The 54,228-nt window shown below is 51.5% G+C and overlaps 11 protein-coding genes across 11 annotated transcripts; 5 read left to right on the forward strand and 6 right to left on the reverse strand.

The window, feature by feature from the left end:
- Positions 1-1,403: 1,403 nt before the first annotated feature.
- Positions 1,404-2,342, reverse strand: T069G_09500 (uncharacterized protein; the record flags this gene model as incomplete). Its single annotated transcript, XM_056176710.1, has 1 exon — positions 1,404-2,342. One exon carries the CDS (start codon positions 2,340-2,342, stop codon positions 1,404-1,406), a length of 939 nt encoding a protein of 312 aa, XP_056025188.1.
- A 5,998-nt stretch (positions 2,343-8,340) lies between these two features.
- On the reverse strand, positions 8,341-10,317 carry T069G_09501 (f-box-like domain-containing protein; the record flags this gene model as incomplete). Its single annotated transcript, XM_056176711.1, has 2 exons — positions 8,341-9,934; positions 9,998-10,317. 2 exons carry the CDS (start codon positions 10,315-10,317, stop codon positions 8,341-8,343), a joined length of 1,914 nt encoding a protein of 637 aa, XP_056025189.1.
- A 2,004-nt stretch (positions 10,318-12,321) lies between these two features.
- T069G_09502 (GNS1/SUR4 family domain-containing protein) lies at positions 12,322-13,485 on the reverse strand (the record flags this gene model as incomplete). Its single annotated transcript, XM_056176712.1, has 3 exons — positions 12,322-12,647; positions 12,718-13,000; positions 13,066-13,485. 3 exons carry the CDS (start codon positions 13,483-13,485, stop codon positions 12,322-12,324), a joined length of 1,029 nt encoding a protein of 342 aa, XP_056025190.1.
- Positions 13,486-15,085: 1,600 nt separating this feature from the next.
- On the forward strand, positions 15,086-16,051 carry T069G_09503 (cytochrome c oxidase subunit va domain-containing protein; the record flags this gene model as incomplete). Its single annotated transcript, XM_056176713.1, has 4 exons — positions 15,086-15,261; positions 15,508-15,553; positions 15,608-15,725; positions 15,933-16,051. The coding sequence occupies 4 exons, from the start codon at positions 15,086-15,088 to the stop codon at positions 16,049-16,051; spliced, it is 459 nt and encodes a 152-aa protein (XP_056025191.1).
- A 706-nt stretch (positions 16,052-16,757) lies between these two features.
- T069G_09504 (uncharacterized protein) lies at positions 16,758-21,316 on the reverse strand (the record flags this gene model as incomplete). The annotated part of the gene is made up of 4 exons (XM_056176714.1): positions 16,758-17,594; positions 17,649-17,852; positions 17,934-21,053; positions 21,131-21,316. 4 exons carry the CDS (start codon positions 21,314-21,316, stop codon positions 16,758-16,760), a joined length of 4,347 nt encoding a protein of 1,448 aa, XP_056025192.1.
- A 1,878-nt stretch (positions 21,317-23,194) lies between these two features.
- On the forward strand, positions 23,195-24,815 carry T069G_09505 (RAI1 like PD-(D/E)XK nuclease domain-containing protein; the record flags this gene model as incomplete). The annotated part of the gene is made up of 8 exons (XM_056176715.1): positions 23,195-23,266; positions 23,361-23,603; positions 23,683-23,714; positions 23,768-23,795; positions 23,962-24,019; positions 24,069-24,239; positions 24,300-24,599; positions 24,649-24,815. The coding sequence occupies 8 exons, from the start codon at positions 23,195-23,197 to the stop codon at positions 24,813-24,815; spliced, it is 1,071 nt and encodes a 356-aa protein (XP_056025193.1).
- Positions 24,816-25,431: 616 nt separating this feature from the next.
- On the reverse strand, positions 25,432-27,546 carry T069G_09506 (protein kinase domain-containing protein; the record flags this gene model as incomplete). The annotated part of the gene is made up of 5 exons (XM_056176716.1): positions 25,432-25,704; positions 25,753-27,048; positions 27,113-27,280; positions 27,367-27,434; positions 27,492-27,546. The coding sequence occupies 5 exons, from the start codon at positions 27,544-27,546 to the stop codon at positions 25,432-25,434; spliced, it is 1,860 nt and encodes a 619-aa protein (XP_056025194.1).
- Positions 27,547-29,742: 2,196 nt separating this feature from the next.
- On the forward strand, positions 29,743-33,778 carry T069G_09507 (transglutaminase-like superfamily domain-containing protein; the record flags this gene model as incomplete). Its single annotated transcript, XM_056176717.1, has 3 exons — positions 29,743-29,817; positions 29,873-32,331; positions 32,395-33,778. The coding sequence occupies 3 exons, from the start codon at positions 29,743-29,745 to the stop codon at positions 33,776-33,778; spliced, it is 3,918 nt and encodes a 1,305-aa protein (XP_056025195.1).
- Positions 33,779-35,011: 1,233 nt separating this feature from the next.
- T069G_09508 (cohesin loading factor domain-containing protein) lies at positions 35,012-38,600 on the forward strand (the record flags this gene model as incomplete). Its single annotated transcript, XM_056176718.1, has 6 exons — positions 35,012-35,542; positions 35,627-36,730; positions 36,795-36,910; positions 36,965-37,522; positions 37,608-37,705; positions 37,762-38,600. 6 exons carry the CDS (start codon positions 35,012-35,014, stop codon positions 38,598-38,600), a joined length of 3,246 nt encoding a protein of 1,081 aa, XP_056025196.1.
- Positions 38,601-39,108: 508 nt separating this feature from the next.
- T069G_09509 (RNA recognition motif domain-containing protein) lies at positions 39,109-40,357 on the reverse strand (the record flags this gene model as incomplete). The annotated part of the gene is made up of 3 exons (XM_056176719.1): positions 39,109-39,203; positions 39,255-40,243; positions 40,338-40,357. 3 exons carry the CDS (start codon positions 40,355-40,357, stop codon positions 39,109-39,111), a joined length of 1,104 nt encoding a protein of 367 aa, XP_056025197.1.
- Positions 40,358-42,266: 1,909 nt separating this feature from the next.
- T069G_09510 (mitochondrial carrier protein domain-containing protein) lies at positions 42,267-43,493 on the forward strand (the record flags this gene model as incomplete). The annotated part of the gene is made up of 2 exons (XM_056176720.1): positions 42,267-42,468; positions 42,697-43,493. The coding sequence occupies 2 exons, from the start codon at positions 42,267-42,269 to the stop codon at positions 43,491-43,493; spliced, it is 999 nt and encodes a 332-aa protein (XP_056025198.1).
- Between the last annotated feature and the right edge of the window lie 10,735 nt (positions 43,494-54,228).

Consider the following 54,228-nt stretch of genomic DNA (forward strand, 5'->3'; position numbering starts at 1 on the left):
CACAAAGTAATCCAACATACAGCAAAAAAAAAAGAGAAAACAAAAAAGGTACTAATCCAAGTCCAGCACAACAAGCATCTCATTCCATGCCCAAAAAACGCAGTAATGGCACATTAGCCCCAAAGCAGGACAGGACTAAAACATGTCGGCAGTACTCCATACATCTGCATGTACAACACATCTCTTCAAACTCCACTGCGGGAAGGGGAGAAAAAAAGAGGGCAAAGAAAACTTACACCAACCAAAATTCAACAACATCCCATCCCGCCTTTTGCCTTGGTTCTGTTCCTTGCGGTGAAAGTCTGTACTGTACTGTAATTCTCATAAGCTATAACTATAACTTTGAAGCAAAACCATTAAAACTATTACATCTACCACTCAGTCCAAAGCAAGATCTTTCCATCTGATCTTACCTTACTTTATAGTAAAACTGTTAGTAGTAATATCTCGACTCCCATCAACCGGACTCCTCCGCTCCATCAGGTCCAAATCCCCACTCTGGGCATCCACGTACCCGTACTGCATAGTCATCAACGTCAAATGTATGTTCGGGGCATTCCATTCCACGACAAGTAGGTACTCGTGCACTCATGCACGCATTCACCCATCTTGTTCACTCTGGGTTAAACAATCTTCAACGGGAATAAAGAAAAAGCGGCTCTTGTACACCGTGTTCATGGCAGACCGCCTCGGCTGCCAGGGATGCTCGATGCAGGAGTTTTTGCCTATCAGGTCATGGACCCTTGCAACTACAACGTCGGTGTAGGTGCATGGAGAGCCCCAGTTCACCGCGGCAACCATGAGTAAAGGCAACAAAGGCATACTGGACTGTACTGTGCATTGATGAGTAGTCAGCACACGGAAATGCATCACACAAATTGTCACTTGTTGGCAAAATAGGCAAAATTTGGATTCAAATCGAGGTCCGAGGACTCTCTTCATTGGTAGCATCATGACTACTTGCGTAGCTAAAGCGAAAAGCAAAAAAACAGTGTTTGCCAGCTGATGTCATCGCGGCTGTATTGTCCCAAAGAAACTGATAGAAAAGAAAAAACGCCACGAGGCAATGCAAAGCCTCCCCAAGAGTGTCATGTTCGCATGACGAACTCTTCTCATGTATGCCCACGTGAAAACGCCGCTCCGTGCAATATATGCCCCCATTTTTTGTTATGCCATATAAAAATGCGCCGCCTATAAAAAAAACCCCCAAGTTGAAAAAAAGCAGGAAAAGGAGAAGATTCCAGCACCGTCGTCACGAAATTCGCAAGAGTGAAGAAAGTAGAGGCCAGCTGTTGTTGATCGGAGCATTCATAAAAAAAAATGTTGAATGTGGATCCAGTGTCGCAAAAGGTAAAATCGAGGTGAAGAGAGTGTATGAATGGAATGGTAGCGGTGTATGGGGCTCATACTCGGATGCTTCGTCGCCGAGTCAAGAAGCCCTGGCGAATTCGTTTTGTCGGTGACAGGGGGGATGCCACATCGCTAACCGGCGATAGCGTTGTGGCTGAGTAGCTGCTGGCCCTCCTGGAGGCCATCACGTCCTGGTAAATCGAGGGCGGTATTGATGTCGCGTTCCGGGGAGTGCTGTGGTTCTCCTCCTTGTCCTCACCGACCTGCTCCATGGGCAGCGTCTGTATTGACAGAGCCTCTCGAGACAGGGACGCCGACTGGTTCAGGTTAGGCCTGCTACGCTTCCTGACCAGGCTAAGCGTCCTCTTGAACATTTGCGCCGTCTTGCGGAGCTGGGGTTCAGGCTCTTCGGGCTCCGACTTTGTCGCGAATGGATCAATGTTGAGGAACGAGGGCGAGCCCCCCTCGAAGCTGATGGGAGACATGATGCTGCTTGACCGGGGAGGGTGCTGTGAAACCCCCTTGGCCGACGACGTGGAGCTAGTAGATGCCTTTCGGTGCTTCAGGATGGGCTCGGTTGACGTCCTTGTAAGCTCGTTCGCGGCGCAGCTTGTTGATGAGCTTGGCGATATTGATCTTCGGGAAAGCTGAACGATGCAGGCCTTTCCAGAGAAGACCACTGAAACCTTGCGAGCAATGTCCTGGCATGTTGATGTCTGCTCGGGTGTCTCTTGCGCCTGCTCGCTGTCGGAGCTGTAGTCGCAGTCGGAGAAGTCGTCGGCTGAAGAAGAAACATCCTCTTCGGATGAAAGGTAGAGAAGATGAGGAGCGGCGGGAGTGAGGACGGGTCGGTGTCCTGAAAGCTTCTGAGGCATGGTGGCCAGCAGCCTTGAGGCCCTCAGGGCGCTTCTGGGAGGTAGAGCGGGTGCCTTGGGCAGCACGGCCTCTGTCTTTGTGATTGTTGATGACATGTTGGTGTCGAACTGGGTCATGTCGAGATTGATGTCGATGTCGGTTGGTTGTGGTGCAAGCAAGCCCTCGCGGAGCTTGGGAGCTTGGGGGGAAGCTTGATTGTATATGCGAATCTCTTTGTGTGGTCCTGCCCCTCTAGAGTATGGATGCCTGGGACGAATTCGACTGCCTATTCAATGGCTCCTTGCAAAGCTCCACCAACTTGGGCAATAGTCGTACGTGTGACGGCAATATATATCGAATAGGGCGGATCCAAGACCAATAAGGCGGGCGAAGTCGAGAAGGAGGAAGAAGAAGATTGACAAAGGGAGAGACTCTGGTTGGATTCTTGTAAGGCGTCAAACGAGCCAAGATATGGAAGTGGAAGAGCAAGGTATGGAAGATATGAAGATATGGAACAAGGGAAAGGGCGGTGGAGGGAGGAATGTAGCTGAAGCTGTTCCCGTCTCGTTCACGCGCAGAGAAGGGAAAAAAGAAAAGAAACTTGACTTGAATGGTCTTGGAAGAGAATCTTGACTCTCTCTCCACGCGCCGGGAAGGGGGCACACACAGATACAAGTATGTGAGGCAGGCATGGGCATGTTCCACCGTCTGGCATGCTGCTGCCCGCGCACTGTGTACTTGCCACGAACGGCGAGCCCACTTCCCACCTTGGAGGCCCACTTGGCACCCTCCAGGGGTCGAGTGGTGCTCCACAAGACATTGCCAGAAAGGGGTTAGCCCACGTTATGACGGCACAGGCATTTGAGTGTCTGGTGCTGTGCAGAATTATTACCTGTCGTAGTGCTGAACCTGAACCTGTACAGAACTGAACAGGACCTGGCACAATTAACCAAAACATGTCACTGGCCCTGCAAGCAAGTCGTTTCACAGGCCTGCCACTGGCCGGCCGGTTGACGGAGCGAGCAGCTCTTTCTGTCCACCCCATTTCGCTATCCCAACTCGTCATATTTTCCAAGAATGTGACTGCTGCAGATAGATTGAAGTTTTGTACGGAGGGCAGTCTTGTACCTCTGGGCACTCCGTAAAAGTGTCGGGTTCTACGAAGCAATGCCACCTCCAGCTCCAGCCATGTGGCTTGACTTTGGAGATGGATGATTGATATTGAACTCATTGCAGCCACGGCGTCGACGTCCTCCTCGCTAATGGAGAAACCAGCATTTGTATTTCTCCTCGTACCTTCATGCGCCACTGTCCATCGCTTTGTCTGACGCCTCTCTTGCTTCCCCAGCCACCGCCTGCAGAATGCCATCATTCCAGTGCTTTCGTACGATTTACTGCATCCATCACATTCGACTAGATGACTTGGTGCAGTAGGTACTGTAAGAATCAGGACATGTGTGAGTGCGAGTGCCGCTTTAGCTCGAGATGGCGAGTGTGACGTCCCACCAGCTCTCCGCACGCAACACGTATCACCACTCGACTTCAAGTGCCGAGTGCTACCCTTTGCTCCCATTGGCATTCAGGCACAGAGTATTAGCCAGTGGTGCCAAGTCAAGTAGAGTAAGCAGCGTAATCTAGAATCACCCGACGAGATACTCGATAAAAACTGCCAATTATCAAAGTCAAAAAGGATCACCACGAAACAATCCTTTAATTGCTACGGCACTTGAGGAGATCCCCTTGACGCCATTATAGCAGCCCCATTGATGGATGACATGACACCCGATGACTCGTCGCAGCCTCGCCGATCTCTCCTCTTGTTGCAGCAGCCCGCCCTTGATATCGAATCCCCCTCCAAACTCCATCCTTACAGCACGGACACGTTCCACGTCCCAACTGTCATTCATTCAAACCCTCTCCATTCTCCACCATCCGGATCATTCCAGGGGTCATGACGCCAACCGCACCAAGCGTCGACGTGGAGGCCAGAGCCCGTCTTGATTGGGTGAACTGCCATTTACCATTGGGAGCAAACAAACCGCTGTCTTCCAACGCCATTACTCGTGGCTACTAACTGGCAAACCTAGCCTGAACGAACATCCCGGGCGGATCGTCGTCTCGTCACGCGGGCGCTGCTAGTCTAGTAAACGGCTGAGCACGCAGCTCCCTGTAGCTCGTCATTTTAACTGTTTCTACTAGCAGTGCAGTGAAGTGACTAACAGCATGAAGATGTCGGTACAGGCTCAGGGAGGATACAGCGCTGTGCCGTACCGTAGCATCGAGACCGCAGATCGGTTTGAGCACTTTCTTGAATGAGATTTGATTACATCCAATCTACAAGGCCATTGATGAAAGTGCCGGCCGACGAAAGAAAAAAAAGCTCCATGCAGCTAATAAGCGACCTACAGCTGGTCTCGGCAGCGCGTGAATCACCAGAACTGTATCTAGCATCTTAGCCTGGCTGCACCATGACGCCCGGCAAGAACCAATCACATGGTCAACACGGCCCTTTTCTTCCTCTCCTCATGATGCCCTCTCGAAAGCCCTTTTTTCTCTCCTTTCGCCTTGTGCCATCCGAAATGCTTCAGCCGCACGCACAAGAAACGCTTGCCGCCACGTCAAGTTAAATTACTTGTTCCCATGATGCGCCGTGTGGCACGGATTAAAAACGCTGCACAGACTGCAACACCTGACGCAGGGCGAAAAGGGACTGGATGCACGATGGTCAAGGCTTTCGGGACGTTTTTAATTGTTTCCAATATTTTTTAGAGGTGGGCTTCGCACGGAGTTGGCCGTGTGAGAATGTAGATAGGATAATACCCCTTTGGTCGTAGGTTAGATAGGGTGGTATTTATTGCCTTGAGAGAGGGTTGATGCAAGACATTACGCCAACATCCTGCGAAACCACCCGCATAGAATCAATTCTTCCACCCTTTCCAAGGAACAACAGCCCTTAAGTCTACGCGTAATAAGTATCTAATTCCATCTCCAATGCCTACATACTATGCCCTCATCCATTCATTCATCCGCATTCAACTCACGCCATGCATCGCGCCATTGATTCTCATCCCAGCCTCTCCCTCCTCTCGCCATCCAGTCAAAACCGGCAGACGCAGTCCATTGAATCTGATCTAGAGTGGTTTTGGTGCCTCTGGTAGCGCCGACGTTCACACCCACTCGTCTGTCGACTTGCATCGTTACCGCCCAATCATCTGCGAATCACCGCACCGTGACGATACAGATGCCGATGGAGGCCTTTTCCCTGTTTCCTTTTGCCTCTTCTTCTTCATCTGTGGTTCCCTGCTCTAGGCCGACTTTTAGGCCTCTGCAGATAAGATGACGAACTAGCACGTTTAAGTGAACCTCTGGTGGCATCATTTCTCTTGAATGTACTCCGTATATAGCGGCACCGTTCAATGTCTCGCATAGGAAATAGAAGAAGGAAAGGAAGAAAAAACGTATAACGGCGTCACTCCTCCCGCTTGTACGAACCGAGATCGCCTCTACCGAGCCCCTGATTTGCAGCATCAGAGTCACACCAGATTCTACAGCAACTTGGGCCGACCATCCCAAACTCCAAGATACCGCCCAAGAATTCCCTTGTGTTACCAATGTAAATGCAACACATGGGAGGGACACAGACAAGAACTCGGCTCTTTTGATTGGAAACCCGCCACAAGACACAGCGATACTTGTCCATTCTCGATTCCCCCTCTTCCCACCCAAACATCATTCATCCTCCCATCCATCTACCTGATACCCTCTTCTTGGGTAGGATGGATGGGCAGCCTTGGGCCTCGTATCTGCTTCACTGCATGTCTCAACCAGAACGCCACCAAAACCACTAATCCAGCAGCAACTCTTCGCGGTGACTGGCTCAAGCCGATAAGGCTGGAACACTGACTGGACTAGTGCCGCGAAACTTGGGCATCTGACAGAACACACCAAAACCTTCGCGACGCACAGCGCTTCACATTTGAGATCCGTCCGCTCGAGATCCGGTCCCCATTCGTTGGCGATAACCTAGAATTCGGAGGTCTGGGCTTCCGTCAATCTGGTTCATGTACCTTTGGACAGTGAAGCCGTACTGTATCCCAGCCCTCTGGTAAGAAAAGAAAAAGCACCCGCCACCGGCTGTGCTTAGCCCATCCCACAGCTGGAAGCTCGCGTGAGTGACCTGCGTAAGGCTTGACGGAATGCTGACTCCGTATCGATCCCGATGCTGCACACAACTCAAAGTTCTGTCATAGGTACGGAGTAGTGGCCCTCGAAATAGCAACTTTGCTTATAGGGTAGATACAAGTGACCCCAGCCATGGCGTCATAGGCTCCCGCCGGCTGACAACTTAAACTGCCATGCGCCACACCTGGTCCCCAAAACCCTTCTCCGCGGGCCCTCTTTAGTGGCTTGAGCTTCGTTTTGCGGAGGATCCGTGCAAGCCACAGACCACCAGCCACAGCCAGATCCATACCAAAAGCGGACTAACTCCATCTTTTTCTCTTTTAAACAATAAGAATGAAGCCAGAAATAGAAGCCTGAACCCTTATTCCGGTACCCTTCTTTTGCGCGTGGCGTGAAGCTCAGCGGGCTGTGCAAGCTCCTAATATTCCGAAAAGTGTCCTCCGTACCTTTTCTCATAGAATCATTCTCGCAATATACCAAGCTCGTAGATGAGGGCAGGCTGGCTCCTTCGGAAACAGCACCACCCGTTCGCCCTTATCTTTGAGTTTCTGAAACACAAGACAGAGAAATTGCCCAACGCAAGTCACGTTGACTCAACCCGGGGGGCCGTTTCAACACCGGGCCACGAGCGTTTCAATCCGTGCGGCGGGCCCCCTCCCCCGTCTAACAACCCCCGACAGCACGTTTTTGTTTGACGATTGTTTCTTAATTGGTGACGGACAGCTAAACGCCAAGACGAAACATGGCCTGATACACGGGCGTGGTCACAAAAAATGGATACTAACATGATAAGAGAAAAAAAAAAAAAAAAAAAAAAACCAAAGAGTTCATCACCAACGTGTTGATTTTGCTTTTGCTCTGTTGGGGTTGTCTTGGCGGGATTTGGGACGTAAACTGTGTACATACATGCGTACCTAGTGTCAAATTCAGGATATTTTGATACACGAGCTTACACTTGTTAGTTTCGCGCATCTTCGACTAAGCGGCCGTGCATTTTTGCCACTGGTTGTTGATCGTAATCGTTGATCCATCTAAGATGGCTTGTATCTATGTACAGTACAGTATTGGGTTATCGTCAAGCATAGCGGCCGTCTTAATCATTCTCTCCCAGCAACCGTGCTCTATTAAGCAGTCCCACCTCAGAAACAGCTCGTTTCGTCCCAAAAGCCAATGAAGCTAAATAATAAATCCACCGTATCTCGTTTCCATACAGTATCGCAGCCCAGTCACCCCAAAAGTGACTTGACGAAAAAAGGCCCATGTCAAAGCTGTGTCTAGAACGCTCCTAATCCCCAGAAGCCAATCCCCTTAGCTTCTGACGTCTTTATCGGGGAGAAGAAGGCAATAAATCAACAATGATGTATTTTTGCTACATCTCTCCACTTCGTCTCCTTGCAGAATGTCATTCTGGCTCCGTCCAGTTGGTCCAAGCCGGGTTGATTGCCACATGGCGGTGCAGTAAGCTTATAATACAGTACTATGTAATCATATGAACTGCTGTGAGTCAGCCGTATTTATTTTCCCACCCACGAGGCATCTAATCCAGAGCCGTAAAGGGAGCCGCATCATCTGATCACGACAAGAGCTTGTGCTAATAGAAATACACAAGGCTATAAAAAAGCGCGGATGACGCCTCTCCCGCGAGGCCGGACAGCTGGAACTGACACGAGAGCAGGTCAAAGAGGTCAATTTGTATAGAACTATCGTCGAAGATGACGGAAATTATGAACCAAACTGATTAATGTCCCTGAATGTAATCCCAGATCCCCCAGTTTTTTTGTCTTTCTATATTACACTGGACACTAAGATTAGAAGTAAATGGAGGAAAAAAAAAGCCTTTTTGCTATCATCAATCATCATGCCTCTGATTTGCCTCATGACCTAGCTCCTTTGCACCAAGGCGGCAAATCGCCAAAAACAGAATAGAGAAAAGAAAAGGAACGGAACCTGAAATCACTGCCAAAGAGGTGGCGGCCGGCGTAGAGAATCTCCACCGCTGCTCGAGGGTCGCCAAGCGTCCGACATGGCCGAACCCCTGCGGCCGTACTCGTCCTGACCCGGCGGCGGAGGCAGAGGCAAGAAGAGCCCCGTACCGTCTCCGACCATGATGCTGCGTCGGACCTCGCCTCGGTTCCACCCCTCTCCGGCCACGTCTGCTGCCAATCCGTAGCTGCTGACTGGACGTCTCAGCGCCTGGCCTGTCGTGGTTAATGTGTCAACTTTGCTAAAGTTCCATTTACCGTACTCGTCAGTCTTGGTATACACCTCAAGGGTATGGGCTGGTGAGGGAGCAGTGGCTCGCATGTGCGCCGCAAATGGGTTGTTGGAGCTGAACCGGTGTGCTGCTGGCGCCCCGGGCACGCCTAGCTGTCGAGGAGACTGAACCTGAGACCTGGGAGAGGTTGGTGAGCCGGGCGAGTTTGCAAACGGGTTCCCAAATGTCTTGGAAGTAGGCGTGCTTGGCATGCCTGGATAGGGCACGTGGGAGCTGCGAGTAGAGCCGTGAGATGGGTTTCGCATGTGCCCTCCCGCCGCAAAGCTAGCATTGGGAGGAGGCAGCCCCTGAAGCTGCTCCGGGAAGGACTCATCGTGGACAAAGAGTTTACGCAACCTAGGCATACCCCCTGCGAGGACGGATGAGGCGAGGTAAGCGTACCAACTGGCCTTCATGCTTGCGTACACTTCCTTATCTGATTCGGTAGAAATCTCAAAGCGCAGGGTCTCGAGGCTTTGAGACGCAAGAAATCCGATGCCCGCGTGCTGTGGAAAGCCTTCAATTACCTTGTGCTTCATGGCCAGCGTCTTAAGACATGGCGCCATCGTCAAGATCTCTTGAAGTCTTTGCGGGTGGACGCCAGTGTGTACGAGTGTCAGGACCCTGAGTCCGCGCTGTGTTTCTGGCCAAGCAAGATACTCGATGAGGCCGGCAGCCGTTACACGAGGAGTTTTCTCCATGATGAACTCCTCCAACGAGGGCATGATAGGCCCCGATGCGGCCATCAGCACTTCATCAGATATACTTTCTGTTTCGGTCATCTTTAGGGCCCTGAGGTTTGCCAACGAGTTCAACACCGCTCTCATAGTCATGGTATCGACACTGATGCCGTTCAGTTCCAGGACCTCGAGCCGAGGCCAGACCTGGCCCGTAGCCAGCGCTGCCAAGCTCTTCTCCGAGCCTGCGTTGTACGTCATTTTTCGAATGTTGGGACATCTGGCTTGCACCTCGAACCGTAGCGTCGAGCTGCTCGATTCATCCGAGAACATGCCCTCAGGCAGATCAACATACTTGAGGCTGGGGAGGACTGCAATGGTCTGAGCCAACTCCACCTGACAGTACTCTCGCACCTGGTAGGGCGTCTTCAAAAACTCAACCCTCTTGCCGATGCGGGTCGGGTCCTCGCGAACAGTACGCCGGAACAGCCTGAGTCTTGCTTGAGCTGGATCCTCAGGAATGGCGTTGCGGTCAAATCTCGTCTGCTTGCGCCTCTCGGCCAACCAAGCCTCGAGCTTGCAGTAGTGGACCTGGTCGATCCGAACGCTGTGATACCTAAAGGGGGAAAATTTCAGTCAGGAAACATGCATGAACGGCTCAGTGGTGGGCAATACTCACAATAGCTTGATGGCGGTATCATGCCAGATTCGGTTCACCTGCGAACAGTGGGCCAGGTCACGCAGGTCACACAGCATGCAACCTTCGCTGCTGCCACTATCCTCGCAGGCATCATACGTCTCATCACCAGAGTGAGGGCAGACGAAGAGAAAGATGCGCTCGAGAACCTTTGGTGGGAGAACGGCGACGAGCTGGCTCGATCTCACACTCGGCGGGAAGTAAGGCTGGCGGCTGATATCAGCAGGGCGCCGCAATGCCTCTGGAGGGCTGGACAGCTCGTTCTTCTTCTTGTCCTTTTTCCGACTAAAGGGGAACCTCATGGTGATGGCGGTGATGGGATGGCTGTTACAAACAGAGTTGGGCTAATCTGAACCAGAATCAAGCGGTAAACGTTGTGGCGATGTTTAAGGCTAAGGAGTCGAGAGAAACGCGTAGCGAGGGACCGAAGGAAAAAAAAGGAGTGAAAGGCGTCGCAGAAACAGAAACAGAAATATAACGAAGAAATGACAAGAGACCAGGAAAAAAGAGAAATATAAGCAAAAACAAAAGCTGACGCCGAAAATGTCTAGGGGAGCGTGACGAGAAGCGACGCTGGGGACCAATGCTGTTGAATCAAGCTTGTCTCGCGCATCCCTTGCTGCGTGCCCCGCGAACAATCAACGAGGCTGAAATTGGGGGGTCCCTCCACAGCCAGCGAGAGTCAGTGGCTGCGGCGGTGCGAGGATTGCGATGTCTCTTGCAAACAATGCAATGCAAACGAGGGGCGTCGTTTGTCAAAAGGTATTTGATGCCTGCCCCTTATGGCTATGGCTGGACTGGACTGGGGGGCAAAGCACTAACTACTGTAGGTAGTTGATGCTGAAAGTTGAAGAGTTGAGGAGAGGAAAAGGATGAAGAAGTTGAGGGGAGGGAGATGGAGGGAGATGAGGACAGGATTCAGCTGGACATGTCGTGTATTTTGGTCTGCACGCCACAGCGGCTCTCGTGCAAAAGTTCAGAGCACAGAGCGGAGCTGCCACCTCGTACCTGAAGCCACCAGGTCCCTGGGCCAGTTGACCATTGCGTTCCTTGTCTGGGTGCCTTAGCTGTAGGCCGGCTAATGAGAGGGACGGGAACTGACGAGCAACTGACAAGCCTCTGAAGGGGGGAAACACGCTCGGGGGCCGTTTTAGTGGCGTGGCGCCCCAGGCCAGTGCTGGACTGGAACTGGCCCAGGCACCTACGGCACTGGACCAGCATTAGCGCCTCTTGCTGGCAAGTCCCGCTCGGAGATTCCAGCCATGGACTGGATGGAATTATGCGGGGAAAGATTGGCTCTCAGGGCCCTGTGCCGCTGCTTTGCCTCGCTCCTTGCTCATTTCTCACCTCCCGAGCGTTTGAATGGCTGTGAGAGCGAGGGGCTGTAATTTTCATTGTCATCTTCCTTTTGCAGGGTCCAATCGATATGTAATGAACAGTTCCTGCTTGCATTTCCAGTCAATCCAATGGCAATCGCACAAGCCCCCCCTGCATCGCAACAACCTTCAAGGTTATGTTTACCCTCCATGTGTTCATTAGCCTCTGCCAACCATTGAGCTTTTATTCCTTGCTACTGCCCTAAATAAACACGGTTCAGTCAGCCTTATCAATTCACATGTGATGCATTGCTATCCATGGATGCTTCACAATTCAACATTGGATGGATCACATGTATTAAGATGTACAGCACTCGTCGCAAATGGCATCTTGACACGTGCTTAAGCTGACAAACAACTGCATCCAACACCACGTCAACGTAATATTCAGACACCGAAACTACAGCAAAACCTGTACCCTCCCGTACCGTCCATCTATGGATCGTGCCAGGTGAATCAAGTATACATACAAGCAAGTATAGTACAGCATAAGACAGAATATGATTAAAAAACCAGTATGACCTCTCTGGCCAGTGACACTGCCGCACAAGTGTACGATGCAGCTCCGTATGCCCAGGGCGTTGTCTCGTAACAATAACTGCCCGCCTTGCCCTGCGCCTACCAGAACATTTTCCTCCGTTCCGCCCCGAATTAGCCCATATAGCCGTCATCAGCCTCCTGTCATCATAATCGCAAAAAAAGACATGTCATCATCGCAGAGTAAGCGATTCATATTTTGGTTCATTTGCCGGGACAAATGGCCTCATGTCCAAAAAACAGAGATTAAAAATTGTAATTGGCCTCGTAGGAACTGGCCCTTCGGATTCGTAATATGTATAAAAAAGAATGCTCGTCACCCGTTGGGAGTCGGAGCTTTTTTCGCCGTTGACATGCCAATCAGACATATCCACGGCATCGCGCGCAGGCAGCTTAAGCCTTGCGGGATCGGGCGGTGGCACCGTTGGTCTTGGCACCAGTGGTGGTTCCATTGGACTTGGTGCCCATGGTAGCAGCCATGTGGACGGGGTCGGGCAGAGGAGCCTGGCTCATGCGGCGAAGGGACTTGCGAGTAGTGGAACCCTTGCCGCCCTTCTTGTAGGTGGCGAAGTAGAAGGAGATGAAGAGAACCAAGTATGAGCTGAGGATACCAATGCCGGCAAAGGCAGCAAACTCCTCACCGGCACACTTGCCAGCATTGGGCATCCAGTCGAAGTAGGTAGAGGTGAAGTAGGTGTAAGAAGCGAAGTAGACGAAGCCTGTGCGCCCAACGAGTCAGTAAGGAGCCAACAAAAGGGAGCCAACAAGGCACATTATAATATCACTTACCAAGGTCGATGATGAACTGGATGATCTGGAGACGAGTAACCCACTCCTTCCACCAGATTCGGACGCCACGTGCGCTCTGGAAGTAGTACCAGTACATGACAACGTGCACAGTCAGGTTGAGGACAATGGGGACCCAAGAGACGGAAGTCAGACCAATCAGCTGAGTGTAGCAGAGAAGAGCGGTGGCACCGTGGTGGTAGCAGTGGAGGAAGGTCAATGGCTTCTTCTTGAGGAACAGGAAGACGGTATCGAGCAGCTCAAGGTACTTGGTGAGGTAGTTGAGCTAATCGTCACATGTTAGCCTTTGGCCATACCGCCACACATCGCCTGCTGAGAGAATTTACTTACGTAGTAGAGAACGACCATGGGCTGAGTCCAGCCACCGTCGTGATCGCAGATGGCGAAGAAAATACCCTTGCGGACAACAGTGGGTAGGATCTGCTCAATAAAGAGAGCCAGGAGAGCGCCGCTGATGGCGGTCAAGTAGAGGTTGTGGATGAGGAAGAGAGCCTTGAGCTTGAAGGGCTCGCGGTTGCGCATCAACTCTCGACCGCCAAAGATGATAATGTAGTAGATGACAATGAAGATGGAAGTCGACTTGAGCGTAGACATGGGAGTCTCGAAAGGCACAAACTTGAAGTCATTGGCCGAGAAGCCAGTGACGGCTGTGAAGAGCTTATCAAAGAGAGGCCATAGATGGACGCCGAAAGGGCGATCGAGCGTCGGGAGCGGTAACTGCTCGTAAAACGTGGCGGGAGCCGAAGCCATGGTGGGCAGAGTTGCACAAGTAAAATCTTGCGACTTGTTGTAATTCTATAAGGAAGAAAAAGAAGAATCGAAGAAAAGACTTCTCTCGAATGGACACGCGACGCGACTGAGCGAAACGGAACCTTGTCCCCAAGAAGAAGCGCCCAAACAGACTGCAATTGCAATCTACAGAGTGATCGAGGCAAAAAAGATTGCACAACGAAGGAGTGACGAGAAAAAGGAGGGGTAGAAGCGTTCGACTTCCAACTCCGAGAAGAAAAGACAACTCTCACGACGGCCGGGGGGGATGGAGGAGAAGAAAAAGGACGGAGGCACGGAGGAGGGCCGAAAGAAATACTTAGCCCAACGTACTTACGCACATGCGAGTCTTACGGCAGAATCTAAAGGTGGCCTCGACACTAGCACCATCATAGTTTAAGGCCCGTCCCCTTTTTCCAGAGTGGAAATTTGGCTCTGCAGGCGGTGACGCCAAGTCAACCTCTGCCACATGTGATTGGGCATCGAGAGCCAATCCGAGGTCTGGCAAAGTTTCTCTCATTCTCGCGGCCACGTGACCTCGGCCCAGGCGAATGCGAGATGTGGTATTTCGAGGCACAGATCTGGGAATGGATGCTACGCAATTTCGGGGCTGCGCGGACACCGTGCGAATGCGATTTGATGTAATTTGAACATACGAGTAGTAGTTAAATCATATGAGACGAGACCGATCCCGAATGCAGGGCGGCAGCTGAATAGAGTAGTAACACCATAAGGCAGATGACAGCCACACATCCACTGGAACCTTGATGGGAGCTGGCCTCGTGCTCTACTTTTGTCAACATCTTCTCTCGGGGCCAACACATAGGCTTCCTAAGCGTACGCCATCCAAGAAGCCGCCTTGTCATAATACCCGTCGAAACCAAAAACTTGAAAATCACGGAATTGATTAGCACTTTGCAATTGACTACAATGTAAAAGCTCCAAGACAAGCAAACGCAACCCTCCGCAGATTCGCAAAACCGGAGGCCGATGCAATCGGAGTGCCAGGATCCCCGACACCCGGAACCGAGGAACGATTGCGTCGCTAAAATCCCTTCCGATCGAACCACAGGTAGACAAGCTGCCACCGCTAGTGTACCGAGTCAAGCCTGTATCAAGCAGTATATAATCACAGCGCCTTGCATGAACTTCAATGATGGTGTTTCAACACGCTGAATGCATGCATGCCAAGTATCAAAACGGCATTCCGGCCAGCCGCACACCCCATACGGAGGTTCGGTATCAGCAGCTTTCAGCTCGACAAATAGAAACTGGCCAAATTGAAAGCCTATCGTAATTGAGGCCGTACGCGCTCGTCCCAAACGCACTGTCCCGCACGCGCAAATCTCGCCCAGAGACAGCCCCGCCAAATTTACAATTCGCACTGTTGCGTCCCGCTTGGCCGGGTAAATCAGGCAATGCCGTAGCTTAGTCATCCGCCGTCCTCAGGCGATTCTTTGCTCCAAAACACCTCTTGTCCATCCTAGTACCGCCCAAAAGCTCACCACAACACCAAACTCAATCTCTCCTCCCCCCTCTCAAAAGGCCCTCTTTTGCGCTTCTCGAGCTTCTCCTACGAATCATGCAGTCCGCCGCCCTCCTCCGCGCCGCCGCCCGCGGCTCCTCCATGGTCCGCGCCGCCGCCGCCCGTCCCGCACCTTTCGCTGTTCGCTCGGCCGTTGCCGCTCGCCCTTTCAGCGTCTCTGCCTCCCGACGAGCCGAGCACGCTGAGGAGACCTTCGAAGAGTTCACTGCCAGGTGAGGCTCTAAATTTTTCCTTTATGGATGCACGGCAGGGTTGGAATTGAGTGGTGGAATGGGGCGCTGTTTGGAGGGAAATACCGAGAGAGAGGGAGAAAAAAAATATCGACAAGTGGGCGGCCAACCGAGAAACTTTTGCGGCTTGCCAATGAGAGCGCTGGCGATTCCAATCAACGACCTGCCGTGCATGCCGTCGCCGACCGAACGTGTTCAATGGCTGACCGCGCTGTGAAAAAATTACAGATTCGAGAAGGAGTTTGATGCTGTGCAGGACGTCTTCGAGCTCCAGGTATGCTCTTGCGGCTATCCAAATATCGTATGATGTGCTAAGGTCATATTTTAGCGCAACCTCAACAACGCCTTCGCCTACGATCTCGTCCCCTCGCCCTCTGTCGTCGCCGCTGCCCTCAAGGCTGCCCGGAGAGTCAACGACTTTGCTACTGCTGTCCGCATTTTCGAAGGTACGCCAGAATGCTGCTCCTCTTTGTCGTCTTAATTGAGTCATCAGCCAAGCCGGGCGTCTGTCTCCACCCCGCGGGAGGGCGCCATGGCTATATCAAACACTATCAATGCTACACATTACATGTTCCTCTACACCATGCAACACCCACGCAGTACATGTACCATCCCGTCGAGACCAGCATGCTGACGCGCATACCGATACACAGGCATCAAGGCCAAGGTCGAGAACAAGAACCAGTACCAGCAGTACCTGGACGAGCTGAAGCCTCTGCGAGAGGAGCTGGGTGTCTCACTGAAGGAGGACCTTTACCCCGAGGAGAAATAAGCTTAACTGCCCACGAGGAGAAAAAGTCCGTTCCGAGTCTTGTACATGGTATTGTGTTGGGAGGGAAGAGGATAGCGACGGTGCTAGACGGTTGATGGGAAGGGGGCCTCCCAAACCAATGTCTGATAAGTTTGAAGAAGCATATAGTGTATACTGCTCCCTACTGTTGTTGCGGCGCCTAGCTGCTTCAACGGAATTTTTAAAAAAAGAAATTCACAGATTCCCTTGACTGCGTCATATCATCATCATACTACAAAAAAGAAATTCATAAATTTCCTCGGCTGTGTCATATCATCATCATACTATTTAAAAATCACATTTGGTATTCCTGACAAACTACCTGAATCAAATAGCGCGTGCTATTCCATCTGCATGAACAATTCCAGTGTGATATTGCCGTGAGCGACCTTCCTTTATGCCTTTTATATAATTATGTATCCATCTTGATCCCTGTAAGGAGACAAATTGCCTCGAGCCAATTCCCTGTTGAAACAAAAAGAAAGAAAGATACCACTCCAAGTAAGGAAATAAAAAAGGAATAAAACAGAAAAAGAAAGAAAAAGGGGAGGGAACACTACTCCCACTCTCAAAGTAGCATCAAAATAAACGACGTGTAAGTGAACCGAGCCTTCGTCTCCTGCTCAGTCTCAGTGTGAACCCCCCCTCTCTGCCCAAGGAAATAGTGTGTCAAGTATAAAAGAAACCCCTATCTCAAATGATCGTATCTGCTGTTTCTTGACTGCTGCCCGTAGAGCTGCATCCCTTCAATACCAGCTCCCAGAGCCGGGCTGGCCCCCCTACTACCTGGGCCCCCCATTGTTCGAGTAAGCGGGCTTAGCATGCCCATGCGTGGACTCCGTGGTACACTAGACTGTCGGGTCTCTCGCCGTCCGTTCTTGAGCTGTCGAAGCTCATCATTGGCAAGCTCTAGCTCCCTCTCCCTCAGTTGGATCTGTTGCTTGAGCTCTGCAACCTGTGCAATGTATGTGTTTATAGTATCTCGCTCCTGGATCTCGTGGATCTTGACCGAGTTTTCGGAAGCCTTCTTGGCAAGTTCCTCGTTTTGGCTTATTAGCTGGTTGTTTTCTGTTTGCAGCCTAGAAGCAACCGAGGAAGCTTCCTGATACTGAGTCCGAATGTAGTCTGCCTCACTCTGGGCATTCTCCAGCCGCTTCTCAAGAACAGAAACTTTGGACTGGGTATCGTGTAGAAGCGTCTCGGTTTTTGCCAAAGGTGTATTTTGTGGATCGGAAGAAGTTGGGTCTTCTGTCAGCCGCGCCACAGCAGCTTCCAGCTCCGTAATGATTTTCTTTGCTTTCTCAGCTTCCTTCTCCGATTGGACCGCAGCAGATTGCATGGCTTTCTCCATTTTCTGCCTTTCGGCTTCAAATTGAGTACGGTCTTGCAGCGCAGCACGCTTGGCCTCGTACACTCTGTGCGTTGTTCTCTCGTACTCCTTGACCCGTTTCTCGAGGCGTGAAATCACATCTTGATATTCTGCGCCGCGATCAGCAGCTTCTAGGCGACGCTCGTACTCGGCAAACTATACATCATTAGCCAGACATCCATATAAATAATAGTGGTAATGGAAGCGTACCATTTCAGCCATTTTCTGTAGTGATGTAAGGGGGACATCGATCGATACTTGTCGTCGAGAAGACTCCCCTATTGCGGTGGTATACTGAGCCAGCATAGCTTTCACTTCATCGGATACTGGAGCCTGGCCTGTTCCAATCGCTGCTATCGCCTCACTTGTAGAAAGCACCCGTGGTCTCTTCGTCTCAAAAACATCCGATTCGTTCTATGAGTACATCGTATAGTATTAGTAACATTGAAGTCACGCTGACAATGCGCTTTTCACCACCTTTTGAAATCCACTTACATGTTTGCGTTTGCGACCGCTTTCCTGCTCATGATGGGGAAATGCCGGCATTTGTGATCGCGATTGGGAATGTTCATACACGTCAAGAATATCATCTGGCACAGGAATCGCATCCCATAGAGGCGTGTCTTGATCGCTTTCGAGATATTCTATGAAGAAGGCGGCAATCTCATGTGGCTCTTGGTAGCCGCGTTCGGGACTGGCCACCAGATTCCGGGCGCGCACGATTGCAGATGTCAGGACGCTCTTTCGTTCTATTAGAGTCAAATCGTCTGGTATTTGAAGATCAATATGCTCAATTGAATGAGTTGTAACCAGAACCAAAATAAGCTGCCGTCTGGTGTTGTCGGGGCTCCTTAGCCCTTGTGCAATGGACGAGTGCCTAAAAGAATGGTCGTATCCAATCACGATATCGAACTCCCGAGCATCGATATCATCAGCCGGAAGAGCAAGAACCAGCTTAGAACTGGATGAATCGCCGGATGAGAGATCCGATTCACCAATAGTATCGCAACTGAAAGGCATCTTCAGAGCTTCTGCTAAATGACAAAGGAGTCGGAGGAGGTCTGGAGAGCGAGCGATTATTAAAATGTTTGAGTGGTGTCCTATAATGCCGCTCAGAAGTTCAAAGATGAAATTGAACTTGGGGTTGGCATCACAGCAATATTTGGCTAGCTCTGCTGGAGGTAGAGTTTCGAGGCCGCTCCCCACCACATCTTCGGGATAATCACATATATTCAACAAAATGTTGAATAACTCGTCAATGCGTTCGACCAGGAGCTGGTCTGGCTCCGAGTAGTCCTCCCCGATAAAAGACTTGTTAAACTCCATGATCGAAGGCCTAAATTCGCCTATGGTGTCTTTGTACCTCTGACGCAAGCTTGCTTGGAAAGGGAGTGTCACAATATGTTCTACCGCTGCTGAAGGGGCGAAAGATACCGATGATTCGGCGGGACTAGGCTCGCGTTGAACCTGCTCCGAATGAGCAGTATCGGTTGAAGGTTCTTGCATCATAGTTTCATCCGGGCTGATAAAAGACACCAGAGGGATGTCTTTGTATGCTGGCTCTGGTTGTCGACTGATGTCAGCAAGGGAGACTGTAGATTGCTGTGCTAGGATAAACTCTGGGGCAGCCACAGGTGGTGGCTCCAGCTCCGCTTCGACAAAAGCTGAACCATATATGTCTGCCACTTCTGCGGCGACGGGCTCCTGTGGGGTTGAGACTTGTGGTCCAAATGTCGAGGTCGTTGTGTCCCTCTCGTCTCCCGTACTTTCGGTTGCAGCTGCAGTTGCCGTATTTCCGGCTTGTTCTTTCTCTTTGCTGCCGGGCGTTTGAGCGCCGCGAGGCAAATCTGCCGAATGAACAGGTAGCTCAGTGTACGTATTGTATACGCCTTTCTCTAACGGTGCATGGTGCTCAGCGGGTTCTTCAGCCAAAGTCTGGTGGAGTGGTATCTGCTGGGACGTAGAACCAGCCTCGCTGTTAAACGCCTCCATGTGGAAGAGGTCCAACATTTGTGCGCGAACCCTCTCCTCGGTTCGCCTCTCCTTGGCTTGCTCTGGAGTCTCGTTTTCCATCTTTTGGCCTTTATATGGATTAAAAGGGGTTTTTGGGTTCGCTGGTGAGCCTGAGATGCCTCCAGGATGGCCTACAAAGCGTGCCGGGGCTGATTGCGGTGGCAGGAGATCGGCAGCCTCTCGGGGACGAGGTGAGGCGGGGTTATGAGTGTGATCCTTCTCGTCGCTGATACGACGGCGATTTGAGCTAGACTGGGCTGGACTTTCTTGAGATTTACTCTCTGTAAGTTGTTGTATCGGTGCCTCGAAATCGCGTGAAATTATCTGAGCAGCTTGAGAAACCCCTTGGTCCGACGCAGATAGAGTGCCAGAGCTGTAAGAAGAGGCAATCTCCGCAGTGGGATGAGCAGGTGATTCGAAGATTCGACTAGGTATAGAGCTCTCTGGGTTCTCTAATACGGTTGCAAAATATGGTTGACTAAGAAACCGGGGGCTTGCTTCTGGTTGTGTATTTATAGATCTGGCGGACCCTGATGATGCTAGAGGCTGCCGATTACGGGAATCGGGCGTATTGTGTGATAACGACTCAGACAGAACTGGGCTGCCGGCTCCTGGGACCTCTCTTAACTGATCGGGCTGGCGAGAAGGAATATCTGAACTGACAGTCGCATGGGACTCTTGAATGCGGTCCTCGGATGCTGTATCAGTGGAATTATGATTAGACAGAGAGGATTCGTGTCGCTCTTCGTTTTCCTTATCAGGTTCCTGTGATATCGGTTTTGAAGGTGCCTCGAAAGAGTCCGGAATGGCGTGAGAACTAGATTCGGGTACGATGTCTTGAAGTTGGGACTCAATCAATCGGTTAGAAGATGGTGGCAATTCGGCTGGAATATGCTGCTGGGTCCAAGATCGATCTGTAATTTCCTGCGAATCTGGGACAGTTCCTTGACTGTTTCGCGCAATGGCGACGCGGCTGTCTTCGTTTTCAAGTTCGGCCAGCGACTGCGTAGACTTGCCGCTTGATTGCGACCCGAGGACACTCAAGTAATCAGCCGGGTTAAGATTCGAGTTCTTGGGGATCTCTACCACCACCAGAGACGTAGCTCGCGAACGATGTTCTGAGAGATCTACGTCTGGCAGCTCCGGGAGTTCGGAGGGTGTAGAGATTGAAGGTGACGATACGAGAGATGCTAGAGGCTCGTCATATAGAGATCCGCAGGTGTCACTCCTGGGGGCTTTACGGGGCCGAATAGGGGATGAGGTGGAAGATGATGAAATCAAGGAGGCTGAGCGTCGCCGCTTCTTTGAGCCGGCCTTGTTGATGCGCCGCTGATGAGCAGGCCGCGGCGGTTGGCTGTTGTCGCTCTCTTGATCTGATGTGGGCTCTGGTTGCGCTTCTGGCCCCTGTTCGCTTGACTGTTCTGGCTGCTGGCGATCTTGCAGATGTTGCTCCGGGTCTAGCTCCGGGTCCGGCCCTGGTCCCGGCTCAAAGTGGTGTTCAAGCTGTTGCTCAAGCTGCTGTTCAAGCTGATAGTCCTCTCCGCGACGCCGAGCCTTGACCTTTTCCCATTCCACTCTGGCAATACTTGTAACCTCAGAGCTCTGCGGCACATGAAAGTTAGTAAAAAGTTCTGCATCCGCACAGCGCATGTAAGTGGAGAGCATCGTGTTAGACAAACCCAAGTCGGATCATAAGGTTGCCCGGTGACGGTATTATCGTCCCAGTCAACCAGGTATTCGACGCGACCTTTTACGGTCCTCTCATCAAGAATGCGCCTAATGGTGTACCAGCCTTCGTCTTGGGCGGCGGCGGGCCTTTTGCGAGATTTGGACTTCTTTGATGAGCCTTTACGTGCCTTCGGCATTGGCCTGAATGAGACGACACAGCGGATAGAGGATGCCTGGCTTTGAACCTGGAGAGAGTGAAACAGCTTCTCGGCACTGAAGCTGCTTCTGTAAGCCGGGCGGCCTGAGCCAAACGTCTGGCGGGCACGGCGCTCGACGCTTGCAAAGGATGTAAGTCGAGCTCACGCAGCAATTGGAGAGGCGAGGCTGAGGTGCGCCAGCGGCCCACCAACGACGATTTGAGAAAGTCGGACAGGGCGATGCGACAGGAGTCTTTGCAAGGGAGCTGGTTGGCTAATCACGTGGAGGCGCCAACCTCTAAATTCCTGGTAGCGACGTGCGTTGGCGGGGCGAGACAAGGCGAAAGCTGCAAAGGCACACGCTGACAGGGGACAGTGTGAGACCGCTGAGGCTTGCTGTTGGCGATGCGAGGACGAGGCTGGATCTCGAATTCGTTCGTATCGTATCGCGACTGAATGAAATGGCACGGATAGTAGTTGATAACACTTCTGTGGAGGATACGGATGATAAATTGCAGAGATAAGATAAAAGTCAAGAAGTATTGTAGTTGAGCGGCTGAGATTAGATCGTGTTGACTGATGTCAAAGGTCAAAGGGTTAATATGGTGAAGGCTGAAGGATGAAGGTTGAAAGGTTGAAGAAGAAAGAATCTCGCTTGGGCCTCAAGAGAACTTTCTTTGCCGTCACCCGGCCCCTCCCTTATGTACTCCAGGTAGTGCTAGCACAAACACTTTTTGGGTATTTGATAGAGAGGGAAATGGTCGCGCACGTCTACATTAGTGCACAGAGCTGGACAAACAAAGGAAAAGTCATTTCCTGTTCACTTTTGCCCGGCATGCATGGCGGAGCACTGTGACCATGGATTCACCGACTACTTGCTGGATTCTGATCTGAAAGTGAAACAGCTTGGAAGCACTGCATCGTCTCTTCTGTCAGTGGCGAAGACAAATAATCGGGCATTCGGCAACATCACTGACTATTGGTGCCTGGGAAATCTGTCAGATGACCTTGATTTTTAATTTAGAGCAAAGATGGCAGACGAACGGTTACAGGATTTCTATTTTGAGCCACGTACTTGGAACAAAGAGATTTGATGCCATGGCTTGATGATGCCTCATGTCCATAGCTCTACAGGTGCCCATGAGCGTCGTACGGCATATTAGGCATCCTCTCTATGACTGCTAGGTGGCATATTCCATGTCTCTGCCATCTCTCAAGATAGAAAATTGGGCCATTATGGTAAAATGAAACAACATGTTCAATAGCGAATACTAATAAATTGTAGTATCAGCATGGATATTACTTCTATATGGACTGTTGAATCTTCTCCACGGCGCATGTGCAAACGGCGCTGCTTACAGAATTAAAGTCTCCGGGCTTCGACGCCTAAATGCAAAAGCCCTGGTCAGAAAATGTAACCAAAAACTCTCAATTTGATCAATTAAACATTTTTTTTTAGCTCGGCAACGAGCTGCGGTGGCGTCTTGGATGCATTTCCGATCAGCTTGGCTGCATAAAAGCTGCACGGCTTGCCGTCTCCGGCTTCTCAACCTGTCGGGCTGCAGATCTGTAGTGCTACCTCAGGTGACTTGTTGGCGCACCTAATGTGCAAAGTACCCCTAACCTCCAGGTACCTCAACCCCCGAGTCCCCATGGTTTTTAGCAGACTCCAGCCTGCGAACGCGCTAGAAGCACACCTGCATCTCGCAAGCGTCTTCGATCTCGGCTTCACTTTGTTCTCACCTCTCACATCAGTGCCATCTCGATTTATCTGCTTTTCTGCCTAATCGGTCCGTCGCCCATGCAGTCTTTTTCACCTGGATGACGTGATTAGAACATATGAGACGCGTGATACGTGTCGCGTCCGCAAATCTGAACATGGCCTCCGACTTCTCGATACAGCCGATAGGGCGGTTTGTAGGAGCCAGTCAACCCGTCAAGAGACCAAAGGTATGGAAGACAGAAGAAGCTGCGCTGTGCCGAAGCACAACGTAACGAATCCACTGGTAACCGCCGATTAAAGCTAACATAAATCATCAAATAGGAATTCTCTTGCTTTTCTTTTGATGAGAATCATGAATTTCGCCCTGACGATTCGTCAGTGAAGTATTACTATCCTCCACAGCTTGGGGCAGACTTATCCTTAGGGTTTAATACCTTTGTGAAACACGATGATTCCCAGGATGAGCATCTCGACAGTTTACTAAAAGCCATTGTATTACACGAGAAAGAGACTGGAGTCAAGATAGATGCGAATGTAGTCACATGGAGAGGCATGATGACCAAGGTAAAAAAGACTTTATGAACCCAGCAGTTAATTGCCATTGCCATAGGAGTAGCAGAAATGAGAACTAACGACATTATAGATGTTGGCTGCGCCGTTTGAGCAATATGATGGGTAGCAACTCCCTTTCCTCTTCTACCCTGAGACCAATGGCCTGACATATGCAGCTTCGAAATGAATGCAACATTATACCAGGTATATCTATTCATCTCACCTTGCTTGGCCCTGATTCATATCTCTAACACAACCCATCTCTAGGGAACCATGTAGGTGGTGCAATCCATAGCTTAGCAACCCAGCTTCTAATGTTTATAACAGTTTTATCGAAGACAACCACGCACAGAAGATGCTTTCGAGACAGAATGAGGATCGCGGGAAACCTAGAAGGGGACCCCCTCTTGATGTTATGCAATTTTGGGGTTAATCTCAACGCCATCCTCTATATCATCTCCTGCTGACCAATAAAAGGATACAAGTTTGAAACCTTGTCAACGCTTCCTGCTCCATGGGCAGAGACATCGAGAGAGTTTATTGAAAACAGAGATAAACACATTGTCAATAACAAGGAGCAATACTGCTCCGTTGTACGGACTGGCATCGGTAAGGCTGTGCTCTGTCTAGGAGGAGAAGTCGATGCTAGTAAGTTATCATCATACCGTTACGCTAGCCATCGACTCTGACTAACCATTAAATGAATAGTATGGGACAGCAAGCCCCAAGAGAAAGGAAAACCCATCAACTGGGTTGAGCTTAAGACAAGCGCCGAGATCCGCCACGGCGGCGATATTGAAAAATTCCACCGCAAGCTCATGAAGTACTGGATCCAGTCATTTCTCCTGGGCGTCCCAAAGATTATCGTGGGCTTCCGCACGCAGGACGGCATCCTCGTCGACATCAAGGAGATTGAGACGCAGCAGATCCCGCAGACGGTAAACGCGCGCCCGAACCCCGCCTGGAACGCAGATATATGTGTGAATTTTGCGGCCGCTTTCCTAGAGTGTATGTCTTTAAACCCCTTTCTCTCTCAATTATACTAATCTATGGCTAGGGCTCATGCAAGTCGTGAATGATGAAGGGGTCTGGAGAATATCTCGACGGGCCCATTCGCCCGTCATTGAGGTTTACAAGGCAGAAGAAACAGGACATGGCGATATCCTGACAGACGAGTTTAAAGACTGGAGAATCAAGCTGGCCCTGGGCGCAAGTGAATCGTAAGAATTTCGGATGTAACAATCAGTCAAGATTGCTTTAAATCGAAGGGAGTGCGACAATCTGGAAAAAGGCACAAATATATAGTACGGCGTTTTGCAATCGTCAATACCAGTTTTACGTTGATCCCATCATGAGATATCCTTCCATTATGTTGGGTTACATGGCTACATACATCCATACGCACATTCCGAATAGCAAATAAAAATCAATCATCCTATCAGACGCCCGTTCCCTCGACCTTGAAAAAAAAAACAAATCGAACAAAGTTGAAGAAAAAAAAGATGTAAAGAGGTGAAAAGAAGAGAAGAAGAAGAATAGAACATAGAAAAGAGACAGCACCCGTACGTACTCCAATGGCTTTATCAGCCGCAAATTTCAGGTCAAAATAGGTATCTTAGACGAAGATCCTGAACGCCTCATCCCTCTAATAGTTGCTCCTCATCCGGGGGACGGGACTTGATATGCCAAATTCATTATATCGCGTGTGAAATTGTGTCAAACTGTTGACAAATCCCCTCCCAAGAGAAACCCAACATTATCACTTCATCCATTAAACTCGTTTCAAATCGCATTATTCAGGTACATGCAAAAAAGTGTTTTGCAAATTGTAGTTGTTGAATCATATAGCCGGCCACCGGATCCGCAGGCCATCAGCCCACCGATTGTACAGCACGTCAGACAACTGCTTGCAGTGCTCCATACCTGACTGGGTTTCCCGCCCAGGGTATTTGTCTTCGATAGCTTGTTTGTCCTGATCTCTTAGGCTCTCCTTTGATACAGGTGACTCGAGTTGGCGTCGGCGATGGCTCCTGAAATTAGGGTTTGTGGAGGAGCTCAGCGCCAATTTGGCAGGGCTCGGTGACGGAGTCGAGGTTTTGACGACCACTGTTCCCTGAGGAGTGCCATCATCTGGGATTTTTTGTACAGACTGACGCAATACTGATGCGTTCAACTTATTATCCTGGCTCATGGCTGTGATGAGGTTGTTCATAAGATGGTACGATCCCTCCGGATCGACGGCGTCCAATGCTGCAAAGGCTTCGGATAGCTTGGCCAGCGCCTCCCGCTTTGCCATGGTAGAAGTCTGCGCATGAAGCTCTGCAAGAGTGGGCTCTACTGCCTTAGAGTATAGTCTTCGCCCCAAGAGAGCTTCTCTGCTATTGGGCTCGACCGGCGTAGCCGCGGGTGGGGGAACATTCTCGTCGACAAAGACGTCATCATCTGGGGTCGTGGATCTGACCACGAGCGCACCGGCCGGTTCATCTGATGGAACTCTTTGAAACAGACGCATAGTCGATCCCGAATTGCCAAAAGACATGTCGGGCTGAAGAGGTCGTTTAGGAGCAATGATTGAGCCACGGGGAGAGCCGTTGGCATATGACGCGGGAACTTGCATGATGGAAGGTGCACGCCGGACTGTTGACTTTCGGATAGTGCTAACAGCTGGTGACGAAGGTGATGAAGAACCCAGAGGGCCTTCATTGATGTCCAACTTGCGAAATCCTTCCTCGGCAGCTGAGAGTACAGACGATGATTTACGATGATGCTTGATAGTTGGCCGCTTCGGTGGGACTACGGACTTCACCGTATCAAACACCCATGCTTCATCGTTGCCACTTTTGGTTGAGATTGTTTGAAGAGTTTCTTGATAGTAAATCGGATGCTTTTGGCGATTTTGATTGGCATCCCACATTTGCCTTTGCATGATTAGCTCTTGGAGAGCTTCGATTTTACCAGCCGAGCGAATAAATCTGTGCCGAAGCAGCTCCTTAGCGCTGGGCCGACGACCACACTCTTTGGTTAGGCACTGGGCCACGAAATCCCGGAATTCCTTGCTAAAGCGATTTTCCAGTCGTGGTGGTGGGTTTTTGGGGATCTGGAAGAGCACTTTCATCGGGTGGATGTGACAGAGAGGAGGTTCTCCATTGGCCATCTCCATTGCAGTAATGCCCAAAGACCAAATGTCGGCCTTGAAGCTGTAGCCATCTTGTTGAATTACTTCAGGAGCCATCCAGAACGGAGTGCCCACAAAGGTGTTGCGTTGAGACTTGATGTTGGTGAGCTGGGCGGCGACACCGAAATCAGCCAGCTTCACCTTGCCATTATCTGACAGCAAGACGTTTGCCGCCTTGATATCACGATGGATTTTGCCTTCGCTATGCAGATATTGGATTCCATAGAGAAGTTCGCGACAGATGATGGCGATGTGTGCCTCAGTGAAGTTTCCCGGTTTTAACTAGAAGAAGTGGTTGATTAGAAACGAATTCAAGATGAGAGAATGAACAGCAGCATCGACTTACCAGATCCAAACAGGATCCGCCACCCAAGTACTCCATGATAATCCATAGCTTGTGGCCTCGCAGAAACGAACCCTTGTATTGGGTCACGTAGGGGCTGGCGCAGGTGCTGAGGACAGCAATCTCGGCCTGAATGTCTTGAATATCATCATCGCTGGACTCAAGATCAATCTGCGCAACACGGTCTCGTTAGTTCACTGCCCCTTCTTTGAAAGGAATAAGAGTCATGAAAGCGGGTAATTCAGGGCAGGTCATACATGTTTAATGGCCACAGTCTCTCCGGTAATCTTATCGATTCCCTTGTAAACAACTCCAAAACTTCCGCCTAGAAGACAAACGTTAGTCGTGCGAACAAGCAAACCGTCAACAAGAGTGGACTCACGGCCTAGTTCCTCCAGCACCTGGTAGTCCGACGCGAGACTCTCGTCATCAGCCATCCTGGCGAAGGGTCAAGCGATATTGCCCTTCCCTTTTGTGTTCGTACTCTCCCAGATGCCGGCGCAATTAAACAAAACAGGGCAGGCAAGGCGATATGCGCAAGGGCCGCGCTGGTGGGAAGTCGAAATTGGCGTCAGTCGGGATTAAGCAGCGAACAGTGGAACTTGCGGCAGATGTCGAGCCGAAGGAAGCCAAGAACGATCGGATAACAAGGCGTCAACAGTACGTAACCGTAGGAGCCCTAGTTTAATATACAAACGGCAGATAGTAGTAGCATTCTAACTGCTTTGCAGTCAAGGTTAAAGAGTGAACAAATGGACGGTTGTCCGGGGCAGTGGAGTCTGCAGACAGCTACATGTAGGGGGTAGTTTTTGTTTACGTCCGCTTTGGGATAGCTTTTGGGCTGGCGGGGGGAATTCTTAGGTTGCACCAGCGGGCTTTAGGCCTGGAGGACCACTAATTGGAACCTACAGGTACTAAGTTTGTATTGAAGTTTAATGGATCCATCACGTCAATGCTGTGCTGTTGATAATTTCAAAATTTCGACAATATTATGATGGACATCTGCACTGCGATAAACAGTCATGCATGCGCGGCTGATAAAGCTGAGGAGGGATCAACAAACATGCAGCTTGTTGCTCACGCCAATGCACGAAAGCAGTGCATTCTGCCTGCTTTCTGCTGCACGGCAACCCATAGTGCATATCGGGGTGTGGGCGGGAAATGGATGGACGAGGTGTACCTAACAGTCAGCCCAGCCCAGCACTTCAGAATACCTACGTCAATTACTAAGGACCTCACTCTTGCAGTGGAGGATTTGGATGGAGCTGTGCTCAGCTGTACAGGCATTAATGCTGCTCGATGCTTTAGTACATTGGCATTAGTGCTTTAAGCCACCAGCATTTCATGTAGCGCCTAGCAATCTCCATACTTGACGTAATCCACACGTTTCAGCAAATTTTCTTCGGCGGCCGCTACTATACCTTATTCTCGCCGTCAGCTCTCCGTACCTGGGCCGGAGACATAGATAGACATTCAATCAAACTCAAACTTACACCAAAGCCAAAGGGAGGCTCTTCTCTGCTGCAGCCCGTCGCCATGGAACCGCGCCTCGATCCCCCTCCCCCCAGCCACCCAAAGATCTGGCTCGCCATTCGCAGGCTTCCAATTCGTCTTACAGTTGATCACAGGCGTTGTTAGCGCCATCGCACAGCGCATGGCGCTAACACGAGGGGCCGCGCTCCCTTCCGCCAGCCACCTCCAAATCGATCACCACGGCAACGGCCATCTGCCCCTCTGTTGTCCCGGGCCCTGCAAGGCGTCGCCGGCAGCTTTTCGTCGGCCAGTCCCGTAGCTGCGTAGCTCCAGCACGGGGACAACGCTGAGAAGCGGACCTTTGGAACCTTGGAGCTGCGTCCATGCCTTGCTGCAATCTCGCTTGATGCAGCCCAATCCACGACCTGCGGCTGCGAGACCAGAACGTCAAATTGCTACGCTGCTTGCCATTACTCGCCGACTATTCGCACAGCTCTCGCACAGCTCCTTGTCTGTCCAACAATCTCATCTGTACTTGACACACACGGGCCCCCTGCACCCAACTCCTGGTACCCAATACCTAGCCTACCTGCAGTTTGCATTGCATTCAATTGCACAAGCTTCCATTTGATCCATTCTGCCTGTGCTCAGCTTGCATTAGCCCTTGAGTTGCTGGGTCTCTGCTCCTGCTCTGTGCTGCGTCTAGGTCCAGGGCTGCGAGAGACAAAGAGAATTCCAATCCGCCCCCCGTCTGCCATCAACAAGAGCCCAGGGTATCATGCTTTTTGCTGCCGCCGTTGGATCGCAGCGTTTGGACATGTGCCATCTCTCAATTCTGGGCCTTTTCTAATCCATCGCCAGCCGCGCCTTTTCGATTGCGCGTTGTCGGGCTGAGATTTCGACGGCCAGCCTGGTTTGTTCGGTGAAGCGGCGAGGTGCCGAACGCGTCGATTGATTCCATCAGCTGCACACACCTGTCACCCCGATACTTGCTGCCAGACAAGGGATAAACAACAACGGGGATAATTTTTTTGCCCTTGTTCCCTTTTTCTCTCTCGCTCTCTTCCTCCCCCTTCTCCTTCTTCCTTCGACCATTTGCTCTCCCACAACTTCAGAGCTGGTCAATTCGGCGACTGAAGCGTGGCGCAACTGTCAACATTATGGCGCTATCACCGCCGCCGTTGCCCTCACGATTTCCGTGTTGGTGCCGGGCCATCTATTCTTGGGGAGGCGAGGTTTGTCATATGACGTCGCGTGCCGGCTTGCTCTCAATTGCTAACATTTCTGCAGTCCAAACGCGACCTGGGATTTATCGAGGGCGACTTGATCGAATGTCTGAATGCGGGAGACGGTTCGTGGTGGGTGGGCAGGCTATTTCGAGATCGGAGGACTGTCGGGTCTTTCCCGTCCAATTTCGTCGAGGTACTACCAGAAGACTTTCGGCCAACAAAAACACCGAGTCCTATACCGCCGAATATAGCGTCAGGGCCCAAGGCGGTGCCGCAAAAATCACGAACATTTCGCAAACCGTTCGAGGCATATGCCAAAGCGCCACATTATACCACAGCAAAACAACCAGAAACATTTCGAGAAACACCGACGTCGCGTCTCAAGGAAAAGCCGTCTAGGGTGTCAACCACATCATCACGATCAAGGGGCAATTCGGCCGCAGCCTCAAGTACTGCTCTTGTCCTTGCAAGGAGTGCTCATGAGGATATCGCTCGCGCTCCTTCCCCCTCAATCTCACCGGCAAATGGATATGGATCTAGAGCTCCTTCACCGGCTCCTTCCATGGGTCACTCACCGACTCGTCCACCGAGCCGGTTGGAAAATATGACGAGGAGCGATTCTCCACCGCCTCCGGCACCACCACCTCACAGGCATGTTGGGCGGGCAGATCCCGATGAAGGGGCACAGGGCTATCAGTCATTATCGAGGCACGGCTCCTCAGTGTCATACAATCCTTCCAACCTATCACGGCAGGGCTCTACCGTTTCATACAACCCCGCAGAGATAACACGAACGGGATCTACCGTTTCATATAATCCAGCGGATATTACGCGAACGGGGTCTACCGTTTCATACAACCCGGCAGATATAACAAGAACAGGCTCTACCGTTTCGTACAACCCCATGGACGTTATGCGTTCTACCGTGTCATATAATGGACCAGAAATCCCAAGGCACGGCTCGGCCATGTCCTACGAGCCATACAGCCCAGCTCGTCATTCCAACAGCTCTTACACGGATCTTCGAGATCTAACAAGGCAGGCCTCATACGATTCCTACAACGATACCAGCTATGGGACCCAGCGTAACGGATACCACACACCCAGGGGTGGAGGTTCCCATCGACCATCCATGGAGGGAAGCCACATGACGCCGTCACCATTACGCGAAGCAATGGATGATGTGATGCAGCAGCTAGATCGCTTGGAAGGCATTGGAGGTCGCGAGGCGGAGTCGCCAGAGAGGGCGTTGGAGCGGACATTTGATCCCTGGTCCCCCGATTCTTTCGACCTGGTAGCACCGCAACAAAGACAAAAGGAACGAGGGGAACGAGGGCGCATTAGGCCGCTGACGTCGATAGGAATAGCGTTTGACGAAGGTTACGAGACTTGGAGTGGAAATTCTTCACACAATGCATCACAACAAGATGGACATCGCGAAAAGCCCTACGACCCCCATCTGAGCAATTACGTGGAGAGGATGGAGAAGCAGATCCAAAGAATGCACCAACACAGCTCGAGTATGCCAGCCGTGGTGAACCATGAAGATGACGACGATGACGATGACGATAAACCCCCACCCCCACCGCCAAAGGGGCATCCTTATTCACGCCCAAAGTCGTCCACTGGGTCAACTGTAGGAGAGTTGGTCACCATGGATAAAAGGACACGGGGACGGAAATTTCCATATGATAGAGCGGTGGGTAGTATCGAGCGCACCAATACGACAAAAACGACTCAAACAAATGCGTCAACCGGTAATCAGAGCAACAGTAGCTCTTCGACCCAGAGTACAAACAGGACCGTTTGGAGCGGCGTCTCTGCCGGTGGTTTTAGTGCGACAAGCGCCGGAAGCTTGGCTCGGACCGCCCACCGTGCTCAGAGTTCGTTTAGCATGCGCAACGATGAAGGGGACCGTCCTGACTCGCCGTTTACCGGCGTGACTTACCACAGCAGTCATGCTAGCAACTATGCCGGAGGTGGTAGCGGAAGTGGGTTTTCTCGGCCGATATCCCAGGTTGGCATTCACGAAGATGGTACCCCTGGATTGGGTGGACTTGTCGCGCCCAAATCACCGAAACGAAACATCTTCAAGAAGATCCTCGACTCAGCCAAGACGGGCGTTGCTAGCAACCGGGGTAGCATCGCCGCCGGCCATGTGCCCACCGTGAGATCCTCGCCCTTTGCTCGCCTGCAGCAGCCACATAATGTAGCACCTGGAGCGAGCATGCTCTCGCTGAGCGGCGCTCGTTCCAGACGCGATGCCGCCAGGGAGATGGGCCTCGGCGCTGCCATCGACTGGGTTCAAGTCCGTCGAGATGTTAACCGCTCCAATTCCGTCAGCAAAATCGAACGGACCGAGCGCAGAGAGCGCTGCCAGATGCAAGACCACCCCACACTCAATCCTGTCGATGAGCTTTATGAGGGCATCGAAGGTGACGAAGGGGCGGACGGCATGCCCGTTCATAAACCAGAGAATTACCACATGATCAATCTCGCCCAGGTGGACAAGAACTCCCGGTTCATAAAGGAGCCGCCTCAGGGGACGACAGTGGCGACGCTCGCACAAACTTACATCTGCAGGCCCTACAGGAGCGATCTGCAACGGCTTCGTGCGATATTTACTTGGGTGGCAGAGAAGATCACCTGGGAAGAAGATTTCGAGGGCGACGCCGACACCGAGCGCACCATCCATGCAAAGAGGGGTTGCGCAGAAGAATACGCTTGCCTTGTGATGGAAATGTGCTCTGCTATTGGGCTGCACTGCGAGGTTGTAAGGGGTTACCTGAAAGCCCCAGGCGACATTCCCGACCTTAATGTGATGCCCAGATCCAACCACTGGTGGAACGCAGTTATTGTCGACGACGAATGGCGCATGATTGACACCTGTCTAGCAAGTCCCTCGAACCCCAAACGTGCCCTCTACTCCAGCGTCTCCGGATCCTCGGCAGACACCTGGTGGTTCCTCACACGGCCTACTGAGCTGTGCTGGACGCATGTGCCGGAGCATCACGACCAGCAGCATATTGTGCCCCCAGTAGCCTATGACACGCTGCTCAACCTGCCATGCACATGCCCGGCATACTTCAAGAACGGCATCGAGCTGGTTGACTTTAACACTAGTCTGACCAGGATAGAAGATCTTGAGATGGTCCACATCAATTTTAACGTACCGGCCGACGTTGAGATTGCAGCCGAAGTTGAAGCACGAGCACTATCAAAGGATCATGATGGCGATCTATTTGAGAATGGTGATATCGTCAAGAAGAAGGCGCTGGCGCAGGCTGAGTGGTTCAATGGTGTGAAGCGCTACACAGTCAAGGCGCTACTCCCTGGTGACGAAGGCCAGGGCATGCTGAAAGTCTATGCCGGGAAAAGGGGCTTGATGCAAAGCATCAAGGATATTCCCCATCCTTTGGCCTTTACTCTACCCATCATCCACGCGGGCGAAAATCCGCCCTATGAATTTGTTACGCGACATCCGACGCCTCACGCACAGAGGCATGATATTTATGTTGTCCAACCTCAGTGTCAGCAACTGGCTCTGAACAATACCTTTGTCTTTGCTATCAGACAGCACCCCAGCTCCATTTCAGACGGGCCTCTCACACCGTCGTCGAATCCCGGGTCGGCCAGCCCAATTCCCTTCATTCGGCCATCTTCGGCGATGAGTGTCAACGCTTCCAGCGCGAGCGGGTCGAACCCCAGCTCAGCCAGCGGGACCGTTGCGGGAAAGAAGCCCGCCAAACTGGCAATCCAGACACCGGGAGGCAAGATTCTTCGTCTTATGAGAAAGGAGGAGCGCAAGGGGATCAGCGTTGGATCGCGGACTCCAGACGAAGAGGTTAGCGATGGCGGCACCTGGGAGACGATCATCAAGTGTTCCGAGAGGGGCGTTTGGCGAGGCCTGGTGCTGGCAGACCGCACCGCTCGATGGTGCGTGTTTGCTGAATGGACATGTGTGTAATGTTGATATTCTCGGCCTCCTTTGGGGCCTCCACATTTTTCCTTACGCAACAAAAAGTGTGGTGATTTTGGGCGGTATATGGTGCATATGCATGTCACGGCGTTTAGCTACGATTTGTTTTTCTTTTTTTTTTTTTTCTTTTACTTTTTCTTTTCTTCTTCTTGATTTTGTGTAAAGACCGCCAGAATGGGGTCCATTGTTACGCGTTTGAAGAATCATGTTGTTACGCTGCAATGTATGTCATGTAACTTACCAATGAAGCTCGCGGCAAGCAGAAGCCGTCCATCAGACCACACTACCTAACTACCTAGTTATACCTTGTGTTTAAATCTTGTTTTAATACATGCACGCAAATACGCCTATGAGTGTTCCATGAGCATCATGATAATGTCCCAAGAGTGAATATTCAAGCCCATATTCAAGACGACGACCCTGTACTAGCCCTATTCCGTAGAAGTTGCTGTAAACTGGCACTCCCTCCAACTTGATAGCCTCACAATGCTTCGTACAGGTACTTATCACGCCAAGGTACCTCTATAAAAGGCAATACCATTCAGTCCAGTACGTACATGTAAAATGATCGTCATCAAACTAAAATTATCCATTTACTCTACCATCTTTTCCGACTAATGTATTTTCTCTCTCCATTCAAATAGCACTAAAACCTATGGCAACACTTAGAGTCGCATCCGGGTGCCGTCAAAGCACATCCGGATCTGCGTAGTACGTGTACTTGGTACCGGGACAGACCGCCCGCTGAATCCAGCTGAGCCAACCATGTGATAGAACGGCCTTCTGGCGCGCGCGTTGATTCGCACAGTGATCCCGCATTCTGTTCAACCACTGAAGCCGCGAAACTTTCTTTGCCAACGTCGAGCCTTTGCGAGTCGGAGGGAGCCAGAAGGGGGGAAAAGAATCCCAGATTTTGCCTTTTGCATTCCCTTTTCTTTTGCACTTTTTTTCTTTGCCTCCGCGACGCGCGATCACGACGATTGGAGAAGACGAATAAGAAAAAGCCCTGTTCACAGCGGGCTCGGCCTCGACGAGAGACAAAAAAGCACACGCGCGCTCGCTCTCCGAATGGCAGCGCGCTGATTCGAGCGACGACAACGAGAGAGAGAGAGAATAGCCAATGAAGTCGACGACGAGGCGGAAAGCAGCATGACCTGAGACTTGGCTGCGCAGGGCTTCATTCTCCCACCAGCAAGACGAGCGGCAGATGCTGACGGAGCGATGTCGTTCCGGGGGACGCTGCCTTCGGGACAGGCCTTTCCTGGCCAGGGAGACCAGCAGCAGCAGCATCACCACAACCACCATCACCAGCAGATGTACGCACACCCGGCTGCGGACTATCACTTCCAGCAGCAGCAGATACAACAGCAGCAGCAACAGCAACAGCAGCAACATAACCAGCAGCAGCAGCTCCACCATGGCCAGCAGTCCATGTATCCCGGCGCCATGGGCCACGAGCAGCAGCAGTTCTACCAGCCTCAGCCTCAACCTCAGCACGGCATGTACATGCAGCCGCAGCAGTTCCACCAGCCGTCGCCGTACGGCGTCAACTTCAACGGCTTCGCAAACTACGAGGGCGGCGGCCATCACCTACCGCCGACGGGCCAATATCTGCCACCGAACAACGTCTGGCAGCAGCAGCAACAGCATCACCAGCAGCAGCCCATGACGCAGCAGCCGATGCAGCACCAGGCTCTCCCTCACCAGCAGTTACCGCCGCATCAGCAGCAGGCTCTCCAACAAGTTCACCAGGTCCAACGCCAACAGCCGCGCCATCAACCGCCTCCGATATATCATAATCATACACCCTCGCCTGCGCCCTCCCTTCCTCCACAGCCGTCGCCCATAAGGAGCCAGGCGGTGCCGCCGACTCGACCGCCGTCTAATCCGCAGCCGATACAATATCAGTCGCCTGTGCTTCAACCGGCACCTCAACTGGCGCCGCAAGTTCAACAGCAGCAGCAGCAGCAGCAGCAGCAGCATCAACAACAGCGACAGCAGCAGGGAGAGCAGCAACATCAACACTATTCGCAGCCTCGACAAACACAGCAGCAGCCTCAGCAGCAGCAGCAGCAGCAACCTCTACCACCACCGGTGCCGCTGCAACCACAGTCGCAACCACAACCGCCACCGCAGCCGCAATCGCAACCTCCCATACCTCAACCAAGCCAGATCGCTGAGCAGCCTCCCATATCTCAACCGAGCCAGATCGCTGAGCAGCCCCAGCAGGCTTCGCTCCCCGAGCTGCCGCAACCTCCGCAATATGTGTCTCCTTCAGAGCTCTTCCAGCAAGAGCCGATGCATTATGTCAATCTTCAAGATATCCAGAAGCAGCCGTCGATCACTTCTCTGCCTATATCAACGACGACGAGTTCGCCGATTGTCCCCGTCACCAGCCAAGAAAAATCCAAGGAGACTGTCGCTGTCAAACCGCAGGAGACTGTTATTGTCAAACCGCTGTATCCCAGTGCAGCGATCAAGCAAGAAAAGCAAGAAGATGATTCTATTGCGACCCGAGTGTTTCAACAAGTTCCTGACGCCCGTATCAAACGTAGCCCGCATTCCTCAGTCACCAATTCACCTTCACTATCCATGAGATCCCCCAGCATCACCAAAAAGTCGCCCGCAGTAACACCTAAACCTCGGCCCGTGAACACAGCGCCTTTAATGATTGCCATTGCGGAAGAATGCCTCGAGAAGGCGCGCAACGCCTCTCACGACGTGGCCATGACTCTATGTCCGAACCAAGTCGACGAATACCAAGAGCTGATTGCGACGTCATTATCGTGTCTAGAGGCAGCGTTGCAGAGTAATCCCCAGCTTGCGCCGCGGGAAGAGGCGCGTGTACGGTTAAGGTACGCTGCTCTTCTACAAGAAGAGACGGAGAATTTAATGGAGGCGGAGACGGCTCTGGCAAAGGGCATTCCGCTTTGCGACAAGGTGAGTCATTAGATTTCAATCCGTCTCTGTTCGTAGGACAGCCAGCTGACATGAAAATAACCAGCACCGCCTGTTTGATCTTAAATATTGCATGCAGTATCTCATGCTCAAGGTTCTGTTCCAGAGAAATCACAAAGCGGCGTTAAAAGCGGTAGACGGTCACATATCTAACTGCGAAGTGTAAGCCATATTCCCTTCCCCTGAATACGGGTCAAAGCTGACAAGCATATCTAGATTCAAGCATGTACAATGGTACTATGCGTTCCGCCTATTAAAAGCGTCCTTTTATCTTGATATTGGAAGCGTATCCGACACAGGCGCTCTCGACAACATACGAGCCATCCAGAATGTCGCCAACACCAGAGGCGACACCGCGCTCTCTGTCCTCGCCTCACTAATAGAAGGCTTCACCCTCCTCAAGACAACCAAGGATGGCAACATGGAGAAGATCCAGGCCTGCATCGCACAAGTGGCCAAATACCAGTTCGACCCATCGGTACAGATCACACAGCTCACCATGCTGACCTTGCTGCTTGAGGTCGCCGCAAGTCTACACCACCAGAACCCAGACCATACGGCTCAGAAGCTGCGGCAGTTGCAGGTGTGCCTGGACGATTGCGAAGAATGGCATAATGTCAAGTCTGACTTTCTCGTGCCTATCAAGAAGGAGTCTTCTGCGGCCAGGACTGTGAGCGATGATACTCAGGCTATTCTGCGGCTGGGCGAGGGTGAGGGCGAGATGGATTATCTGGTCATGACGTTTATGACAAAGATGGAGCTGAGATCACTCGTGTACGTGCTTCTTATAGGATATCTATTATGCTGCCCCCGTCTGTGGCCATAGAATTACCGACGAAAAGCTAACATTCTGGTGTAGATTTACCATTAGCGGCCTGGCCAATTTTCACAAGCCTTCTTCACAAGGTCGCAGATCAACAGAGTTTTGGAAGGAAGGCCTCAAGATACTCGAGACATGTAAGTCTGCCGCGCATACACTATTACATGCAGTGCATTTTGCTGAGACTCGTTAGGGGACGCTTCGACAGCTGGTATACCTTACGGCGCCCCCATCCCCTTAAATGTGGCGATTAAGCAGCGGGCCTGGCGGATAGAAGCTCAGGCTTACCTGACTGTTCTCCTGGGATTGGTAGCGGCAAGTCACTGTCAATGGGCAACGGTTAAGCAAATGGTTCAGAATCTTGAGTCTTTTGTTTCTCCCTCGACGCAGCCTACTGTGAGATTGCTCTCGACCTATCTAAAAGGCGTCTATCACCAGGGTATCGGCAGCCTCCAAGCCGCCGTCGATATCTTCCTGGACGACCGCTTCAAGGTCCATCAGCAAGGAAGCACTGGGATCAAGGCCGGGCAGCAGGAGATTGCGCTGCTTGCGGGGCTGAACAGGCTCTGGATCATGCAGCACCCGTCTTGTCGAAACGACCAGGAAACCTTGGATCTCATCGAGCAGCTTCAGCCTCACTGCGCCAACCACAACAACATCGATCTCCGGACTGCCTGGCACAACGTCATGGCGGCCTTGGTGACGGATCCTCCTCAGCAGCTCAACCAGCAAAAGCAGCATATCCACGCCGCCATGGCTGGCTCCAAGGTCACTAGTAACGTGCTCGGAGCCGCCGTCACGCTCTGCATCATGCGCAGCCGCTTCTTCGAAAACGTCATTGGCGAGCAGGCACTCAAGAGCGCTCGAGCGGCAGCCAAGCAAGCGGAAAGGAGCGGCAACGTGCTGTGGCAGAGCGTGGCAGACGGCATGCTGGCGCAGTCGTATGAGGTTCAGGGACAGAGAGAAGAAGCCAAACAAGAGTGGGACAAGGCAACTGAGGAAGCCAGAGACGCGTTTTCTCGCAGCTTGTGAGAAGTGTGTTTTCGTGTAAAAAGGACCATGAAAAGATATAATTGTTTTGCGAAGGAATCGTTCTTGTATAGGGGGGAGAGGGAGTTAACAGGGTTTGACTGGTATTTTTATTCTTTCTGTGGTTTTCCTCCCATTGTTTCACTAGAACATGATTTCTGGCCCAGAAGGGAAATTTGGATGGCTTTTTATACAGCAGGGATCCTGGTATATATGAAAGATTAAAAAAAAATTGTACGATACCTGACCAGAGAGATCATGGCCATTATTATACTTGGGAGGGAAAGGGTCGTGGGACACTGCTAGACGAGGAAGAGTCCTCGAGGGCGCTGTTTTTAATATGGTTTCCTCCTTTAAAAATCCCCAGAAAAATTAGAAGTCTGTAGTAATTGTGTGTTTTCATGGCATTCTTTTGGCCCTCCTCTTACCTGATTGAAGTCACTGTCCTTTGCTACTTGAACCAGATATTATTTATTAAAATGATGTATTAGGAACGGATAGTTGGCCTGTCTCATCGGCGGCCAAAGCCTGGCGGAGGCTGGAATCCAGGAGGTGGCATGAACCCAGGAGGCACTGGAGGCGTCCCTGAAGCTCCTGGAGGAGGCACTGGGAAACCAGGAGGCGGGACTGCCGGGAAGCCTTGCGGCGGAGGAGCACCGCCAGGAGGGCCCCCTGAGGGAGGGCGGAAGTGGGACGGATGGAAGTCTGCAGGGTTCGTGTATCCGCCCTGGATCTGAGGAGGTCGCGCAGGCAGACCTGACGGCGCCGGTGGGAGAGGAGCTGAGCCTCGCCCGGCACCAGGGAAGCCATTTGGAGCGTGGCCAGGACCACCGCCATAAGGAGACGGTCCGCGTGGAGGAGGGGCAAAGCCGCTTGGAATATTCGCATGTGTGGGCGTTCCCATCATCGGGGGCGGTACTCCAGCGGGCATGCCGCCCATTGCACCGGAATCGAAGCCAGCGGGAGCGGATGGGGGTGCTGCGTTGGCGGGAGCAGGAGCAGCGGCCGCCGAGTTCATGAGGAAGGCCTGAGGAAGAGGTTGGGCCTCGGGAAGGATATTTCTTGACTTGGCCTGCGCGGCCAGGGCTCGCTCAGCCTGATCACCGTGTCTCTCTCCCTTGCCGTCCTTCTTGAAGGCGTATTGCACAGACACCTCCTTGCTGAGGATGTACTGACCATGCAGGTTGGAAATGGCAGCATCACTGCTCTCGAAGTCGCCGTAGCTGACGAAGCCAAAGCCCTTGCTCGCGCCGCTATCTTCCCTAGCAACCTTGGGAATGCTCAGCAGCGGGCCGAAGCGACTAAAAGTGTCGTAGAGGATCTTCTCGTCGACCATGGGATCGAGGTTTCCGATGAACAGCTCGGCGCCAACCTCGGCTGCCTTTTGCTTATCAGCGCTGGCCTTGTTGACGCGAAGCGATTTGCCGTAGAGCTTGATGCCGTTCATGACGTTGGCGGCGTACTCGGCGTCGGCAGGGGTGCGAAACTCGACGAAGCCGAAGCCCTGGTGGGTTTGGGTGACGCGATCTCGAGGCATGTGGATGTTGTGGATGGGGCCCATCTGGAGCATGATTTCGTAGACCATGGCCGAGGTCGCGCGCTCGTCGATGTTGCCAATGTAGACCGTGGCCTCCTTGTCTTGCTCCCTAGGTTTATGGTCAGTTTGATTCATGGCAAATGGTATCAATACGCGAGGTAAACGGGGGTGAGGTTTGGGGGAAGCTCCAAAGAGAAACGTACCAATGCCTGTTGACTGCCATTTTGACGGTTTGCAGGCCGGGGCCTTACGAGAACGGCTCGAGAGATAGAAGTTGAATGCTGGATATAGGAATTGGGTCTCTGAATGGCGTTGCTATCAGTGAATAGTGAGCAAAAGGAAGAGAAACAGCTTCAATATCGTCGTCGCGTCTGATGCAGCTTAGGATGAAGCTCGGAAATCTCAACCACAGAAATGTTTCGCAGCAGCGATACAATGTACCCATGTATTCCTGGCCAAACGGGTTTATCAAATTAGCCAGAGTTGAGCCGGCCACTGATTGGCGGACGCTTTCCCGCAAGCAGTAATGACCGCATTAGTGGTGCTAGTTCCCGGTACGTACATGCAGGCCTCGAAATTTCTTAGTAGGCGGGACACTTGGACGAAGAGCTTGGAAGCATCAATTTGCGCACTCGCATCTCCCGACGACAACATTTTCTGCTGTTCGAACCCGTCGCCCGACAACCTCCAGATTCAAGATGTTTGCCCTTTCAGAAGAGTCCAAGGTACGAATATACGAGGCTCTGCGAGGAGGAAGAGAAAAGCGGGAGGGACAGCGGGAGGGACTAGAGGATGATGATGTGATGATGGTGAAGAAACAATCGGACTGACTCTGTCTACTACAGGAGCGCATTGCCAAGCTCATTGACATTTCTCGAGTCGCCATTCACTAGTATGGAATTCCCTAATATTTCTTCTTCCCTGTGCTATACGGGAGCTAACCGTTGCAATCTAGTGGCTACCTTCCTCTGATTCTCTACCTCGGTATGCGATCTTGAAGCGCATGTACGGCTGACACCGGAATCTGATTCTCTCTCGTCTGGATTTAGGCTACACTCGCAGCGACCCTCGACCTTCAGTCATCCGGTATGCCGTTCCTCTCAAATCAAGATACGTATGCGAAGGTCACTAACAGGAACAAACAGCCTTCTCTCTCCTCTTTCCTAAACGCAAAAACAGACGGGCATGCGATGTTGTACGATATACGATTATAATACGGCTCAAGGAGACGGGGAAAGGCATGCAACAAGAAGAGGCGAATAGCCAGAGAGAAGCTCAATGTCCAGCATTCATCATGGCGTTTGGGTAATATGCACATGTCTTGGAAGAAGGCAGGGCAGGGCACGGGACTGGTGATACAATATGACGACAACGTCGCCGAGAGGACGCAAAGGAGGACACCGAATGCTGCCATGTACCAATAAGAATGTATTATCTACTGCTCCGTACTGTAATTGGACCAAGTAACCACTCTGCGAATTCTTCGTTCAGTTCTGCCGCATATCCATGTTGCATACTTGATACTGCTACCTAAACTAGAGTGACTATCGATCGCCTCAGCTCGGTTATCCAACTCCTCAGGGATTACGGGGGAGTTGAGTATTGCAATGATATACAGAGGAAGTGCCTTTTATCTACTGGTTCTTCAAGTATTAGCAACCACCACCAGTCTTCTTCTCCAATGCCACTATCGCTACATATCTAACCTGAACTAATTCTGCCGTGCAAGTAAGCACAGGGTATCCATGCGCCGATAGCGCTTTATCTACCGCTTTTTATTCAATTGGAACAATGTAACCCTTTATCTTTACCGTAAGCCAAGTTGGAAAACACCAGAAACAAGCCCTCAACCAGTGAGTTCTCAGTCAATTGAAACGCACCACCTCTTCTCTGAATCCCAACAACCCCCAGCACAGCCAAGACAAGACAGAGCAAAACAGCTTACAATTTCAGAAAGATCGAATAGCCGAATCCTAGCCTCCGACAGCGCCCGAACTTGCAAACAAAAAACCCGCCCGCCGCTACCCGCCAGTGACCGGCGGCAACTGGACTGACAAAGAAAAAAAAAAAACAGGGACCGATTTATATGCCAATACGCCACACAGTTTGACAAAGCAGAAAAGCTGTTCCACATGAACGAGCACTCGCCCGTCAACTTTGCGCAGCCCGACAATGTGACCGGACGCAGCTCCGATCCGAACAGCTCCATGCCCGGAAGCCATGAAGCCGGCCGGCTGTCTCCGGCTCTGGTCGAGTCGATTGCTGGGCTCAGCGCGGGCTCGATTGCGACGTTAGTTGTGCATCCGCTGGATATTGTCAAGACGCGCATGCAGAGTAAGTTGCTGTTCCTGTTCCTGTTGTTTCTGCCTTGTCTTGATTTCTCTTGGGAGGGTTGATCTCGTCATGTTATGGAGGGGGATGAGGGGGGTTTGTGGCAAGAGAACGACAAAACAAGGAGATGGAAGAAGCAGAGAAGGAGAGAGATACAAGGAGAAAGAACTATAACAGAACAACCACCATCTCCATGATACTCACGATACTGACAATTCAACTTCACAATAGTCAGCACCAGCGCCGCCTCCGCCGCCGAGCACAACCCCTCCATGCTTGCCATGCTGCGATCCCTCTCCAGCAATCCTCGCCCCTTTTCCTCCCTCTACCGTGGCCTCACCCCGAACCTCACCGGCAACGCCCTCAGCTGGGCCTCCTTCTTCTTCTTCAAGACCCGCTTCGAAGACCTCCTCACCTTCGCCCGCGGCTCGGAACGTCCCACCCCCTCCGACTACTTCGTCGCCAGCGCCCTCGGCGGCGCCGCCACCAGCTTCCTCTCCAACCCGATCTGGGTCGTCAAGACGCGTATGCTCGCCTCCGACAAGGGCGCAAAGGGCGCCTACCCGTCCATGTGGTCCGGCTTCCGCACAATCTACGCCACCGAAGGGTTCCGCGGCCTCTACCGCGGCCTGGGAGTCTCCATGATCGGCGTCTCCCACGGCGCCGTCCAGTTCGCCGTCTACGAGCCCGCCAAGCGCTTCTACTTTGCGCGCCGCCAGAGCCAAGGCTTCGACAGCGCCCGCATGACCACCGAGGCCACCGTCGTCATCTCCTCCGCTGCGAAGCTCATCGCCGGCGCCGTCACGTATCCATACCAGGTGCTCCGGAGCCGCCTGCAGGTCTTTCACGCCGACGAGAAGTTTGGCAAGGGCTTCAGGGGCGTCGTGAGGATGACGTGGAGGGAGGAGGGCATTCGGGGCTTCTACCGCGGCTTGATACCGGGAGTCGTCCGGGTCATGCCCTCTACTTGGGTCACGTTCCTGGTCTACGAGAACGTCCGCTACTATCTGCCTCGTTGGATGTCGTAATCATTGCCGATTCGACGGAAATGAGGTTCAGGGGGTGTCATTTTGTATTTCTTAATGTTTGCTTCATTTCGAGCTTGATTTGTCGGCGGCCGGCTGTTTCTGGTAAATCAGCGTTTGTCTATATGAAGAGCATAATTCGGCGTTTTCAGAAAAGGGGGAAATCGCATATAGAGCGGACAGGTTGGAAAGATAGATGTAGTCACTAAAATAGCTGCTAATCGTGAAATAGACAATGTACTTCTTGTTCAACTTTCTTACAGTACACTATGTTCCATTAGAGGGGAGCTGGATTCTACACACGAGTGTACACTGACGATATGTCCTGTAGCAAGAACTATATGGATGCTCTTCGAAATGAGCAATCTCTACGACAAAGGATGCAAACCCCCTTTCCCTCTCTCTTACCAGTTCTGTAACCAGAGCTCGCCAGGAAGACATGGCTTTCAAACGCAAACAGTTTCCTACAAACAGCAAGAATTGTAGACGAATATACATACCAGGAGACAATCATAGTCATGTTTCAAACTGCAGATCATTCCTCCTTTTTTAAACTCAGTCCAGCATCAACGAATGTCACAGTTACATCGGACAATCCATCGTGCCCACCACGTACTATTCCCAAGTTCCATGTCAAGCTGAACAAACTCTCGACAGCAAACTTGCTCCTTTCTTACCCAAGTCCCGAGTGGCGATGCCAGGGGGAGAGGCAACACGGAAAGCAAATTATTTACGGCCCCAACCCTATTGATCCGATGCATGGTGGCAAAGACAATCAATATTGTGGGTGAAATGACATGCCAACGCCATCAGAGCGGACCGATGCGATGAAACAAACACAACGCCTCTTAAACGTATCTCTTGTTCTGATTGAGCTGTTGGCATCCACGCCGTCATTCCCCGGAAAGTGGGCGGCATTCAGTATACCAAGGAGTACTTGAGGCTTTCGAAGCATACCATTTTAGATCGATGTGCAGGCCCAGCGATCTGGTAGATGCAGTCAAATCAAAGTACACCCTCCGTGGGCGTATGTACATGCACGGCCACGGAGTCCTCTGCATGTAATGATCAGTACGATGCATATGCAACATTTCGTAGCTCGTCATGGACGTGCGCTGGCAACGTACTGACTAGCTCGTTGTATGGCCGGATTTGATCCAACATGATCCCTCGTGTTTCGTAGCTCGACTAGTGACGCAGCAACTAACATGTAGGCTGGCTGGCCTCAACAAAACCCGTCAGCCGCTCGAGACAACAACAGTAACCACCATCGTCCCGCAATTAAAGGCGATGTAGCTCCATGCTAGAGGGTGGAGGAGCAGTCAACGGGAGGCCCGCCAAATGTAATGAAGTGGGCTCGCTTTGGATTGCTCATTTGATGGTGATCATCTTAGACTGGTGTCAAGAGGGTGTTTTGAAAGCAAAAGATGAGATATGATAGAGGCGTGGAGCCAGCACCATCCGGTTGGCCACGCACAGGCGGGCGTATGAGCATATATGAATATTAGTGCCAGAGCCCACAGGTTGGAAATGGAGCAAAGCGGCGGAAGCACCGTGCCTGAGATCCGGCCTTTGCACCAGACAGGGGTCTTGGGGCTGAGATAGACTAGGAACATGAAAGAAGCTACATGAAGCGCGCTTACGAGTATGAGAAAGTGGCGAGAACGTGGGGACGTGGACGGAGGGGAGAGGGGACGGCGATGGAGCGGAAGAAGGACAAGGACAAAAATCAGAAATGAAAGAGAGAAACGAAAGTCAAGCAAAATGTGCCGCTCTGCCTACCTGCAGACTGCCAAAAGGGTCATCGGCTTCAGCCTCTGCGAAGCTAGTCCCGCAGAGATTCTCCATCTCGATGCTAAAAGCCCAGCGAGGCAGGGTCTCCTGATACAGCCTGGCTGCCAAGTTGAAGCCTTCTCAGGCGCCGTCGCTACCGAAAGAGGCTTGGAGATGCACCGCTTAGATGCAGATTGGCTACTAAAGTAATGCAAGGGAATCCCGAAGGGGACGCGGAGGAGGGACCGTGGCTTTCGAGACGCCGATTCCCATGTTGCCTGTGTTGGTCATCATCCAGATCTGAGGCAGTGTCATATATAGCAACTGCTTCAGTCAACTTGCTCCATAGCTGCATTATCCCCATGAGGCATGCTTTGCAGAGTTGTAGCTGTTATCCTCATCACAGTCACTTGGAACAGCTGCAGACTAATACTCCTTGCCTCGAACAGTACTGCCGAAGGAAGAAAGTGAATGATAAAGAGAGAGGGAGCGAATCAGCACATCCCCCAGTGTTAGCGTAGTTGCCACAGCTGTTTCGGAGGCTTCTGTAATATGACAGGCAGAGCTTCAGCGGCACTTGGCGGAGCCTTATGCACCGTCATTGAACGGAAACTAAGTGATACGGAGCTTGACGGCCGCTTGTCTAAGAGCCGAGAGCAAGAGACAAGGGTAGACCACCTTCTCGAGGCATCGCAAACCTATCAGCCGCAGTGGAAGCCGTAATGGGAGGTTTGATGAGCACGATTCTCGACTGTTATTCGTGGGGCTTCTTAGATCCCCTAATACGCATCCCTTCTGTTAGGCGGGATAACATCATTCTGCGTTGCCCTGTCCTATCACAAGATGAGCCGCTAGTCGCCCCCGCTACTTCAAGTCCGCGCGTGAACAGGTAGCCGCATGTAGCACGGGCATGCAAGATGCGGGAGTTCTGGCATGGAGAGAGTAGAGTAGAAGAGAGAAACAGAGACGGAAGTGAAGTTGTGGTGCAATGACAGGGACAGGGCAGCGATGTGTAAAGAGCAGCCAGAACCCTTCCGGCCTCTAAGAAGAGAGATATGTCGTCTTTTGATGGGGGTGTATATGTATTAGAGGGAACATACGACACAAAAGTGACAGGATTCTTGGGTCATCGAAGCCATCACCGCATACACGCAGATGAAGCGGATAGAAGACGAAATAGGGGAGTGTAGTATGTATATCACAACTCACACGGGGGCATCGCAGCTGAGTGTCTCATAGTCGTATGCCCACGAAGACGACCATACACCCTGCTGGGCGGCATGTAGCATGAATGACTACTCGTATTAACACGATGGAACTCGTGCAGCGCCGAGACCAGACTATTTCGCCGACTGCTTCCCGCATGACACAAGTCAAACAAGGAGGTCCAGTTGTGATATTGTAGTGGTAGCTGAATGGTGTCTCCTTGAGACGTTCTTCTCTTCCGCATATGGTCAAACCACGGCCTAGTATTCCTCGTAGGAATAGCTCCTTGAGACATGACCGGAGCTTCTTCGATGTTATCACCCTGGCTGAAGCACCCGCCAGCATGGCGGAGTGGCGATATGTTTCTCCCGCAGGATTGTGCTGACCGCTCGGTAGTTCGTATGCGAGTGTACGGCAATCACACCGCAATATTGCCTTCACGGACACTGCCTGATACCACGATAACGCTTTTCCAGGATGCCATCCAAGGTAACATAGTACATGTAACTCTACGAACGAATGACGTGCTCAACAGTATCAGGTAGGCTATACTAGGATGAGACGAGAAGTAGCAAGCAAGCCTCAGAAACAGGGAGGAAAGATCCGCCAACGTAACAAACGGAAATAGTATGAAATACTTACTTGTACATACCCACGCCTGCTAAACAATAATGAGATAAGTCTGAGAGGAGAGGACAATTCGGCCTTACTCCTGGCAAATAGGCGCCTCAAACATATACGTCAAGTTGGCCCGCACTTGAAATTAGCACTATGGATGACTATGGTTAGTATACTCATTGAGGGATGTCACAAATTTGAAGGATACGTACCAAGTTATGTTAGACAAGCATATTCGTTATGACCGGTGAAGACGTGTTCAGCGTGTGTCGAAAAATGATTCGTACCCGCGATAACAGTCTCATGCAATGTCTTTTGCCAACAACACTGAAAGAAAAAAATCGCACCCGTTTCTCCAGGGTACATCATAAAAGTCATGAGGCCTATGACAATGGATACTGGGAGATATCAGAACAATTCGAGCCCGCCGACGATAGGGCGCAAGAGCCATCTACAGCTCGCGTTCCTGCATCTCTGAATACAACAATAGCGAAAGCTGGGACCAAAGAACGGCCCCTGATCCAGTAAAATGGAGACGTGCGTTGCTTCATCGATCCGTTCTGTCTCGCCGCACTAGACATGCAGTTCGCTCGGACGTGGCGCCAAATGTGAGAGGCGAGAAGACCAGAGCGTCTTCTGCTCGGTACTGTCCATGGATAACTGGCCGCTTCGTGGCCATCCCTCCGCCGGAATGCCCGCTTGATGGGGGCGTGTGGATGTTTCCAGCCCTCAGATGGCAGAAGTTCCAGCGGGAGAGAACCAGGAGCATCCAGACCGTCTCGTATGGTTGTTGTGGTCTTGGGGCGTAATGTTTTCTCATCTTCTCTCATTTCGTTTGCCCCTCCCATTCCTGGACTTTCACACAACGCCTCTGACGCTTGCACTCGCTAGCGATCGGGACACAATCTCTGCGATGATGGTAAAGGCAGATGTGGGCGAAAACCCCGATCGCCATCTTCCATGCTGTTCACCACGATCTGAGACTGCGGCTGCTCCACACCCTCGGGGAGATCTTTTGGTGCAGCCGCTTGTAACATGTAACAAAAGGCCAGGGTCATTCGGCAAAAGAGGGGGCCATGTAGGTGTGAAAAACAAATGAGAAGAGGCAGCAAATCAGAGACGCTCGTCTCTTGCAGCTCCGTAGACGGGCTGGCACTAGACATGAAAGTGAGCAGTCGCTATGCAGGGCCATGTGAGTGGCCAGCGTCTGAGGGCGATGAACCTCTTGGAGCAAAACTGGCAGCTAATTAGTCCTTTTGGTGTTGGAGGCATCGATCAGGGACCAGGGCAGGACGAAGGGCACTAGAGCGTCAATGGCGGGCGGTAGTTCCATTTCGGGGCGGGGAGATGGGCGGGACGAAGAGCCAAGCGCAGAGCTTGAATCTTAAGGTTAGGCGCCTTGGTATGTTGACACAAAGGTTGGGCGGCCTCTGTGATTTGACGCTGGTGTTTGAGTATGTGTGCATGAGTATCTGATGAAGCTAGAGGATGTTGTTTCTGACTCGAGCTTGTCAAGGTAGGTTGGCTGGAGGACCAAAGATAAGCCGGTCCCGACGTCAAGCGACTAAATACAGCACGCTTTGTATCAAAGTATATGTACCTTTGTGTCACAGCTCATCTTCAGCATCAAATTTCAAATTATAAACTTCAAGGACACCGGGAAAGCCGTGCACTGCCTTGATTTGCCAATGACAGCGCCATTCAGGTGTTAGGTGAGGCAAGAAGTCAACAATATGATGTATAACTTTTCTCCTGTCTGAGCCGTGAAGCTTGCTCGCAAACCGATCTGTAATTGGTAGCTACCAGTCTCCAGGGAGCAGGATTTCATCCATGGATGTCAATCAATACTACCTCTTAAGTGAAATTTTCAGCTCCGAGATGCTCCAGGCAGGTACTACTAATACTCTATGCTACATACGGAGTATCCGAGCACGACCCCAAACAGCACGAAGGAGTTGTCTCGTCAGGGTCGCACAGCTGAGGCAACATGACACGTCTGTTTCCCAAGATCTCCCAGCAGGATCAAATCTGCGCGGTCCTCGACCATGTTTGATACGGATCCCTGCCGAATAGATTGACTATGCGCTGAATGCCCAGGACCGGCAGCCCCTGCATCAAATCTTTGGTGAGCATCCATGGAGCCGACAGCCGCAACTGTGCTGTTGCAATTTACGGCCGTTAGCACCGCTGCCCGACTGCTACTCTATACCCTGTGCCGTCTCTCAAAATGGAAACGAATAGGTGATGGAAAATCCAGGGCACGCTGCCTGTTCAAGTGACTTCAGTTCATGCGTAACAATTAAACCCCCGTAGCTGCCGGGGGTGAATGAACCCATGTCTGCCAACTTTGGCCATGTACCTGCACATGTAGAATATAATACGAGCGCAACAGATTTAGCAACAGATTTTGATCTCTCGCCGGCAGGGCGTTCAGGTCATCTGGTAGGCGAGCATCCGGGAAATGACTGGTCTACTAATACTTGCTCTTCCATCTACAAGCGTAGGTAATACCCTGTAGTAGTAACAGTAACATGAGGTAGGCATGGATGATTCATGTGAATGTGTCTTTCACGCCCTCGTTGGGAAATCTTCTTGCTCACACACCCCTCTTCCGTTTCTTTGTTGTCTCTTTTCGCTCGAGAAAACAAAATGGTATCTGGTTGTTTGATGAACACAGGATGATGGCTCATTTGGAAGCCGATGGTCAATACCTAACCTAAACCAGAATCTAATATCGACACATCATATCAATGGAGCAATAAAGGTTATTGTATTGCTTTTTTGTATCCCGCAATACTCTGCCTGTCAGTACATGTGCGGAGTGACAAGAATTAGTAGAAAAAATGATGGTGTCAGTCAAAACTGATTCTCCTATAAGAGTGTAACACATCTTGCCAGTTTGTGTAACTGTGGCGCCTGCCAGAAGGTTCCAAATGCAGTTGAAGCTGCATGTACTCCTCCTTGCAATCAAAGTCCCAAGCGGTCATAACCGAGTTTCAAGAATGTAAATCTCTAGATGATGTGCAAACTATGGGGGCCTTGGGACCAGGTACCCGGGCCTCCTTCTTCCAAGAGTTTCGCTGCTCAACAAAGTTCCGTGCAGGTGGTCGGTAAATCGCGGCCTTCCTCAGAAAGCGTCGTCTCCTACACTAGCATGGTGGTTTATCTCCGACCTTCTTAGCCAGCTACCCTACCCAAAGTCCTGGGACGGACTGATCTACTGGGATAGCCTCTGGGATTTTAACCTGTTTTCAAAACCAGAGCCGTCCAGATTGTGATCTGTATCCGTACCTGGCACCGGGCATCCTGGAATACCAACTACTCCTGAATAATAGGCCTAGGCATTACCTCTATGTGGAAAGAGATTTCTCGTCCTGGGGGCGTCTCTTCTCTTTTCGCTCTCCAAAACCCTCAAACCGTGTCCCCGGCCTCTGCTGAAGCACTTCTATCGCATATCATCTTTTTCGGGCTCTTTAACCAAGTCTGTCCCGTGTGGTCCCCGAAGACTTGTCCCACCCTGGCATAGGAAATACATGGGACAACCAGCCACTCACTTGAGGCTGTCCCGCTGCTCTTAATCGACTGGAGCATTGAAACGTCACTGTAGAGGAGATTTGCAGCCGGCATGTGATTTGGGGGTGTGTACGATCAAATGCATCAAGCGTATACGAGTAGGCAATAGGTCGCATCAATACTGTAAGCCACCTGTGATGAGATTTCAGCAGGGACGGGAGCGCTACGGACCGCAGACAACAGGCGTCTCACAGGCACCGGCCCCTTCTGTGCAGCTGAACGTGACCCCCCGCATCGTTCATCCTTAGCGGCCTAGCGAGAGCCGGGACAAATTACGGCAGCGATCCATGGATTCAGCGGGTTGATAGATTCAATGCGCCGTCTTCAATCCTTCATGCCTCTAAAGTTCGACTTGGTTTGATGCTCCCGTTCTTTGCCTGTTGACGCCCTGACATTGCCGCCGTGGTTGGACTAGTGCTAACTAAATCATAAAGCCAATTGCGGCCCCCGTCATATCTCAACTGCAATATTATAGCGCTCTTCCCCGACTCTTGCTCTCCCGTCTCTCTCTCTCTACGCGCATGGCCTTGTCTTGTCCGGTTGAGCTCTACACCCATGGAAGTATCACCACCCAACACAATCAGCTACTGCTATTGGCTTAGCTAGGTAGCTTTCAGCTATGCGACTCTAGCCGTGACTCGGGTTGAGAAATTAAATGCACTCAATGTTGTCTCTCATTGCTCCAAATCTCACACGCACATGGACCCATGCAAAGCGCGTCAGATGCATGCGTGAACCAACCAACGAAGCTGAGAAGCGGCCCCCAGATTGATGCCATCATGCCTGCTCCATGACATCTCAGATAGATTAAAATACTACCTTCACCTTCCAGCCAACTCGTATACAGAGCCAATGTAGACCCCTACTGAACCCCCCCTCCTGCTCGAATCCTCACAGCCGCATCAGCTTGGGCTGGCGTCATGCACCCATGCTGTGCCTGCCATCTCAAATCATAGACCAGCACATCCTTCGTCTAAGGGAGTTGGTCTAGCTTCCTGAACCAAAGAACCGGTTACTGCTAGTGGTGCCCGGATAGAGATCCTCATCTCCCCGGTGGTGATGCTCTTGCTCTAAACCACCCTGGGTAAAGCACTGTTGTCTCTTCATCTAACTCAACATAGCTTCTTTGTCATGGATTCTCGGATCCAGCAGCACCCGCGCCATCAAGCTGTTAGCTCGGTTGCCATTGACCCGAAGATACGGCTCGATGTTAGTCGCCAGCTCCTGTCAAGTCACCTTGTGGTCTGTGTCATGTGTACTCGAAATGAGGCGCACCATGAGAGCCACAATGGGCTTGAAAACAGAAGCGAAAAGAGATTAATGGGAGCCCATTGTGTCCCATACATCCTAGTCGGGTGAGTGACCAAATTATGAGACATGTACTGCATACTGTTTTACATGTAGACAAATAGACACCTCCAAGTACGTGACGATGACGATGATGTATGCGTCCGCCCTCCCGTGTCTGCCGCATTTCAAGGCAATATTGATGCAGAGAAGGCGGCATATACTACCCTCCAACCAAGCGAGACAGCCTCACCTGCGCGGGATGTGCGGTCTACCCATGAATGGTGTCGTGCTCAGCGGGTAGATCAGTCAATCATCCCGTCAGTGCGGCCGAGCGGGGGCGTAGACGTGAGACTAACACATCCATCTCCATAGGTTGACGCAGCTAGAGCAAGGAAAACAAGAGTAGCCCAATGGACGTCTTGAAACAGACGGATTATGAAAAGAGGACTCCGTAGTTGTAGCCGATTTTATGTGGTTCAGCTGTAGGCGATATGTCAGATTTGCCAGCACACGGGAAAGGGGATGTTGCTACTGCTCCTTGATGCATACCTATGCGAGTACCACTCGTCAACCATCAAACATTGCCCCGGATTGTAACCAAGGAAACGGTGATGGAAGCTCGGTACATAACGTAGACGACTCGTACTGACGTATGTAATCCACCAGAGTGCTTCTAGCCGCTGCCATTCGTCGTTGGCACCTAGTATACAAAGTACCCTATACAGCCATCAAAACGGGGGTATGTCCCGTTGCTGCTAACAGAACCAAATTGTGAGATGCACAGATGTCGTGAAACCGGTTCAGAAACAACGAAGTGGGATCCGGGAGCATTCGGCACTCGGGAGCCAAGGCTGCTGATCCTGCAGACTCGGCATTGTAACCTTTCGTAACACAATGTAGATGTGCATATGCAGCCTTGACAATCCTGTTGGATCGAGCCCGAGCCTTGGCCGCTGCTACCCGGTTGGCATACCGCAATTTTTTCAGTGCGTGACCTCAATACAATACTGTACGCCATGTCTATGTCTGTTGCTACTATGGGAGCGGCTGAAGCTGAAGCCTGGATGCTCTGAGTCCTGTTGTGGACGAAGGGGGTGACTTGGGCCAAATAATCTTACCTGGCTGGAAGTTGCGGCGAGAGAAGAGAAGATAACGCTTTGATGCCAGGTTGGGAGGTTGAGGTAGAGAGTGAGCACGTGCGTAATACAGCATGCGTCCATTCAATGTCCCTGTCATCGAGGAAGCACGGACATGCATCATGTATGGGGTGCAGATACGAGTACTCGTACACATGCAAGGTAACGAGTTTTGTAGTACAACTAGCAGAAGACATCAATGGATCTTCTGGAACATCCTGATCAGCCTGTCAAAACAGTCTTAGATCCATAAAAGTAATGGTTGCTCATCCATCAGCAAAGATGTATTGAGGCCGCTCAGAGTTGTCTTCACACTTCCATCACCTCTTGCCTCTGGTGTTGGAGCAGCTTTTATTCTAATTTCCACTTCGTGCTTCGTCGATCCTATTGGACCATTTCCATTATTCGAAGATCTAACCTCATCTCCGTTGGGAATGCTGGTATTGGATATCATTCGCCGTTCACCACATAACAGCACGCACTGTCCGTCTGGAAGCAGGAGACGCAGCATCCAATCAAAGGCCTCCCCTTAGAGGAAAAAAGAAAAGGGGCCGTAGAATACCAGACTGCAGTGCGACAGGTCGAAATTTTTGTATTCGTCTGTACACTGACCGGGTACTGCTCCTGGTCTCCTGCACTTGCTAGGAGCGACTGTTGCAGCGGATTGTTGCCTCGTCCCTCGGCCGCAGCTCTTCATTTCTCCGTTTGAAGGCCACACCATCGACTTGTTTTTCTACCGGCTTGGGCATAAGATCCGAGCATGCTCTGCACTGACAAAACTCGGATGGAAGCCCGCTTTCAGGGAATAAAGCCTGCCACAGGCGCTTTGCGAACCGTGCTTGACGACGTTCGGCTTATTTTGGGCGGCACCTCAGGCAGGTGAGAGAAAAAAAAAACCCGGCTCTGTTCGCTGTGACAGCAGGTGAGTGCGGTGGAGAGAACATCCCGGAGACTTTGATGTCGCTATTATTACTTGGCAACCTTGCGAGTTGGCCGCTCTCAACAAGGCGAAGGACGACTCCCACCCCCCTTTTCTCATCGCCACCGCAGCAATAGCAGGCCCCATACGAGTACTCCGTCTGTACTGTCCCAACGGACAAATCAACAAGCCTGTAACGTGAGTGGAAAAATCGAGCCGTTAG

This window comes from Trichoderma breve, chromosome 6 (assembly GCF_028502605.1).
Source record: "Trichoderma breve strain T069 chromosome 6, whole genome shotgun sequence".
Taxonomy (NCBI): domain Eukaryota; kingdom Fungi; phylum Ascomycota; class Sordariomycetes; order Hypocreales; family Hypocreaceae; genus Trichoderma; species Trichoderma breve.